This window comes from Panthera leo, chromosome A3, assembly GCF_018350215.1.
Source record: "Panthera leo isolate Ple1 chromosome A3, P.leo_Ple1_pat1.1, whole genome shotgun sequence".
Taxonomy (NCBI): domain Eukaryota; kingdom Metazoa; phylum Chordata; class Mammalia; order Carnivora; family Felidae; genus Panthera; species Panthera leo.
In genome coordinates, this window is record NC_056681.1 from 26,483,729 (window position 1) to 26,554,969 (window position 71,241).

At 47.4% G+C, this 71,241-nt stretch overlaps 3 protein-coding genes across 3 annotated transcripts; 2 read left to right on the plus strand and 1 right to left on the minus strand.

Moving 5' to 3' along the window:
- Nucleotides 1-13,993: 13,993 nt before the first annotated feature.
- On the minus strand, nt 13,994-40,925 carry POFUT1 (protein O-fucosyltransferase 1). Its single transcript, XM_042931291.1, has 7 exons — nt 40,717-40,925; nt 38,943-39,064; nt 34,687-34,869; nt 33,192-33,304; nt 22,250-22,442; nt 20,189-20,431; nt 13,994-17,381 (listed from the first exon to the last, which is right to left on the minus strand). Exons 1-7 carry the CDS (start codon nt 40,847-40,849, stop codon nt 17,193-17,195), a joined length of 1,176 nt encoding a protein of 391 aa, XP_042787225.1. The 5' UTR covers nt 40,850-40,925; the 3' UTR covers nt 13,994-17,192.
- A 1,523-nt stretch (nt 40,926-42,448) lies between these two features.
- Nucleotides 42,449-53,404, plus strand: PLAGL2 (PLAG1 like zinc finger 2). Its single transcript, XM_042931292.1, is given in 4 exon segments — nt 42,449-43,268; nt 46,563-46,698; nt 46,701-46,938; nt 49,518-53,404. Coding segments are annotated over 3 exon segments (1,488 nt in total). The 5' UTR covers nt 42,449-43,268; nt 46,563-46,679; the 3' UTR covers nt 50,749-53,404.
- Nucleotides 53,405-54,658: 1,254 nt separating this feature from the next.
- On the plus strand, nt 54,659-58,149 carry LOC122215200 (putative testis-specific Y-encoded-like protein 3). The gene is given in 5 exon segments (XM_042930310.1): nt 54,659-54,757; nt 56,738-56,882; nt 57,151-57,545; nt 57,547-57,650; nt 57,652-58,149. Coding segments are annotated over 5 exon segments (963 nt in total). The 3' UTR covers nt 57,872-58,149.
- Nucleotides 58,150-71,241: the final 13,092 nt, after the last annotated feature.

Sequence of the window (71,241 nt, forward strand, 5' to 3'; positions counted from 1 at the left end):
ATAGAGTTACCATATGATCCAGTAATTGGATTTCTGGACACACACCCAGAAGAACTGAAAGCAGGGTCCCAAAGAGATATTTGCACACTCATGTTCACAGCAGCATTAGTCACAACAGCTAAAAGGTGGAATCAACCCAAGGGTCCTTTGGATGGATCAACAAAATGTGATATAAACACACAATGAAACATTATTCAGCTTTAAAAAGGAAGGAAATTCTGGGGCGCGTGTCTGGCTCAGTCGGTAGAGTGTGCAACTTTTGATCTCAGGGTCTTGAGTTTAAGCCCTACCTTGGGACTAGAAATTACGTGGAAGGGAGGGAGGGAGGGAGGGAGGGAGGAAGGAAGGAAGGAAGGAAGGAAGGAAGGAAGGAAGGAAGGAAGAAAAAAGGAGGGCAATCCTGACATGTGCTACAGCAGGATGAACCTTGAAGACATGATGCCAAATAAGTAAGCCAGACACCAAAGGTAAGTACTACATGATCCCATGTACAGGAGGTACTTACAGAGACAGACCTCGGGGTGGTGGGATCAAGGGATGAAATGAGAAAGAGCAGATGAGATGGGGAGGGAGACAGATAATCCACAGAAGCAAGATGGTGGCCTATGGTAAGGAGACCAAGGGGAAGGCCACTGGGAGAGCTGAACGTTCCAGAAGAGACATTTATGGAGCATTTACAACAAGTCAAGAACATCAGGGTCGCCAGGGTGGCTCAGTCAGCTAAGTGTTTGATTTTGGCTCAGGACATGATCTCATGGTTTGTGAGTTCGAGCCCCACATCAGGTTCTCTGCTGTCAGCACGGAGCCTGCTTCGGATCCTTTGTCCCCCTCTGTCCCTTTCCCACTCTCTTTTTCTCCCTCTCTCCCTCCCTCTCTTTCTGTGTCTCAAAAATAAATAAACATTAAAAAAAAAAAATCATCCTTACAATCCCCTAGCATGAAGGCATGATTACATCACCCCCCTACAGATGGGAAAACTGGCCAAGGGGACAGAGTCCCCACGTGAGCCCGGAGCCCACACTCTCACCTCTGCACTCAGTCTGGTGGCCCCCAAGCAGGCCCTTCACTCTCTCAAGCCCTCTGCAGGTAATGAGCATGTCTCTAAGGCAGCAAGATTTAAAAAATGTTCTATTCCCCTCCTCCTCAGAGGCTGCCAGACTTGTGGACAGGAGACACAAACGCTTTACTCCGAAATGAGGTAAGGCCCACGGAAGCACATTCAGCACATTCAGTGATTGGCAAACCACGATAATTCTCAGTTACCCCTGCCCCTGCAGACCTGCCCCTGCCTGCAACTCTCTGAGGCCTCCTCCTCTCCAACGGAACAGGCCCCAGGCTCCTCCTGTCACTGTCGGTGGGTTTCTTCTCTTTTCTCTCTGGCCTGGCTCTACCAGCTCACAGGCCTCTCTGTGCCTTTGTTTTAGGGGCTCTCCCTGCCAGAACGCTCTCTCCCCTGAACCCCGTCTACACATGGACACGCAAACACACACACACGGCACATCTCTGTCCCTATCCGTTCCTCACCCCCACCTGGACATAGGAATATGCTGTGTGTTCTAGCACCTGATGGGAAAATATATGCAATTACACAATTACATTACAACTAAATTAAATAAAAACAATTAAATTAAAATTAAAACAAAGTCCCCCAGAGTTTGGACACAAAAACCTCTCAACAACCCTGATCAAAAAATAACCTTCATAGGCAGACTTGAGATCAGTGGATGGAAGGAAGCCCAGAAAAGTCCCTCATAGTGGTTTATTTATTGCATTTATTTAGCACTGCGTGTTTATTTATAAATATCCTCTTTCTTCTCTTTCTTTCTTCTTTCTTTCTTTTTCTGTCTCTTCCTCCCACCCTACCTCCCTCCCTCCCTTCCTCTCTTATTTATAAACTATTTATTTACAGCACTGCATTTATTGGGTGCTTCCTTTCTGCCAGGCACTGTGGTAAGTACTTTACAGCCTATCTTTCTTACCACATAGCTATCTCTTTAAGAGGTAGGACCTATTATTATCCCCATTTTACAGATGAGAACTGAGGCTATGGAGCGATTACCAAATGAATAAGGGGGCACAGCCAGAGTCAAAGTCTGTTCTAATGCAGCTTGAAAGCCCACAACTCTGGCCTTTTCTGGACTCACAAAGCGGAGGACCACAGGCAACATCTGCCTGCAGTTGTGTTTTATTTGGCCTACTCAACACTTTATAAAATAGAGAATTAGTTGTGAATGTTAAAAAACCCATATAAATTGGGAGATCCCATATAAATTGGGATCTCCAAGACTTGGCCACACTGGACCTGGGTTTCCATGTGGCAATCATTAGCTGGAGGGAGTCACAGTTGCCCCAGGGACAACTGATGTGTGTGTTCCATTCTGTCATACGCTCCCCAGCTTCCCACTGACCTGCCTTGTTCATTTTTGTTGCCTGTCCAGCCCCTGGAAGCATTTGAGTTTATGACTACTGGGTTCACACTTCCTAGTAGTTGGATTTGCCTTGGGATGTAGTGAGCTTGCCATCACCAGAGGTGTGCAAACTGAAGCTGGCTGGCTACTCACTGGGGGTGTTGGGAAGGGATTTCAAGAGCCAGTTGAGGAACTGAGTCAAATAACATCTAGTCCCTTCTGGCCCTGCAATGTCAAATATTTACTTATGACTTTGCAGCATATATTGTTAAGAACTAACTTCCCCTTCTGGTCTCAACTTACTGTTTCAACTTTCCTTTCCCTTCACCTTAGTTTCTTGATCTATTTATATATTTTGATCATATGAGTATGCTGTATGAATTCTTATAAGCTTCCTCAAATCCTTTTTGGAACAAGGCATGGGGAACAAATAAATCTATAATAAATACTTACATAACGGGCTTGGTTCCCGGTATAGAAAAGAAACAACAACAGAAAAGAATTGTGCACTGAATAGCTTGTATAGTTTGTAAGTTGTATGAGTTGTAACTGTCAAGTTATCTCAATTTCTCTGAAATTCTCAAGCTCAAGGGCACAAAGAACAGAAGGACCTAAGAGTCTAGATGCCGCAGCTGTGAGTATATGCTTAGATGCTCCCAGGAAAGGCAGCCTCCAAGTTTTATTTCCCACTTTTTACCTGAAATAGATTTTAAAATTATAAAACTGTGGCAGGTTTCTTTTTTTTTTTAATGTTTGTTTATTTTTGAGAGAGGCAGAGAGAGCGCATGTGAACAGGGAAGGAGCAGAGACAGAGGAGGACAGAAGATCCAAAGGAGGGTCTGTGTGAATAGCAGAGAGCCCGATGTAGGGCTTGAACTCACAAACTGTTAGGTCATGACCTGAGCTGAAGTTGGACACTTAACCGACTGAGCCACCCAGGCACCCCAAGGATTGTTGCTTTGTATCACTAAGTTTGGGGTGGTTTGATCTCCAGCAACATAAAATTTGAACAGTAACCCAATGATCCAAGCCATAAAGAAAAATATGTATAAAAGTGACACGTTTCTTTTCACAATATTTCATTCCATCTCACTCCCCAGAGGTAATGCAGTTAGCGGTTTTAAGTGTACCTTCCAGACCTTTTTCTATACATTTACATATGTGGGTATAATAGAAAGATATAGGTTTTGTGGGTTTTTTTTAAGTAAGAAAATAGAAAAACTCAACTTGCTTTTTCTCAATAACAAAGTCTCAGTGATCTTTTTAAATTTACAAAAAAAAAAAAAAAAAAACTTGAATTGTTAGTGATCCATTCACATGTTGTGGTAGCCAGCTTCCAAGGACACCCTCAACGACCCCCTCACACACACTGAATTCAAATCCTTGCATAGTCCCCTCCCATACCGAACTGCAGTGTCTTATATGACCAATAGGATATGGCAAAAATGTTGGTGTGCCACTTCTAAGATTAGGTTCTAAAAGGCACTGCAGCTTTGGCTCAGTTTCTTGCTCTCTCTCTCTCTCTCTCTCTCTCTCTGTCTTTGTTCTGGGGAAAACAACTGCTGTATCATGAGCAGCCGTTCGGAGAGGCCCACATGGGGAATAACTCTTGCCAACAGTCACATGGATGAACCATCTTGGAAGTAGGTGCCCCCAGCCCCAGTCAAGACTTCAGATGATTGCAACCCTGGCCATCTTGACTCAACCTCATGAAAGACCCTGAGCCAGAACCACCCAATGAAGTTGATCCCAGATTCCTAACTCTCAGAAACTGCATGAAGTAATAAATGTCCACTGTTTTAAGCTACTAAGTTTAATAAATTACTGAGTAATTTATTTGCAACAATATATTACTGTGTGTGGTTCAAGATTTTAAAAAATATATAAAAAAGGATGTAGTAGGGGGTGCATGGGTGGCTCAGTCGGTTAAGTGTCTGACTTTGGCTCAGGTCATAATCTCACGGTTCGTGAGTTCCAGCCCCACATCGGGCTCTGTGCTGACAACTAAGAGCCTGGAGCCTGCTTCAGATTCTGTGTCTTCCTCTCTCTGTCCCTCCCCCACTCACACTCTGTCTCTTTCTCTCTCTCAAAAATAAATATAACATTAAAAAAACTTTTTTTAAAAAGGATGTAGTAGAAACTCGTTGTCACTATCACCTCTAAACTCTCACCTGGTCCTCTATCCTCTCCCCTCACTCCCACTTAATTTGGAGTAAGCCCTTGGGGAATGTTAGATTTATCATCCTGGGGACAGAAGCAGACATGTCCCTCGCCCTTCTCACAGATCATCTGACCCAAGAAAGTCTGCAGCAGTGTGGTGTCCCCTTTCAGCAGCTGTAAGACTGTGCCCTTCTTTCTCCACAGGAACTGGGACATTGGCCTTTTCAGCCTAGATGCCATTTTTCCCTGCCAAGACCTCAGACGCCCACGCACATCCCCACATCCTGTCTCGGGTCTGGGGGTGGGGGCTTCCTTTCTGTGCACACTAGTGGAAAACACTACCTGGCCTTTTCCTTCAACACATAGAAATCAGCAAGCAACCACTCACCTCCCAACATGGAGTCCCACCCTATTCTCTAGACTTCTCTCCCATGGTGTTCCCCCTTCACCCTGCCTCAGTCCTGCAGACATCGCCCCAGACTCCCCGATCTGCTCTTAAACCCCTCCAAGACATCGCTCACGCTGATCCCTCTGCCCTGCAAGCTCGATCCCCAATCCAGCCTTCTGAAAACAACCACCCATCTTTAAGACTCAATCTATGGGGCATCTCTGTGACGGTTCCCCTGTCAGCCCCACAGGCCTCCTTGTGCCCAACCCAGCCCTGTCAGTCCACGGTATGCTCGACAGCCAGAGGGGCTGATGTAATGAAACCCAGGTCATGCCTCAACTTCCAGTAGGGTGGTGAGGAGTCTCCACCCGACCTCTGCTGCTGAAGGTAGCTCCAAACTCTGGACAGAGGCCTGGAGCAGTTCAGGCAGGCTCTGAAAAGTCAACAGTCACAGGCAGACCGGGGAAGAAGTACCACCAACCTGGCAGTGAGTTTACACTTGGTTTTCCTTCTGGTGTTCCCTGGGCTGGTGTCAGTGAAGCCCCGAACCTAGAGGTGGGCATCAGTGCAAGTGGAGGGGGTGACAGCAGACACCTTCTAGGGGCGTCTGGGTGGCTCAGTCGGTGAAACATCGGACTTCAGCTCAGGTCATGATCTCATGGTTCATGGGTCCAGGCCCCATGTCGGGCTCGGTGCTGACAGCTCAGAGCCTGGAGTCTCGCTTTCTCTCTGCCCTGCCCCTGCTCACACTCTGTTTCCCCCCCACCCCCCTCTTGCAAAAATAAATGAACATTAAAAAAAGAAAAAGAAAAAAGAGAGACACCTTCCAGTTTTGGCTCCAGAAACAGGAATTAGGTCTCTTAACCATCAGAGAGATGAGGTTGATTCCCATTTCTTTTCCCCATTCTCTTGTATCATAGCCCTCAGGCTTTCCTGGTGGTAGAGGCAGTGGCCGGTGCCTACAGGAGCCTAAAACTATGAGGAAGAACCTTCCTCTCTAACTGCAGGAGCTGTGGCTCCCAAGAGCCCAAGAGCTGTGGCTCTCAAGATGGTGGGATGAACCCATACTGCTTTGGCCCCAGATGTGGGTGCAGCTGTGGGAAATGCGCATCCGAGTCAGGTAAATGAAGCTTCAGGGAACCACAAAGTTGCCAGGAAAGAGGACTTTGGGAAAGTGACCCCACAAAGTTATTTATGGACTTCTGGGCTCACCCAGTAGCTGCGCATGAGTGGATCTAGCCTAAACAGCTCACCGCACACTTTGAGAAGTTGAATCATGAACTAGGCTGATGCCAGAGTTCTGGCCAGTGAGTGACACTCGCACGGGACAGATGTATGTGGCGTCACAGAGGGTTTGAAAACAGGGCTGACACTGGAACCACAACTCAGAGAAGGCAGGCAGAGCTTGCGGCTCAAACCCACTTTGCCAATTACCTGCTGAGACAAACACATCCATTGTCTCTGCAGGATTTCAATGTAACCCGGAGCTCATAACACGATATTAAAAATGTCCAGGGTCAATGACTCGCAATACAAAGAAGCAGGAACATTTCAGCTTGCTCGGGAAAAGACAATGAAAGGATGCCAACTCGAAGGTGCTGGAAAGATCTGGAAAAGCCCTTAAAGCAACTGCTGTAAAAATACTCCAGGGAGAGCAGGGGGAGTTAGTGTTTAATGGGTATGGAGTTTCAGTTTGGGAAGAAGACAAAGGGTTGGAGATGGCTAAGTGGTGATGGCAGCACAGCCATGGGAACGTACTCACTGCCACTGAACTGTATGCTTAAAATTGATTAAAACGGTAAATTTGAGAGGGGCCTGGCTGGCTCAGTCAGTAGAGCATGTGACTCTTGATCTCAAGGTCATGAGTTCGAGCCCCAAATTGGGGCTGGAACTTCCTTAAAAAAAAGTGGGGTGAGGGGCGGCGGGGGGTGCCTGAGTGGCTCAGTTGGTTAAAGCATCCAACCTCAGTTCAGGTCATGATCTCACAGTTCGTGAGGTCTAGCTTCGCGTCAGGCCCTGTGCTCTCTGCCCCTCCCCCGCTTGCACTCTGTCTCTCTGTCTTTCTCTCTCTCTCTCTCTCAAAAATAAATAAACATTAAAAAATTAAAAAAAAATAGAAGACTCCAAGAAGTAAGGATGGAAACTCTGGGCTTTCTTCAGTTTTTTTCATAAGTAGCAGATATACATTAAGATCTCCATTTGGTATATGGATATACACCAAATATATAGATTTTTTTATCTTATTTTTTTATTAAAACAATTTTTTAAAATGTTTATCTTTGAGAGAGAGAGAGACAGAGTGCTACCAGGGGAGGGGCAGAAAGAGAGGGAGACACAGAATCTGAAGCAGGCTCCAGGCTCTGAGCTGTCAGCACAGAACCCGATGTGGGGCTTGAACTCATGAATCAAGAAATCATGACCTGAGCCGAACTTGGACTCTTCACGAACTGAGCCACCCAGGTGCCCCAACCAAATATAGATCCGAAATGGAAAAATACAATAAACAAAAATTTTAAACTCAATAGGTGAGCTCAACAGCAGAATGGAGATGTCACAGGAAAGAAAGAAACTATGAACTCAAAGACAGGTCAGTAGAAATTGCCCCATATGAACAGCAGAGGGGAAAAGGTTGAAAAAAGATAAGCAGGGTCTATGGGACCTGTGGCACAATGTTAAAAGGTTCAACACAGCGGTCATCATCAGAGTAGAAGGACAGGACAGAGGGTCTGGTGCATGAATGCTTCTGGCAGCTCTATTCATCTCCCCTCCCAATTTGGATTTACCCTGCAATATGTAAATCAATAAACAAAAATGTGGTCCATCCATACAACGGAACACAGCTCAGCAACGAAAAGGAATGAACTATTGACACCTGCTACAATTTAGGTGAATCTCGATGGCGTTATTCTGAGCGAAAGAAGCCAGTTTCAAAAGGTGCCATGCTACAGGCTTCCATTTATGTGACATTCTCCAAAAGACAAACACTATAGTGACAGATCGGCGGTTAACACAGGTTAAGGGTGGAGAGAGTGTGTCACTACAATGGGAAACACAAGGGTTTTTTGAGGGGTGATGGAACTGTTCTGTTTCCTGTCTGCGGTGGTGGTTACACAAAGGCACGTGTTAACATTCCTAGACCTATCCACCAAAAAAAAAAAAAAAAAAAAAAAAAAGAGTTAATTTTATTGCATGTTAACTGAAACAAACAAACAAACAGCTTGTGGTAGTCAGGCTCCAACATGGCCCACAATGATCCTCACCTCCTCCTACCTCTGCCCCTCACATTGAAGAGGGTCGGCGTGTGTGAGCAATTAAAGTGACAGAAGTGATGGTGTATGACTTATGGTCTATGAGGCCAGGTCATAAAAGACACTGCAGCTTCTGCCTTGGTCTCTTGAATCACTCACTCTGGGGGAAGCCAGCCAGCGTTGATAGGACACGCAAACAATCCTGTGGAGACAAACTGAGGCATCTCACCAACACATACACACCCCCTTTTGACCCACCAGGTCCACTACCAGAAACGTATCCCGCTGATGTATTTGCACATGTGGCCAAAACACCAAACTCGAATATCTCAGAATAGGTTAAATGCATTATGCTCCATTCATATTGTGGGATATTATGAGGAGGGAAAAAAGAATGAAAAAGATCTGCACACCTGATACTGAAAAAGCTCTAAATGTGTTATGTGAAAAAAGCAAAAGCCAGACAGTACGACTTTGTGGGTTTTTTTTTTTTAGAGGATATATACATAGACATAGCTCCAGAGATAGCATGGAAAATTTCTGAAAGGCTTACAAGAGACTGTTAGCACTGTTTGCCTCTGGGGAGGGTTCTGGGCTAGGAGCAGACACTTTTTTTTTTCACTCTACAGGTACATTCTTTTGTACTTTTTGAATGTTTTACCTTGAGCATGAATTTATTTTCAATAAAATTTTTGAATAACTTCCATAGTCAGAGCTCTGCCCTCAAGGGGCACCACGGGGACCCCTTTGCACATAGATGGCTCAGGGGGCCCCCTTAGTGAGCCCTGAAAAGCCCCTCCTTCCACCATCACCTTATTTGCTTGCCCTTGACCCAGAGACAAGCCCTGATTAAAATGTGATCAAACACTCTAGGTTGAAAAGCCTTCTCTGGCTCCCTGAGGGAAAAGGCTAAGCCTTCCTGTGCAACCTCATCTCTGCTCTCCACCTCCCTGGATCCACACACAACACTGCTCACTGCTCCCCACAAACTTAGCTCTCTTTCTGGTTTTCACTTTACAGTCTTTCCCCTCAGGTTTTTTTTTTTTTAATTTTTTAATGTTTATCTTTGAGAGAGAGAGAGAGAGTGCACAAGTGGGAGAGGGGCAGAGAAAGAGGGAGACACAAAATCTGAAGCAGGCTCCAGGCTCTGTCTGAGCTGTCAGCACAGAGCCCGACATGGGGCTCGAACCCATGAACTGTGAGATCATGACCTACGCTGAAGTCAGACGCTTAACTGACTGAGCCACCCAGGTGCCACTAATTTTTTTTATTCATGTGTTTTATTTGTTTTTGAGAGAGGCAGTGTGAGCGGGGGTGGGGCAGAAGGAGAGAGAGACACGCACAGAATCCGAAGCAGGCTCCAGGCTCTGAGCAGCACAGAGCCCGATGCAGGGCTTGAACTCATGAACCACGAGATCATGACCTGAGATGAAGTCAGACACTTAACCCACTGAACCACCCAGGCGCCCCGAGGACACTGGTTCTTAATCTCCTACTTCCAGGGTTCCTCATAAGCTGTGTGACCTTGAGCTAGTTACTCCACCTCTCTGTGCTTTAGTGCCCTTATCTGTAAAATGGAGATAATAGGAGGATCAACTTCATAGGGTTAGTCTGTGAACTAGATGGTTGCTTATATAAGGTGCTTAAACATGGCCTGGCAAGTGGTAAACGATACATATTGGGTATTACTACAGTTTCAAGGTCCTAGGAGCTCAGGAGAGGAAAATTTCTTAGAGTAAGATCTTGAAACACTACTGAGTGTGATATAAGCAGAGGGAAAGCCTAAACAGTAGCGTGGAGACATGAAGGGCGAGTGGAATACGAATGCACAGTGGAGTTTCTCTCTTACAGTAATTTCAGCACTTGCTTCTCCCCTCTGACAGCCCTGTGGGTCTCATTCGGAGGGTCTCCAGGGCCTGGCATAAAGATGAGGCTCAGTGAGGTCTCCCAGGTTTCACCTTCGTAATCCACACCACATCATTTACTTAATACATTTCTCTACATCAACTCACTTTTTGTAAACTAAATACATTTCTTAAAAGGAAGCTGTCAACCACATCTGTAAATGAAAAAAACGCAAATACAAAGCATCTCCGACATAAACAAAATGAAAGCAAAACAGTGTCACTAAATTCTAGCTAGCTAATGTCTGACTCTGAGGTCTGCTCTCTGTTGCCCAGGCAGATTATTAGCAAGTGGTACAGAAATTAATGACCTGCTGGCACTGAACTGAGACTTTCTCTTTGGCATTGTTAGCAGCAGTGAGAAAACAAGAAGATAATTCTCTTTTGCTAGCGCCCTGTACCCCCTAAGCCATTGAGCACATTGTTAGAGAGGAAAATATCCCCCACACTCGAGAGAACACATGTCAAATGGCAAGGTGTACTGCCAATTTTTTTTTTTTTTTTTTTTTTTTAAGAGAGGCAGATTTTCAGAGAGGGATGGGGCATCTTCCCAGGCAACTCCTCTGCCACCCCTGGGTGGGCACTGTTCTCCACTTGTGCTGAGTCACCGTACCTGAGAAGGAGACAGTTTCTGGGGCAGGCCTTTTGTCCCTTTCCGTCCAGTCTTGCTGTTCACCTGGTTGGGCTTGGCACCCTGAGCTGATGATCAATAAAGGATTAGACGTAAAAACAAACTAAACCTACTTGTCCTTAAATAATGTTATTTCAAGGGAAACGTCCCAGCTCTGAAATAAACCAGGTTTCAAGTAAGAATTTGAATTAATTCTGACAACATAATCCAGAGTGCAGGATTTGCCTTTAGGCTACGGGGTTTTTTCTGTCAACTCCACTAATGAAAGAGAGAAAACTGAGGAGGAAAAGGGATCTTTATTTTGGGGCCAGGGAAATCTTATTATTCACTAAGCTTTGCTGAAGTGATCGGAACATGGAAATGAGAACTCACCTCTTCCTTCTATCCCTTCTCTCCTTCCTTGTCTTTCCTCCCTTCCTTTTCACTCCATTCCATATATTCTGAAGGATTTATGGTGTATCAGGACAGCGTTTCCCAGCTTTGGTTCCTTTGAATACCAGTTTTTTCATTTCTGCCTAATCTACAACCTGCCTCTACCGGTAGTTACTTTTTTTTTTTTTTTTTTGTAAATGTGGGGCACCTGGGTGACCCAGTCGGTTGCGTGTCCAACCTCAGCTCAGGTCATGGTCTCAGTTCCTGAATCCGAGTGCTCACTGCTGTCAGTGCAGTGCCCACTTCGGATCTTCTGTCCCCACAGGCCCCCCCCCCCCCCCCCGCCGCCTCTGTGCCCCTCCCCCACTCGTGCTCGTTCTCTCAAAAATAATAAAACATTTAAAAAATGTAATTCCCATTGTTTCACTTACATAAATGGACCCCATCCTAAAACAATGAAATTCAATAAATCAAATTCTGTCTAGTCACAACCCAAACTGAGAACTACCAGGCACCTAAAACTACCCCATTGACCACGCTTGGTGGGAACTTCAAGGCTTGCCAGGGAGGGGCCTGCTGAGAAGGCCCTCCATTAACACTTGCTGGCTGATCACAGTGCATGATCCCCACATCCTGCCGTGGGCAGCTTTGCTCAGATTTTAGCTCCTGGAGAGATTGTTCAAATATTCCTGGGCTAGGGGTGCCTGGCTGGCTCAGTCGGTGGAGCATGCTACTCTTGATCTCAGGGTTGTGAGTTCAAGACCCAGGTAGGGGGGACAGATTAAAATCTAAGGGTGTCTGGGTGGCTCAATCAGTTAAGTGTCCTACTCTTGATTTTGGCTCAGGTCATAATCTCATGGCTCATGAGATGGAGTCCCATGTAGGGCTCTGTGCTATTTCAGAGCCTGCTTGGGATTCTCTCTCTCTGCCCCTCCCCTGCTCATGTGTGCTCTCTCAAAATAACATTTAAAAATAAAATAAAATCTTTAAAAAAAAAAAAAGTCCTGGGCCACATTCCCAGAGATTCTCTGACTCAGCTGGTCTGGGATGGGGCCTGGGAGTCTGCCCTTTTTTTTTTTTAGTTTATTTATTTATATTGAGAGAGACAGAGAGCAAGAGGGGGAGTGGCAGAGAGAGAGACAGAATCCCAAGCAGACTCTGTGCCGTCAGCTCGGAGCCCAACATGGAGCTCAAACTCACAAGCGGTGAGATATGACTTGAGCCGAAATCAAGAGTCGGACATCCAACCAGCCGAGCCACCTAAGCACCCCTGGGAGTCTGCATTTCTAACAAGCTGCCCCAGGTGATGTCAATACTGCTGGTCTGAGGACAAGTGAGTAGATAGATCTTGGGCCACTGGGCATCAAAATCACTTGTAGGTGGCTCCTTAAGATACAGATACCTGGAGGGGCGCCTGGGTGGCTCAGTCGGTTAAGCGTCCGACTTCAGCTCGGGTCACGATCTTGTGGTCCGTGAGTTCGACCCCCGTGTCGGGCTCTGGGCTGATGGCTCAGAGCCTGGAGCCTGCTTCCAATTCTGTGTCTCCCTCTCTCTGCCCCTCCCCCGTTCATGCTCTGTCTCTCTCTGTCTCAGAAATAAACAAACATTAAAAAAAAAAAAAAAAAGAGGCAGATACTTGGAGACACCTGGGTGGCTCAGTCAGTTAAGTGTCCCAACTTCAGCTCAAGGTCTGTAGGTTCAAGCCCCGCATCAGGCACTTCACTGTCAGTATAGAGCCTGCTTCAGATTCTCATTGTCCCCCCGCCCCCCGCCCCCGCTCTCTCTCAAAAATAAACATTTTTAAAAAGATGCAGATACCTAGGCACTACCTATAAAACATTCTGAATCCTCAGGTGGGGGGTGGGCGGGTCCCCAGAATCTGCCTTGTCAACGAGCTAAGGAGTCTCTGGAGACCACCTCGAAGAAACTGCTTGGACCACCATTAGCACCTGGAACTTGGAGGTGAGGTGGCCCACCTTCAAGGCCAGTCTGTAAGTTAGGGACGACTCCTTCCCATTGCCTGGGCCCCAAACCTTAGCGCATCCTAGGACTCTGATTCCCTCTTACCCCCCATTCGGTGCCTCAGCAAATTCTGTTGGCTCTTCCTTCAAAACATTCAGATTTTCTTTGAAAGACTCCAGCATGTGGACTTGGGGGTGGAAGGGCAAATAACACAAGACCCGTGAAATGTTGAGAATCGCTGATCTGGGAGTTCATTACTCACAATTTTTATGTAGATTTAAGGTTTTCCATAATAAAAATTTTTACCTTTAGGTATTTGATCTAAAATTCATTTCTGCGGGGCACCCGGGTGGGCTCAGTCAGTTAAGCATCTGACTCTTGACTTTGGCTTGGGTTATGATCTCATGGTTCGTGAGTTGGAGCCCCGCATCAGGCTGTGTGCTGATGGTGCAGAGCCTGCTTGGGGTTCTCTCTCTCTCTCTGCTCCTTCCCCCACTCACGCGCCCTGTCTCAAAATAAATAAATAAACTTAAAAAAATGAAAAAATAAAAATAAAATCCACTTCTGGGAATTTATCTTCATGAACGTATTACAGGAAAAAAAAGTAAATAAAAATATTATTCAAATAATAATAGTGAAAAATTGGGAACATACTAAGTTCTCCTAATAGGACATTAAACTATGGGACGCCCCTCAATAGAATCTTGCCATTAAAAACGTTTATTCAGGATGTGTACCAACATGGAAAATGTGATATATTATTAAGTGAAAAACAACACATGAAATTGTATACATTGCATTATTAAAATATACAAAGACTCCTATCTTTAAAAAAGATTGAAATTTAATGGGGCACCTGGCTGGCTCAGTCAGTAGAGTGTGTGACTTTTGATCTCAGGGCTGTAAGTTTGAGCCCCGCATTGGGGGTAGAGATGACTTAAAAATAAAACCTTAAAAAAATAAAAAAGCTTGAAATTTAAAAATAATTCATATATCCAGTATCTGCCCACTTCCCATCACCTTCAATGCAATGGTCCTTGCCTGAGCCCCACCACCTGGCTTGTATCCCAGCACCAGCCCTGCATTGGTCTCCATGCTTCCACCCTCCCACCTTTATTCCACATTCAGCTAGAAGGGTCCCTCAAACTATAAGCAGATCTTGATCCTTCTCTGTTCAGAACCCTGCAAAAGCTCCCCATCTCTCCAAATAAAAGTTTGGAGTTTACCACTGGCTTCCAGGATATAGGACCTTGCCTGCTCTGATCTACTGCTCCGTTCCCTGCCTCAGTCCTGCCATTCCAAACATGCAAGCTCCTTGCCACTCTTCACTCAGTCATTCCAGCTTCAGGACCTTTGCACCTGCTGTTTCCTTTGCCTGGAATGTGCTGCCTCCAGATATCTGAATGAGTGGCCCCTTCCTTCTTTCTGGCAGCTCTTGGGAGAGGCTTTACCTGAACTCCTCATCCAGAACAGCACTGCTCCCTCTGTGAACACCTCAGACCCTTTATTTTTCTTCATAGCAGTTGGTCAGTACCTCCCCCAGTACATGTCTTCATTGGGTCGTGTACTTACTACAATGCAAATACCTTAAGAACAGACTTTATGTCTGATTCTCTGCTGAATCTCTAGTACCTAACACACAGCCTGGCACATAGTTGGTGACTCGAATGAAAGAATGTGGGAATAAATACCGAAAGAACTACAAGCCTCGTGTGGGCTTTGTTTTTGGGTGATTTCTCCTTCCCCAAAACCTCCTGGCAGTAACAGACCCATAGCAGGAGCCCAGTGGGAACTAAAGTGGCTGATCATTCTCCCATCTGAACCCCGCTCCACCCCCCCCCCCACTGCGTAAAGTACATCCTGTGAACTGGCAGCAGTAATGGGGGGGTGTGGGGCTAATGGTAATTGCTTTGGGAGGTCAGATCCTGGCTTAACACCACCAGCTATGTGGCCTCGAGAAAATTATGAGAATTTTTTTGAGTGTTAGTTTTTCCCTGTGCAGCAAGAGAAGGATATTAACAGTTCCTACGCCCAGGGCTGGAGTGGGGGCTAAATTCCCATAAAGCACTTGACAAGCACAGTGTTGGCACAGAGTAGGTGTGCGACAACAGGCCACCAAATTAATCAGCAGCCATATATGCGCCTTTGGTTCTTTCTAGTTTACAACGTCCTCTTATACATGCTTTATCTGATTTGAGGCTTTCAACAACCCCGTCGGTTTTTTATCACCATTTTTATAGGTGAGGCAACTGGGTCAAAGAGGAATAGAGTGCCTGCCTGTGGAACACAACTGAATCTGACTACAACGCTGGCATCTTCTCGCCAGAAACACGAGTTGTTACCACTGCCGATGCTAATCAAAGTGATCTGGATGGCCCATCAGAGCCCCAGACTCTAAAGCGTGTGCCTAGTGTGAGGCTGTGAACAGCGAACAAATTCAGCACACAAAACCAGAAGTGAGCCGCCCCTCCCCAGCGACCCCACAGAGGCAGGCGTGCACAGGCCCCTGCACCCGTGAGTGAAGCTTGTGAGCAAGTCTGAACAGACAAGCCATCTCTCAGGGTCCACCCAGGATTTAGAACATCTCACATTTCCCAAGCCCTTTCTCTAGTTTCTCTGCTTCAAGTCGGGCAGCAGCTCCAAGCAGCAAAGGCCACCTTTGGTGTTTGAAATCCTTATTGCTCTGCAACCTCTGGCCTTGACAAAGAAAATGTTTCTTCCCAAAGGTAATTTAAGGGAGAAGCCCTGCACAGAGCTCTGGGCTTAGCTCTCATTAGACTCTCCTCCACCTTCCCAGGATTGAAGGCCAAGGGAAGGCACATGGCAGGGAAGACACCAGCAGGTGTTAGACATGAATTTTAGAACCACAAGGCCAAAACATCACAGAATCTTAGGAGTCATGGATTATCACAACTGTAGCATCTGAAAGTCAAAAAAACCCCAAAAAACAAAAAACAACAAAAAACCCACAAACAACAATAACAACAACAACAAAAAAAAAACCGCACAATGTAATACTTTAAGCCTCATGGGGTTGGCAGAGATTTTATCGGACAGGAAAGGGCAGATTGGGAATCTGATGGCTTCTGGGTCAGGGGTATCTCCTACCTGGTCAGAGGCTTAGCAAACGCTCCCTTGTGAGAATATGGCCTCAGAGCTCCAGCCACAGGCAGGAGGCTGCGGGGACAGGTTTTGGATAGCAACTTAATGGCAAAATTCTACAACCAGGCCCCTTAGGACACAGATGAAGGAGGAGAGGGCAGCCTTCGGAAGGATGCCGCCAGGCCATCCACTGCTGGTCCCTGGTGATACGCTCCAAGATCTCGATGGAGCCAGGTTTGTGGCAGGTCACCAAGCACCAGGAGACTCTGAGAGCAATAGCATGATGGTCTCGTTCGATGGCAGGTGCTCCTTACTTGGAACGTGCTGTGTGGGCAGCACTCCGTGTCTGCAGCAGAGCAGTGCACAGCATCATGATTCCTAACTTCTACTTGCATAGTGTTTATAATGAGACAAGTGCTCATGCCCCAGTGAGCATGGAAATGGGCTCGGAAGAGGGGTAGATGATGGCTCTGGCCAGGCAGTGGGGTTGGCTCTGGCCCAGTCTAAGGGCTACTTTGGGGGTCAGCTGGAAAAGGGGTCAATACAACCGCTCCACCCCTGGCCTCATCCTCATTCAAGGTCACTTTAGATACCTACGGTAATGAACTTCACTGATTTTTAAAAATGAGGGAGAGTTCTAGGGTAGTCATGACCTCATATCAAAACTATAAGAACCTCTGTCTCTCTTTATATAAAAAAATACTGAGAAGAGTTCAGCCCCCTAGGCTGCTCAGAGCAGGGCAGACCAAAAGATGGAGGTCAGACTGCTTTGCCAGTGTGAGAAATCCCCAGGAGAAACAGCAGAGGCACACAGGGACTGGAGACGCTCTGGCTCGGGAGCCTGAAAGCCCTGTGCCCTGGGAGATGGAGTCCTCCTCCTCCAGAAGTCCCTGGTGCTTTCCTGTCTCTGGCGAGGGGGAAGAGCTTGCATCCTTGGGAATCGGTCCTGGGAGCACCGCTGGCTGTCAGGCCTGGCAGGTGTGACCAGCTTAGACTGGTGACATGCTCCAGCCAGGATCAGAACTCATCCCGCAGCTGAGGGGGCTTGTCCATGCCAAAGAAAGAGGACGGCCTCCCTTGGAGGTCCCGTTCCCGCTTCACGAAGGCGGTGAAGGAGGAGACACAGTTGCCAATAAAGTGGTCAGCTTGGCCAAGGATGTACAGGTCGATCTGGGCCACTTCGGGCTTCAGGCTCACCACCTTCACCTGCAGGAGGGAGGGCAGAACGTTTTCACCAGGGTGGCTGCAGGCAAAGGTGGCCAGTCTGGCCAAGGCCTGCAGCCATACCCCCAGCTTTCTTCCCCTGCACAGAAGTGCCAGACACAAAAGGAGGTGCACAGAGGATTCAGACATGGGGTCGGGCATTCCGCTGGCAGTGTTGCCCAGATGCTGTCTCAGCACACCCCCACATGGCACACCCTTCCCCCACTGCCAGCCTCAGCTCCAAATACAGCATCATTCACCCTCTAGTGTGGTTCCTTCACTGGTGTGGTTCCCTCTGCCTGGAGTGTCTTTTTCCTATTCTAGTTCAAGGCTCAGCTCGAGTTCCACCATTCTCATGAAGCCCTAGGCCAGCAGGTGTGGCTCTCCCCATCAAACTGTGATCTGATCACATAGGGCTCCACCCATCCTGTTCTGCTGCCTAGATGCCTCTGAGCCCCAAAGTCTTGTTCAATTTGTCCCCGAGATACTCCCCAAAAGTGACCCCTTCTCTTGGTGGACCATCACTCCAGGGGCCCAGCCACCACAATCTCTTACTTCCTCGTGGGTCCCCTCACTGCTTCTGTGTGTTTACCACAGAGCAGCTGGAAAAACTTTTTCTCTGTCCCTCCCTCCACTGCAAGTTGAACACTCTTAAATTGTGCCCTACTTCTCTTCAGATGAAGATGAAAAATCTTGAATGTGGCCTACAAGGCCCTGTCCAAGCCACCTCTCCACCTCTCATACCTTCCCCCATCATCCCTTGAGCTCTAGCCACTATCCACCAGGCCCTTCCTGCCTCAGGACCTTTGCATGCACTCTCCCTCTGCTTGAGGCATTCATCTTTTTGTCTGCTTCTTACCTGACCCCCACTCTGCAGCTCCAGTCTCACCTCTGCAGACCCTGGTCTAGGCCAGGATCCTCTGCTCTATACTCTCACAGAACCACATTCCTTTACTTTGGAGCACACATCTCAGCTTGTAGTTTTCACTCTGATTAAGATCAGCCTCCTGCACTTGATGGGGCCAGGCTGTGGTGGTCTTCTTGTCACTGCTGGCTAGGGCCTGTCTCAATAAATATCTGTTGACTGGACACAGGAATGAATGAGCCCCTGCCTCTCCTCAAGCTCCCGGACCTCTCTTGCAGCATATATTAGAGTTCTGTGCAAAGTCTCTTTTCCTGAGTCTAGACTGGGAGTCTTGGAGGGCAAGACTACATCTTATTTATCAGCATCCTCAGCTCAGCAGTGGCCCAGCCTAACGGAGGAGCAAGGGTGGGCTCTGACCCCATGGACAGAGGGGTTGAGGAGTAGGCAAGGACGACAACAGTGGCACATGAACCGGAAATAGAAAATGGCAAGAGACTTAACGTGTAACAAATATATCAACTCTAAAAACTCACGAAAAAACTCCCAGGGACTCTCCAAATGCTTCAACTTAGTACAGAAGTGGGGGTGTGGGCAGAGCTGGGGCTGAAAGTGCTTTGCTGTCACACAGAGATTTCTGATCTAACAAAAATCATCATCTTGCTATTTGGATGGTAGCAGAGAAATAATACTAGTATAATCATGGCCAAAATCCCCCGAATAATTCCACCCACGCCCTGAAACTTACCCGCTCCGTGTCATACCCACTATCATTAGCTTTGAGACCTCCTGGGTAAATTCAATCCCTTCTTGGGACTTTGGTTTCCTCAGCTATAACATGCAGGGGCTGAGTTGGAGGAGCCCCAAGGTCTCCCAGCTCTGATGGTCTTCTAAAAAGCGGGTGGGAGGGAGGCAGGCCAGGATGCGCTGACTTGGCACCTTCTTTTCAAGTCAGGGCTTCCTGCTGGTGTCTGGGCTAAAAGAGAGAAGGGAGCCCCTCACATAAAGCCAAGGGTTCCCACTGTTAGAAAGCAAACTTTTTAAGGTCTGTGCAGGTGTTTAGGGCTTTCATTCATTCCACAAAATCTTATTGAATTCTTGGTATTAATTCAGTCACTTTATTGATATTTCTTACCTACCCTCCACTGATAGAGCACCAAGCACATCCCACTCTTTAGTCACACACTGAATATTTACTATTCGCCACTTCCTTAAGCATTTACGAAGTACAAAAGAGCATTCCCTTTATTCATCAACCACCTACTCCTACTATCAGTGATGGCTGACTTTATTGAGCACTTGTTTTGCACTGGAATGGTTTTATTTTCTTCATATCTGATCTTCACAATCACCCTATGAAACAGGACTACTCTCAGTCCCATTTTACAGAAAACGAAAGAAGTACAGAGAACTAAAGTAACTTGTGCAAGACTGCACAATGGGTAGCACCCAAGTTCTCTGGCTCCAGAGTCCAGCTCTTAATCTGTTACACTGGATTTCTCCCAAGGGCCCACTCTTTAAGCCCTTATTCAACAGTCACCGAGTGTCTACTGTGTTAAGCACTGACCTAGACAATGGTGACGGCAAGGCCTCTACAAGCTGAGGAACAGAACGGTGAGTCAGCCTCTGATCCCGCCTTCAAGAAGCCACAACGTTTGGGAAGAAGTGGGACGTGTTTCTAGTCTCACACAGACTAGACAGTGCCTCGAGAGCAGCTGTGATAAAATACTGTGACAGCTCCAGTAGGGACACATTAGCTACAAGAATGCAGGGGAAACTGGAGAGAATGGGCCAAGGTGTTTGGGCCAGGGTTTGAAGGAAGGATAGGAACCGGAGCGGAAATGCCTAAGTGTCAGAAGGACATAAAGCACGTAGAGGGAGCCGTGGGGCCACCCTGGAGCTTTCTTTGATTCCCTTCCCGCCGCACCCCCACCGGGCCCACACACACCTTCCCTTTGAAGAGTTCTTGGATCTCGGGCACATAACTCTCAGAATCCGTGGCAATGTAGACCGACCGGGCGTTCAGCGCTTCCACCCAGAGCTTCACGGCCCGTCTGATCTCCTTCAGGTCAGGGAGGCACATGGTCACGGTGAGAGGGGCCGCCGTGCTGCGGCTGTAGCCCACACACTGCGGGGAGGCCATGAAGTGGGAGCCTGCGGTTCCGTCCTTCAGCATGGCGCAGGCGTTTTTCTGCAGTGTTCAAGGGGGACAGGGTTAAAGGCTGCAAACGGCCCGGGACCCCAGGGGCAGGAGCCACTAAGTGGAGAAAGGCTGTACAGAAGCTGCATTGTGTTTTTTAAAAAAGCACCGAGGGAAGAGGGAAACGCATCAAAACAGTAACAGCGGTTACTGCCGTGTAGTGGCGTACTGGCTTTTTACAAAATATTTTTTTCTTAGTTCTACTATATTATCTGGGAACTCCAGTAGAATTCTGAGCCGTGGTGGTGATAATGGGCAGCCTTATCTGATTTCTGACTTCAGTGGGAACACTTCTGATAGCTCCCATGAAGTACATGTTTGCTGTGGGTTTCGGAGAGATAGCCTTTATCAAGTTAAGGTGGGTCCCTTCTTTCCCGGTTAGTTAAGAAGTTTTTCTTTTCCTTGCTTTTCTTTTTTTTTAAATCATGAATGAGTGTCGACTTTCATCAAATACTTTCTTGGCCTCTATTGAGATGATTATGTGATTTTTCCTCTTTGGGTGCTAATACGGTGAATTACATTCCTGGGATGAAGTTTACTTGTGTTATATGCTCTTTAATATGTTATTGGAGTTTACTTGCTAATATTCTACTTAGAATTTGGGCATCTGTGTTTGTGACAATGGGCACTATCTACTCTTCTGAATTGACCTTATCTGAGTTTGCTTTAGTGCTATGCTAGCTTTATAAAAAATGGCATCTTATATCTTTTTATGTTCTAAGCACATATGGACAGAAACTGTTTCTTAAAGGTTTGGCTGAAACCATTCACAAGATATTTTGGGCCAAGATACTCCGAGCCTGGCTCCTTTTCTTTGTGGAAGGAGGGCGGGAAGGGAGTCAAGGGCATACGCGTGTGACTACAGTTGACCCTTGAACAACACAGGGGTTAGGGACACTATCCCTGACCCCGTGCTTATAATTTTTGTCAAAAACCTGCATATAATTTTTGACTTCCCCAAAACATAACTACTAATGGTCTATTGTAGACCAAAAGCCTTACTGATAACATAGTCAATGAACACATATTTTGTATGTTATACATACCGCGTACTGTATTATAACAAAGGAAGCTAGAAACAAGAAAAAGTTACCAAGAAAGTCGTAAGGAAAACACAGGTACAGCACTGCACTGTACAAAATCAACATTTCAGCGCCCCTGCGCAGTTCAAACCCAAGTTGTTCAAGGGTCACCTGTACTTCCTCAATGGACTCTGAGTGAATTTTGATCTAATTTCTATACTCGTCAGTATTTTTCAAGTCTTCCACAATGAGCATTTCTAATATACATACACACATATATCTTCTTGTGTAAATTAAGGAGACTGTCTACGTTGCTCTGTTATTTCCACACAGAAGATAATCTGATGAGGTTTCTGCATATTTAAGCAGCCTCCGAATTTGGAGGATGACATCTTCATTTCTTGGGGGCCCCACCCAATCTCCAGAGCTTGTTTTTCAACAGAGTCTACTGGCTAAACGCTGAGCTGGACCAGAGGACTCCTGAGCTGCGGGTCTCTCTCTGGCTTACTGCCTGACTTGGAGTCTACCTTGATGTTTCTTTTTCCATCTGAAAAGTAAGGACAAAAATGGCAATTGTCAAAATGAGGGTTGGCAAGTAAGCACTCTGGAGCCACATTTCTGATGTGTCTATGGCAGGATCATGGAATACAGTACCACAGACTTGGCTGAATGAGACCTCTTTGCCCTGGCTGGGACTCGGTGCAGTGGGTTCAGTGTTCAACGCCCACAGGCATGGGCCCTAGTAAGGGACACGTCAAGCCAGCCATGGGAGGAAGGGAGAAATTACCCAGTCAGAGCCAATGCGCAGGTGAATGCCCACGTAGGGCCGGATGAGATGGGCGCGGATGTGGGCCTCTGCCGTCTTCACCATCTCGTCCGACCATACCACGTACTTTTGGAGTGGCCTGTGCTCCTCCAGGACGGGAAACTGGGCCGGAGCCCCTGGGAGGGCGAGCACTGGATGTTCCTTTGGAGAAAATCTAGACATGAGACGGAATGAGGGGAAGTCAGATGGAGGACGCACAGAGCTGGCCGCCACCTCCACAGGAAAGAGGATGGTGTCGCACCATGCCCCAGAGACCCTGCGGAGGGGCCCCTCTAACATGCAAGAAGCACGAGAGGCTGTGAAACCCCAACGGGCTGATAAGAAACCGTGGCGGCGACAACAGGCACAATATGTAATACTGTCCCGTCGCACGGAATTTACAACCCTCTTTGCTTGTTTAACAATTAAAAATTTACAGTAGAACATTCCAACCTTTTGTATGTCACGCTGGCTTCCAATCTGTGGTGTGGTAATTCACTGCGGGGTGGGGTGTCTGGGCCTCGCCTCTGCCCTTTTACCCACACGGCGGGACTGGGACACACAGCTGCTTACAGAGGGCCGTGGACAGGACAAGCTCACAGGGAGTGGGTACACTGCGTGAGAGCATCCGCTCAACATTTCACACATATTTGCTGACTGCCTACTATGTGCTAGGGCCCAGGGGGAGAACGAGACAGGCACGTCCCTACCTTCATGGAAAGCACCTGATGTCTGCAGATGCCCTCGTCACACCCTCCCGAAGGTTCTCCTTCACCCTTGTCAACTATGGACCTTGTAATTATTTCACCTTGTCTTCTCTGCTAGACACAGGCTTCTGAAGGCGGTGCTTCCGTGTGCTGGACAGTGTCTGGCACATGGAAGAGCCCAGTAAGTGTCTGTTGACTGAATGAAGAGCAAACCTGTTTTCCCTCTTCAGCTAACCCCAGAGTCTGTCCTAGCAACACGACACATCCTGCTGGTTCCACAAGCCTGAATGCACTTTCTGGTTCCAGATCTCTGTATGTTTCTTGCCTCGACCTGGACTGCCTTTCCTCTGTCAGCCAAAAACCTTTTCTTAAAATTATGAAATAGGCACAGCCACTCTGGAAAACAGTCTGGCAGTTTCTTATAAAACCAGACATGCGGGGTGCCTGGGTGGCTCAGTTGGTTGAGCGGCCAACTTCGGCTCAGGTCATGATCTCACGGTTTGTGGGTTCGGGCCCCGCGTGGGGCTCTGTGCTGACAGCTCGGAGCCTGGAGTCTGCTTCGCATTCTGGGTCTCCCTCTGTCTCTGCCCCTCCCCCACTCATGTTCTGTTTCTGTCTCAAAAATAAATAAACATTAAACAAATAAACAGACAGACAGACGTGAATTACCATATCCCCCAGCAATTGTATTCTTGGGCATTTATCCCGAAGAAACGAAAACCTATATTCACACACGGACCAGTACATGAATGTTCACAGCAGCTTTACTCCTATTAGCCCCAAACTGGAAACAACCCGAACATCCAACAAGTGAAAGGTTAAATAAACTGTGGGATATCCCACCATGAGATACGACCCGGAGATATCAAGGAACAAACCACTGAGACAGGCAACAATTTGGGATGGATCTCAAGGCAATTATGCAGCGTGAGAAAAGCCAAGCCCTCAATCTTACATACTGTGTGACTGCATTTACATAACATTTTGAAATGACAAAATAGAGAACAGAAGTGGAGAAGAGATTAGTGGTTGCTAGGGGCCAGGGTGTGCGTGCACATGTGGGCGTGCGTGCGTGCGTGCGTGTTTAGGGACACGGATGCGGTTATAAACTGACCACAGAGAATCCTTGGGAAGTTAGAATCGTTCAGGTGTTCTGACTGTGATGGTGGACACACAAACCTACCTATGTGTAAAATTTGTGTAAAATTGAATAGACCTAAACATACGCACAAACCTACAAACATGAACATACGGAAGCGAGTACAAGTAAAACTAGGAAAATCCGGATACAGTGGGTGGGCTGTGTCAATGTCATCATCCTGGCTGTGACACACTACAGTTTTGCAAAACGCCAGCTTTGGGGGAAACTGGGTGGACGGGATCTGGGACCTCTTTGCGGTCTTTCTTTTTGTTGTTGTTTTCTTGTCTTTGTATTATTTCTTACGATGTGTGACTCTATATTTACCTCCATAAAAGTCTCAATGAAAAATTAGGTATTTCAAAGCATACAGGAAAATACAGAGAATAATTTTACAACCCACATACCCACCACCCAAATTAGCAGATGTTAATACTTTGCTCTGTTTCAGGTTTTTTTTAAAAAAGAAAGACCAAAATAAAAGGTCTCTCCTGTCATCTCTTTCCCTCCTTTACTTCCTCTTCCCAGAAGATATTGTGGTTTTGTGCATGACTACACTTTTACTATTTGTACAAAAAGGTATTATTTTGTGTGCTTTTTACACAGTGTAATCGTAAAGGCACAGGCTGCCGAGCCAGACAGCCTTGTTCTAATGTTGACTATGCCACCTACTAACTTAGGCAAGTGACTTAACCATTCTGTACATCAGTTCCCTTATCTGTATAATAGGGTTAATAATAGCTCCTAAGTCACAGTGCTCTTGAGCAGATTAAATGGATTAATATAAGCAAAGCATTTAGAACAATACTCGGCATATACAAAGCTCTTAGGAAATTCTATTGCCATCATTATTGTCATATTGCGCGAAACCCACCACAACTTTTTAGAAATTCGACTTTATGTTTTAGAGATTTGGCCACGTTGATCGTGTAGCTTCTCTTGAAATTTTCCATTTTGCACGAATAAACACAAAAGCTGTGGTGGGCACGCCCCTTTCTTCACACCCAACCCAAACACCTCGTTCTGCAAACACCTCCCAACCCTCCAAGACCAGTCGCCACTCCCAAGCCTCAGCTCCTACAGGAGGGCTCCCTGTCCCACTGCTCTGCTGCCTTCTGCACACTGATGTGCTCGACAGCCGTCTTCCCTGCTCTCACGTCAGCCCACGAGGGTAGGAGCCTGGGCAGTCATGCTCACCGTGAGTCCCACACACTCTGGTCCAGGGCCTATGCCAAGAAAGCAACAATCAAGTGTTTGCTGACATCCTGGCTCTTTGTTATAATAATAATTTTATACATATGTGCATGTGAATCATTTATCGAGCCTTATTATGCAACAGGCAATGTTCTAATTGTTTTACGTGTATGAACTCATTTGATTCTCACAAGAGCCCTGTGAAGTAAGCACTATCGTTATTCTTTTTACAGATGAGGAAATTGAGGCACAGAAAGGTTAAGTAACAGGCCCAAGGTCACACAGCTAGGAATTGGTGAAGCTGGGATTTGAGTCTGGGCAGTCTGCTCCAGAACCTGTGTGGGTTTTGTGTGTGTGTGTGTGTGTGTGTGTGTGTGTGTGTGTGTGTATTTTTGAGGGAAAGAGAGACAGAGAGAGAGAGAGAGAGAGAGAGAGAGAGCAAGTGTGTGTGAGTGGGGGAGGGACAGAAAGAGAGGGGGTCAGAGGATCTGAAGTGGGCTCTGCACTGATGGCTTGATGTAGGGCTTGTCCTTTTTTTTTTTTTTTTTAAGTTTATTTTGAGAGAGAGAGCACGAGCAAGCGAGCTGGGGAGGGGCAAAGAGAGAGGGAGAGAGAGAATCCCAAGCACATGATGAGTTGTCAGCATGGAGCCTGACGCGGGGTTTCACTCACAAACCGTGAGATCATGACCTGAGTCAAAACCAAGAGCCAGATGCTTAACCAAATGAGCCACCAAGGTGTCCCCAGAACCTGTGTTAACTATGCACCTCTCTCTCAGTCCCCCAGGGCCATCAACGAGCCCCTCAAAGGCCAGGTCTGGGTCTTGTTTCTGATCACCAACCCCTAACACAGGGGGTACAATCAATACCTTCAGAATGAATGAATGAGTGGATGGGAAGAATTCAAGGGTCTTACCAGAAAGACCAGGCCAGGCTGTCAGGGGTCAGAGGAAAAAGAAGTGAGTATGAGCTGAACACCTACCACTGCCAGGCCCTCAGCCAAACTCCTTTTAGATGTCACCTCAAAAGATTTTAAAAGGAAAGCCAGAGTTTGTGATCTCCCAGGGAGGCTAGAACACTAGGATAAATCAGGATCTGTGCTCACTCTGCCCTCTTGGAGAGAACCTGCAGTTGACCCTTCGTGATTTCTAGATTTGGAATGTCCCTCCCCTCTCCTTAGAACTGGACTGGCACATGGTTGCACCACTGGGACATCAGCCCTGACCAGTCAAAGCACCAAGAGGCCGAGAATGATGTGTTTATTTACTCCCAATGAGAGAGGAAAGTGTTGTTTGGAAAGCAAGGGAGCGTTAGGGATCTTGTTTGGAAAGAAAGATTGACTACCTCCATATGCCCGAGTGCCCTAGATCAGGCCCTTAGCCTGGTCACTGTCCAGTTGAACAAGGCATATGCTCTTGTTGCTGGGTGCAGTAAACGTCTGGGGTTCTTCTCCCCCCCCCCCAACCCCCACCCTACTCTACTGAGATTCCCCCACCAAGCCAGGGTTTCTGTATGCACAGCATCCACTTATGTGCCCAGATACATCTGTGGGACAGTGGATGAACACCATGCTGAGTACAGAGGATGCAGGGACGCCCCGCACAAGGCAGGGCCTTGCTCTTAATGTTCCTATCTTGAAGGACTATCTTTCTCTCCCGCTCTTTGCCTGGCTGGCTCCTCATCCTTCAAGTCTCCGACCTGCCAATTACATGTCACCTCTTTAGGGCCTCTCAGGAAGGCTGCAGCCTGGAAGAATAAGGGCTGACGTGAGAGCAGGGAAGACGGCTGTCGAGCACATCAGTGTGCAGAAGGCAGCAGAGGAGAAGTGGGACAGGGAGCCCTCCTGTAGGAGCTGTGGCTTGGGAGTGGCAACTGGTCTTGGAGAGCTGGGAGGTGTTTGCGTTGGGTGTGAAGAAAGGGGCGTGCCCACCACAGCTGTTGTGTTTATTCGTGCAAAATGGAAAATTTCAAGAGAAGCTAACACAATCAATGTGGCCAAATCTCTAAAACATAAAGTCGAATTTCTAAAAAGTTGCAGTGGGTTTCACGCAATATACCGACGATGGTGGTGATGGTGATAGAATTTCCTAAGAGCTCCAAATACTGGTTACCTTCATGCCATGAGAATGGTTCAGCATGATGGGCCACAGTCTTCCAACAGCAGACGTGCAATAAATGTCTGTTGAATTAAACCTCCACCAGGGGATTCAGACTCAGAAGCAGCAGAGCTAGAAGGATTCTCAGAAATCACCTAGTGGGGAAGAAATACCTCTTATCCCTTCTCCTAGAACCCGATTTTTAGCTGGACATATGGGAGCCCCAAATAAGATTTCTGTCCTTCTTGCAGCTAGGTATAGGCCATGTGTCTAAGAACTAGCCAATGAGATTCAAGAAGGGTTGTATGGGACTTCTAGAAAGGTTCCTTAAAAAGGTGAGGCTGTGGCCCCCTTCTGCCCTTTTTTCCTTCCAGCTGCCTGGGGCAAGGATGTAATGGCTGGAGCTTCAACAGCCCTGTGAGGGGACACTGAGGATAAAAGTCAGTACTGGGATGGCTGGGCAGAGACGGGAGCTGCCTTCCAGCCATGGGTTGCATACCCTAGTGCTTCTCTTACTTAAGAAAACAATACATTTCTGGGGTGCCTGGGTGGCTCAGTCGGTTCAGCTTCCGACTTCAGCTCAGGTCATGATCTCATGCTTCATAAGTTTGAGTCCCACCTTGGGCTCTCTGCTGTCAGCACAGAGCTTGCTTTGGATTCTCTGTTCCCCTGCCCTCTCTTTGCCCTCCCCTGCTTGCCCTCTCCCTCTCTCCCTCTCTCTCAAAAATAAACATTAAAAAAATAAAAAATAAATAAAACATTAAAAAAGAAAGAATATATTTCTATCTTGTTAATCTGCTGTTATTTGGGATTTTCTGTAACATGTAGCTTAAATTATGCCTGATACACTTAGATCTGTGGCCATCCAAACTGTCAGTTGTTACACAAGAGAATTACTGGTTAAAGGCAGTGGGGGAGGGGACCAGAGCCCATCCAAGCAGGCTCTGCACTGCCAGCCTCGTGGGACTACAGGCACTTCTTAAGAATTCTGAGGAACAGTATGGAAGCCACTGATCTTGCTCCCCTCCTTCATTTTACAGTTAGAACACTGGCCAGAGAAGGGAAGCAATCTGCCTACTCATACAGTAAGCCAGGGAAGAGCCTGACCTTTTCCAACGCTGTTCTCCCTATACTCATACCCGCGGGCCCAGAGGACAACTTTCTACAGCGAGCAAGTGTCCGCTATTTTAGAAAATGTTTAAAATATGTATACTCGCCAGCTCACCCCTACAAAGCACTCAGGCTTCTTATCAGACCGCATCAGCAGGGCCTACAAAGCCCAGCACAGTCTGACCCCTGCCCGCTTCTCCAATCTCCTTGTGTGTGGCAGATCAATTCTTCAAATCGCCTTTCACTGGGTGGGCTCTAGGTCTCCTCCCAACAGCATGGAGCAGAAGTGACACTGTCCCGGTCACCAGGCCCAGGCTTTGGGGGCCAGCAGCTTCTACTTCCCACCTCTTGGAACACTCATTCCCTTGGATGCATCCTCAGCAACCTGGCTGATATGCTGTCACAAGTCCAAGTCACATGGAGAGGTCAAGTGTACTCACACCAATCCACTACCCCAGTCGAGCTCCCAGGTGACAGCCAGTATTACCTGCTTGCTAGCCATGAGTGAGCCCTTGTGGACGCGCAGTCCAGCTGAGCTTTCAGACTCCAGCCCCAGCTGAAAGCTGACCAAAAAGCAAGACATGCCCAGCTAACCCAAGTGTCCATCAATAGATGAATGGATAAGCAAAATGTGGTCTGTACATACAATGAACTATTTAGCCTTAAAAGGACTAAAATTTTTATATATACTACAGCGCAGACGAGACTCGAAGACCTTATACCAAGTGATATAAGCCAGGCATGAAAAGACAAATATCATATAATTCCACTTATACGAGACCTAGAACAGGCAAATTCAAAGACAGAAAAATTGAATAGAGGGATGGGCAGAGGTGTGGAAGAATGGGGAGTAGTGTTTAATGGATACAGAGGTTCTGTCTGGGGTGATGAGAAAGTTCTGGAGATGGATGGTGGTGGTGGTCACACAATTCACTGTGCTTATGCTACTGAATTGTACACTTAAAAAAGTGGTTACAATGGTAAATGAATAAATAACACACACACTCCAGTGGCACAAATACACATATATACACCATGCTAACCATTTTTTGAAATCTCCCATTTTTATGTTTAGAACTAATCCTGCCAGCAATATTTACTAACCTAGTAAATACTGATATTAATTACTCTTGAGAAATGATAAACAATACTCAATTACAAACTATATGCAGTAATTTCGTTTTAAGTTAATCTGTATAGGTAAGTAGATTTGTATAAAAGTATCTGGAGGGGTGCCTGGGGGGTTCAGTCGGTTAAGCATCCGACTTTGGCTCAGGTCATGATCTTTGGTTCATGAGTTCGAGCTCTGTGCTGACAGCGCGGAGCCTGCTTGGGATTCTCGGTCTCCCTCTCTCTCTCTGCCCCTCCCCCGCTCATGCAACGTGCTCTCCCTCTCTCTCTCTCTCTCTCTCTCTCTCAAAAATAAAAATTAAAAAGACATTTAAAAAAAGCACTGGAGAATGGAAGTACATACATCAAAATGCAAAGAGTGTTTTTTGACAGGGTGGTGGATTAGGAGTAAATTTAATTTTCTTCTTTATTAAAAAAATTTAAAAAAATCTCCCACCAAATCTGTGGTGGGTATTCTAAAGGATACTTACACCAAGAAATTTGATGTTTAACATGAATTGAAACTTTGTACAGTTGGGATTCTATAAAGAACATGGAAAATCAAAGAACACAAGAACTGCCTTGCTGAATCCAGTCAACCCACAGAACTCTGGGAAAATAATAATACACTGCTGTTGAGCCACTAAGTTTTGGAATGGTTTATTATGCAGCAAAAGACAACGGTACAGTCTCCCATTCTCCTCCTCACTCACTCCACACCAGCCACACTGGTCTTCTGTCTGTCCCTTGATCATACTAAGCTTGTTCCTGCCTCAAAGCCTCTGCTCTCCGTGTCCCCACCATGAAGAACTACCTTTCCCTCCAGCTTTTTCCACGGATGGGTCTTTTTCTTCAGGTCTCTCATGGACTGAATGCTTGTGTCCCCCCAAATCCATTGTTGAGGTCCCAACCCTCAAGGTGATAATATTAGGAAGTAGGGCATTTGGGAAGCAATTAAGTTTAGTTGAGGTCACAAGGGTAGAGCCCCCATAATGAGATTAGCGCCTTATAAGTGAGCCTGTTCTCACTGTAACATGTGAGGACACAGCAGAAAGGCAGTAAGCCAGGGAGATCACCAGAACCTAATGCAAGAACCCAATACTGGCATCCTGTCTCAGACTTCCCAGCCTCCAGAACCACGAGAAATAAACACCTGCTGTTTAAACCCCTAGTCTGTGCTATTTTGTTATAGCAGCCTGAGCTGACTGAGACAAGGTCTCACACACAACATCTGTTTGTGTCTTTCATAGTACTTTGTTTTCTGGAATTATCTTCTGTAAAGGCTTATTCACTGTCTCTCCCATTAGACTCAGCTCCATCAGGGCAGGGACCTTATCTGTCTTATTCTTGCCAGTATCCCCAGTGTCCAGACCAGTACGTGACACCCAGCAGGTGCTTCTTAAATAAGGGGGAGGGGAGGGGAGGGGAGGGGAGGGGAGGGGAGGGGAGGGGAGGGGAGGGGAGGGGAGGGGAGGGGAGGGAGTCTGGCTGTAAAGCCCAAGCTTTCCCAAGCCATCATGCAATTCCTACAACTCAGTGAACTCAAACAAGATGGTGAGGCACTGAGCAAGTGTTTTAGCAACACTCCCTGACTGATGCATCCATGCAGCACTGTACCTTCTCTTCCAACCAGGCTTGTGTGATATTTCTGGTTTTCTGGAATTTGCTTTTGGAACTACTTTTGGAGCTGGTGTCACATATTTTTTTCCTGGCACTTTGTCAATAGGAGAAAAATCTCCACCCTTGGAGGGCAGATCTACCTTTTGGCAATAGCTCCAGGTCACTCAGAACTGAACAGGAAGAACCAAGTAGGTGATCAAATGGGAATGTCCTAGACCAACCATGAGGGAGGAGTGGAACCTGCCATGACCAAGTGTCCTCAGTAGCTCCTTAATTAGCTCGGAAGTCCCAAATGGGAATTGGCACCTGTTCCAGGCACAGCTGTTTTCTCCATAGTGATTAAGAACGGGTGCTCTGGAATTAGACTGCCTGGGTTCAAATCCTAGCTTTGCCACTTCAAGCTGTGTGACCTTGGACACATGATTTCACTCCTCTCTGCTTCAATCTCCTTAAGTGTAAAGCACAGAAGACAATAATGCCTGTCATACAGACTTGTGGAAGTATCGAGTAAGTAACCTTAGAAGACTTAGGTAGTGAAAGGAAAACTTGGAACAGTGTTCGGTACACAGTAGGCACTAAATAAACAGTAGCTTTCTCATCTATTTTTTTTTTAATTTTTTTTAACGTTTTTTATTTATTTTTGAGACAGGAAGAGACAGAGCATGAACAGGGGAGGGTCAGAGAGAGGGAGACACAGAATCTGAAACAGGCTCCAGGCTCTGAGCTGTCAGCACAGAGCCCGACGCGGGGCTCGAACTCATGGACCGTGAGATCATGACCTGAGCCGAAGTTAGCCGCTTAACCGACTGAGCCACCCCGGCACCCCAGCTTTCTCATCTATTAAAGAATTACATTTGGACTGCAGCTGCCCTCTCACCAGCTCAGTTACCCTGGGCAAGTTATTTTACCTCACTGAGCTGTTTCCTTACCTGTCAAATGGAAATTGATCATAACACCCACCTCATGAAGTTTCTCAAAGGCTTGTATGAAATAAAGCATGTGAATAACAACAGTAACAGCTAACATTGGTTGGCCCCCTACTATGTGCCATGCCTTCTAAGCTCTAGGAAGCAGATACCATAGTGCTCCTTCCATTCAGGCCAGACAGCTGGAGAGGCTGCTCAGGGTCGCCTGAGAAAGAGGCAGGGGTGAATCAGAGCCCAGGTCTGACTTACCATGAGCGTGACTCCTTTCTCTACATCAGTCTGTCCTTGGTCTACTGAATGCCAAGTGCTGTGACCCTGTGTGAATTCCTATGTCCCTCACAGCTCCCAACCTGTCTGACTTTCAAGCCCACGTTCATTCCTGCCATGCTCTAGCATCAAGGCAAGCGCACTCTGATAGTTATCATCATTGTAACCAGCCTGTGGCTCCCTGAGGGCTGAGGCTGGGTCTTCTTCATTTTTATATATCACCTCTGGCTTTTGAGCACTATGTCTCATACATGACAGACGCTCTATAAATATTTCACAGCCTGTGCCTGTGCCCTGCTAACCTACTTTTTTTTTAATAGGGCCTACTGTAGCACAATTAATAAAGCACATCCAATTATTATCTGGATGACATCATCTCTCAGTCTGCACCTGAAGCTGCTTTTCTCTAGACGCTGCTTCCAATTTTCACCTTGTGAGGAGGAAGGTTAAGAGGGGAATGATTCTCACGCCTAGAGGAGGAAATCGGGACCCATGTGACTGCATAATAATCTTTTTATGACATCCTTTATCGGCCGATAAACTCTTGCTCAACCTTGTGGCAGGTCAACGTCCCACCGTGTCAGGCGTTGAGATGGGAACAGATCACACAGGATCCCAAGTTCAACAGATAGAACGGCTGCACCTTTGGTCTCATACATCAGGGTGTGGTGGAGGGGAAGAGGGTCAGGAAGGTGCTGAATGCTCATGGGCCCCAGGCCCCTCCCTTAAACCCAGCAACACTGCCCCCTCCAAGTACCTCTGGATCCACTGGTCTTTGTAGGAGGCGCTGAAGGAAATGCCTGCAAAAAGCTCGGACTTGTTGAAACTCACATGAAACTGATCCCAAAATGGACCAAAGGGATTTCCTTCCTGCAGAAAGAGAGTGATCAAAGGCTTACTGAGGAGGGAAAGCCCTTTGGGGATGGGGCCAAGGAATTGTGGGTGGGGGAACTCTGGTGGACTGGACACAGGTTGAAACACCTCATGGGATGGCCCAATAGGAATGCCACTTTGTAAAGCCTGGGCTGGAGACCTGAGGAGAGCAGCTGGGCCTCCAATCTGGTTTTCAGCAGGAAATGTTCACCAGTGTCTAAAGGACTCTTTCCTCCTTTACGTGCCATATCCCACTGAAGCTGCAGCATTGGTGGGGTAAGTGGGGAGGGAGTGAACCTTGGATTTGGGCCTTGGATCTTGGACTAGAGCTTCCAGAGACTTTTAAGACCAGCTAATACAACGCCCTTCTTCTTTTCTTTTTAAATGCTTTTTAAAATTATTTTAAGAGAGAGGAAGAGAGAAGGTGGCGCAGAAAGAAAGGGAGAGAGAATCCCAAGCAGCCTCCAGGCTGTCAGAGCACAGCCAGATATGGGGCTCACTCTCATGAACCATGTGTGAGATCATGTCCTGAGCTGAAATCAAGCTCAACTGACTGAGCCACCCGGGTGCCCCTCAATGCCTGTATTTTCAAGATGGAAATACTTGCAGGGTCCAGACAGGGTAAAACACTTGCCCAAGGTGAGGCCAGTGCTGGGGCTGTAAGCCAAGTCTTCCTTTCTCAAGTTTTGTGGCTCCTCCAACCACCCTCCCCAGACTTTAGCATAAGCACCTACAGACATACTGGGGATTGTCTTATTCCCAAAGTGCCAGAAAATTATAAATTTCTCCTGATAAAATATGACAGCTTCTTATTTACCCACTGAAAGGCAGGCAAGTATACAAGTTAAGAGGGTGGACAATGGAGCCAAATCACCTGGGGTTGAATCCCAGCTCCACCACTTATTTGCTAATGTAACCCTGGGGAAAATACCAAACCTCTTTGTGTTACGCTCATGTCCCATCTATAAAATGGGGATATTAATAGTACTTCCCTAGTGGAGCAGTTTGAGGAGTAACTGGGTTAACATGTGTAAAGCTCTAAGCATGGTACCTGGCACGTAGTAAGTGCCATATGGGTATTAGTTATTATTACTGATGTGGCACTTCACAGTTTACAAGCACTCTTACACCTGACCCTCATGACATTTATGAGTGAGACAGAGCAGGGATTGGTGTCTTTATTTTGCTGGTAAAATAAAGTCTCAAGGGAATCAAGGTACTCTGCCCAAAGTGACACTGCTGACAAATGTCACAAATGGGACTTAAATCTCCATCTTTCTACTCTAAGCCCTTCTAGTGCCATCCCCCACATATTGCCATCACAGCGTCTCAGGGGCCTAGAGGACATGGAACAGGCATAAAGGGTCCCCCAGACCCACCTTCATGGGGCACGTCTTCTTATCAGGGCTTCGCTGGGCTGCCACCTCAAAGCAGTATGCCACTCGCCTCTCAGGGGGCCAATGAGTGGGTGCCAGCTTCTCCATAAAGTCCTCCAGGCTGATGACCCGATGGTAGGCCTGGAGGGGCTCCAGCTTGAAGTACTTCTGGTAAGACACATGGAGCTACAGGAAAAGGTGGAAAAGGAGAGGCAGAGGTCCCTCTTCAGTATCCTAGTGGCTCTTTGAAAGACATTTAATAAAAGCATGCATCCAAGACCCAGATAACTCAGACTGTGAGCCAATGAAAAACTTTTAGGAAAGGACACCAAACTTAGAACGGAAACAGGCTGGGAGAATTTATCTGCAAACTAACAAAGAAATAGTAACACCCCTTGTGTTCAAAAGTGCTTGCTGATCTAGATGAAAAAAGACATAGGCTGTAAGAGAAAATGTGAGCAAAGGAGAGGAGTGAACAACTTACACAGCAAAGAAAACCCAAATAGCCAATACACTCAAAAGATATACAAACTCACTAGTAATTAGAAAAAAACAAATTGCAATTACGAGAGCACTTCTCACTCATTAGACCAGCAAAGATTTAAAAGCTTAACTTTAGGGGCTCCTGAGTGGCTAAGTTGGTTAACCATCCGACTTCAGCTCAGGTCTCACGGTTTGTGAGTTTGAGCCCCGTGTGGGGCTCTGGGCAAATACAATAATTTGCTCAGAGCCTAGAGCCTGCTTTGGATTCTGTGTCTCCCTCTCTCTTTGCCCCTCCCCAGCTTGTGCTCTCTCTCTCTCAAAAATAAATAAATAAACATTTTTAAAAAGCTTTATTAAAAAATTTTTTTCACGTTTATTTATTTGAGAGAGAGAGAATTCCCAGAAGGCTCCATGTTATCAGCTCAGAGCCCAACATGGGGCTCAATATTCTGAACCGTGAAACCTGAACCGAAATCAATAGTCAGACGCTCAACTGACTGAGCCACCCAGGACCTAAAAACTTAACTTTAGTTTTTGGAAAGGATGTGGGGAAACAGGGACTGCTGTACCTGGCTGGTAGTCAAAGTATACGTTTTGGAACAACCACTTTAGAATGCAATTTTGCAGCATCTACTAGAATTTAAAATGCTCCTTGCACCTCTATGTATTTTCCCTAGAGAAGCTCTCCCACTTTGCACCAGGAGATGGGTGTAAGGATGCTCAGTGCCGCAGCAGAAGTACAAGAAAGACCTTGGAAGGAGTCACACTGAAGACACTATATCCATGACAGTGGTTGCCTCTGGGACTGGGAGGGGAGCGGGACTAGCCTCCGGAGCCACGTGAGGCTTTATCTTTTAACAACTTCATCTGTAATAATACTTTATTTCTTTTATTAAAAAAAAAAAAGAAACATGAAGCAAAGAAGAAAATGTTAACAACGATCACTTCTAGTGGTAAGTACATGGATGGTGACTGTATTAACCTCTGTATTTTTCTGGATTTAAAAAAGTTTTTTAGAACACCATGGAATAAAAATGTAGACTTTACCCTATAGCTCAGGGTTCCCAAGCATGTTCCACTAGTTCAGGAGAATAAAGAGTTCTGCAATCAAAAGGCTCCAGAGTTACACAGACCTGGGAAACACTGTGTTAAGCTGATTTCTTTACTACAGGACTTTGCAGTATGGTAATACGTAGTTTGAATCTCCAGTTTGGGAGGCTGGGGTATTGAGAATATAACTTCCCAAGCTGATTTAACCACTGCACCCTTCCTTCACAAGCCATTGGCATTCCAACAGACTTTGGGGCACTTAACCATTAGCAACTAGGTCTTGCTGAAGGATTTTAAACAGAAATAATAGGAGATTTGCCTCTTAGATCACTCTAGTGGCAGAGGAGAGAACATATAGATGGTAAGATTAGAGAAGGAAGAGGAATCAGGAGGCTACTGCAACGATCCCTTTATTTGTTCAAGTACTCATTCAACATACATTTTTGAGCATAAGTCCAGGTGAAGATGGAAGGCATGGACAGGTTAGGAGAGGTAAAGGAAGATGAAGCAGCGGGTAGAAGGAGGTATTCAGGATGACTTCTAGATTCCTGGCATGGTATCCAGGTGAATGGAGGTAACATAAACTAAGGCTTGGAATATAGGAGGTGACACAGGTTTGTCAGGGAAAGATGCCAAGTTCAGTGCTGGCTTTGTGAATTTGAGGTATCTGTGGGACATCCAAATAGACTCAAGGGCTTAGGAATTAGAAACACAGGCTTGTGATCAGAGGAGGATCTGGGCCTCAGGTAAGTTGGGAGGTACGTGGAAAACAGTGAAAGCCACAAGATTTAACAGAAATTTACAACAAATCAAATGATGTTAATAACAGCAACTAATATTTATTGAGTGCTGACTTAGTATGCTCATCACATTTCATGGACTTGCTCATCTAATTCTAAGAGGTAGGAATATAACTATCTCCAATGTACTTATGAAGAAACCCAGGCAGACAGAATCCAGATAACTCAACTGAGGTCACAGAGCTAATACCCAAACAGGAGGAGGAGACACACTAATATTTAAACAGTGAGTGGAGAGAGAAAAGCCTCCAATACAACACAAAGAGGAAAATGCTGAGAGGTCAGGGCTAAAGCAGGAATAGGCTGTGTCTTAGAAGACAGGAGAGTAGGGATATTCAGGAAGGAGAAAGGCTCACAGGACCAGGTGTCACCAGGAGAATAGCTGAGGGAAAGACTGAGAAATGACACATAGATTTGGCAATTCTGAGGTCCCTGGTGACCTCTGTGAGAACAGCCCCAGTGGGGAAGAGGAGAGTAATTGGACGGGTTGAGTAACCCAAAAAAAGCAAGAAGTAGAGACTCGGAAAGATTTTTGGCTGAGAAGACAAAGACAGAGAAAGAAAACAAGCCAGAGTGAGATGAACAGACAATGTCTAAACTATAACACTGAGTGCAAAAAATCAGCACATCAGTGGCTCCCAGTTACTGAGGACTTCCTATGTCCTAAACACTTTGCGTTGATGAACTTAGTTGATTCTTTTTTAATTTTTTTTACATTTATTCATTTTTGAGAGACAGAACACAAGCGGGGGAGGGGCAGAGAGAAAGGGAGACACAGAATCTGAAGCAGGCTCCAGGTTTTCAGCTGTCAGTGCAGAGCCCGACGCGGGACTCGAACTCACAAACTGCGCGATCATGAATGACCTGAGCCGAAGTTGGACGCTTAACTGACTGAGCCACCCAGGCGCCCCTATGAACTTAGTTGATTCTAAGAGAGAGGCATACAATGTTCAAGGCATGCTACAATCACTCACTCATTATGGGAGGTGGCCACAATTACTATCAGCCTCTTTAAAGGATGAGGAAACTGAGCACAAAGAGATCAAGTAAGTACTCTGTCCAGTCTACACAGCCAGAAAGTGGCAAAGCCAAACTATGATCTCAGGTACTCTGGCTTTTAACTTCTGATAAAAACCTCTCTAAATATAGGCATGCAGAAGAAAAAAATAAAAATAAATAAAACCTACGCAGAGAAAAAGCTGTAAGAATGAAATACAGTGTTTTATACATACTAAATATCGTTTTTTAAAGTTTATTAAAAACTTTTAAAGTCAGTTCATCAGATTAATTCAATTCCTACTGCCAGGCCTCTGGGGGACACAGTGTGAACAAAGACAGACACAGGATCAGTGGAAGACACAAATAAAAAGCAAGGAATTAGAGGGTGTTGAGTATCACTGTGATGGGGTGAGGCAGCTCTGGAGCCAGACTGCCTGGGTTTATGGCCTTGGACACATTATTAACTAACCTGTGCCTCAGTTTCTCCTTCAGACTGACACTAGCATCCATCACCCTTTGACTAATGGGATGCCCAGAGGGTGGGACCAATCAGGGGTGGAAATGGAGCTTTAAGTTCCTATCACAGGCTCTGGAGTCAGACGGACATGAGCTTGAGTTCCAGCTCTACACTACTTATAAGCCGTGTGACTTTGGGCAAGTTACCTAACCTCTGGGAACCTGTTTCCTCATAGGCATGTAACGAGGGAGAAAAGAGCTAGTCCTCCTGCAGTGCTCAGGACAGTGCCTGGCAGACCGAAGGCACTGGATAAGTGTTAGCCAGGTAGCCAGGGAAGACAGTTCTGGGTGGGGAGCAGGGCAGGCTCAGAGGAGTGGGAGGTAAAGCCCAGAGAAGGACTTGGGGTCAGGAGGAGGTAAGCAGGATTGGGGTAAGATGGACAAGGGCTAAGGTCAGTGGGAGGTACTCACATTGGTGAAGGGAGGCTTGTGATGCTGGTACTCAATCCAAGGGGGTACAGCCAAGGTGCGGTTCAACAGCTTTGCAAAAGCCAGGGAGCCCAAGAAGTGATCGGCCTGGTTCCCGAAGCGCCCTGGATGGTATATGGTGGTTGAGGTGAGGCCTGGGGCATGGAGGGCATGGGGCATGCAGGGTCCAGAAAGGACGCAGAGCCAGGGGTGAGGAGGACCGGGACACCAAGGAGAGCCAGGGGAGCTGGCAGCATAGGATCCAGGTGTGGACTCCTGGGTCTGACAATCAAGGCCCTTAGGTCCTACCCCTCTGCCTCAGACCTTCCAGGTGCCTTGGTGTTCCCAAACATGCTCTACACTTTCCATCCTCACCCCATGCCTTTGCTCCTGGGGTTCTCTCATCCAGGATTGCCTTTCCACCTCTATCTCCACTCACTTGTGCGTGAAAGGGGCAACTCCAGTGCCTCATTCACTGGAATCCTTTCACCAATCCTCTGCTATCCTGAATCCCCTCCTCTGCCTCCCACCTCAGACTGGAGTTATTTCCGGTTCTTCACTTTTCCTCAAATGTCCTTTCTCACTTCCTGGCCTTTGTACTGGCTGTGTCTTCAGCCTGTAAATACCTTGGGGGCCTGGGGTGAGGACCCTATCTGATTCTTTTCCTTGTCCCTAGCATGACATCCATTCATTCATTCCACAAATAGAGAGACGCCACAATGTGCCAGGCTCTCTGCTTGGTACTGGAATATGGGATTGAGCAAGAAGGATAAGGTCTCTGCCTTCGAGGCAATCACAGTCCAGCTACAGAGACATTAAACATGTAAACAAGTATACAGTGACACATTCTGATGATTTCAAGACAGGAAAAGTTTGGTGATTGATAGACAATAAAGTGGAGATTATTTGCATTGAGGTCAGCGAAGCCCTTTCTGGTGACATTTAAGATGCGACCTAAGAATGGGAAGGAGTTGATCTGGCAGAGTGAAGGGGAAGGTGTTCCAGGCAGAGGGAATAGCACAGGCTTCAGGACCTGATTACGTGTGAAAAACAGAGAGGGAATAAAGAGTGGCTGCAGCTGGAGGACCTGGGGAGAAGGGAGTGGTGGTAATGATGCGCAGAGAGCCAAATCATCAAGATCTGCAGGGTCTGAAAAAGAAATGACTTCTACGATGACGATCCACCACCCCATTTAAACTGCACCCTTCAGCCAGCTTTTAGATTCCCCCTTGCTCTTCTCTATTTTATTTTCCCACGGTGTTCATCCTCTTCTATGATACTCCACATAGTTACTTATTTTTTATGTGTATCTTTTATTGTCTGTCTTTCCCCCGCTAAAATGAAGGTTCTACAGGGGCACGGCGTTTTCTAGCTTATCACTGCTGTATCCCCAGAGCAGAAAACAGGGCTGGACACAGAGTAAGGGTCCTATAAATACTATTGGTTGGTGAAAAAATCGTCCAGAGCCAACGTTGAGTCAGTCATATCAAGTCCTGCCCCAGCAAACTCCATTTACTGAACTCTGGGATGGCTTAGACCTTGCACAAGACACATCACCTCTTCCGGCTTCAGTTTCCTCATCTGCCACATTGTAAGGCTGGACACAGAGGTCCCTCAGGGCCACTGCAACTGGGGCAGGGAGGCGAGGAGCAGGCCATGCCCTGCGCTGGGTTTCTGTCCTGGACATGTCAAGGTATCTCTGAGTGCCTCAGAAGAGGGCCTTCTCCTCTCTGGGCCTCAGTTTCCCTATTTGAGCAGAGGGCTCGGGAGGCCTTACCCATGCATGGGCAGTAGAGCAGGTAACCGGCCGGGTCCCAGGAGCCCGCGAGCAGCCCCGGGAGCGGCAGAATCAGAATCAGGAGAGACACACGCAGCAGCAGGGGCGACGGTGCCCACGCGGCGGCGCCCATGACGGCTCCGGAGCCCGAGCGCGGGGTAGCGCACAGGCGGGGAGAGGAGGGGCGCGAGCGTCCGCCCCGCTCCCGGCGGTCATCGCGCGCCGCCCGCGCGCCGCCCCGGCCTCTCTAGCCGGCGGGCGGGCGGGACCATAGAGAGCCCGCGGCACCGCCCCCTCCACGGCCCGAGCGCCCGCTCGCGCGGCTCCCACAATGCACCGCACAATGGCCCGACCGCCGCCACTACCGGGGCCTGAGCGGGCCTGGCGGAGCCCGAGCGCGGCCCGGCCCGCGGCGCGGGGCCCCGAGCGCGGTGAGTGCCGGCGAGGGCCCCGGGGGACGGCGGGGAGCGGGGCGGGAGGCCGTCTCGCTGCGCCCGCGCGCCCGACACCCGGAGCGGCGGCGCCTCTCCTCTCGGGCCCCACGGCGCGGTCGCCTACACCCCCGACCGGGGGCCCCCTCCACGCCAGTTCGGGCCCAGATAGGCCCCAGGGTGACGAAATCTCTCCCTGGAACCGATACCTGGGTTGGGGGACCGGAAGAAACCCCACTAGCTCCCTCCCTACCGAGACCTGGAGACGCAGAGCCCTGAGGGTCCCCTACTCTTGACCCCCAGGCTCCCTGGAGACCCAGATAACGCGCTGCTGACCTTACTAGGGACCCGGGTCTGGGGGACGCAGATAAGCTGCACCTGCTCCCTCCCCTCAGACACGCCTACTCGGACCCACATAACCCCCTTTCCTGCTCCAAATAGTCGCTTTTTACTCTCTGTTTCGTTTTCCAGAACCGCATAGCCCATTTTGAGACTTACCTCAAATACCTGGTTCTGGAGAACCCAGATAAGCCCTACCTATAATTCCTTCCTCAGTGACTACACTTCCGAACCTTATCATCTATTTGGTTACCCGTTTTGAGACCATTGAAATTCAGAGAATTCACTTCTATCTTCAATCCCTGGAATCCTCCAGCCTTTATAACCCATCTCTTCTTTCTTTCTTTCTTTCTTATTTTCTCTTTCTTTCTTATTTTCTCTTTCTTTTCTTTCTTTCTTTCTTTCTTTCTTTCTTTCTTTCTTTCTTTCTTTCTTTCTTTCTGTTGGCCGGGGGGAGGTCCCTTAGAGACCCAGTTAAGTTGCTAATGATTCTCTATCACACTTGCCCTTCCTTCCCATCCCTGAGACCTCCTCCAGACTTCTCCCTGAATTTCTGTGCCTTCTCCCTTCTCCAGCAGGCGTCCACTCCCATCTCTCCCAGCTCCCGGGGAGTTTAACCTTTCCCACCACACAGTGGAGTGGTCTAGAAGCTGCCGGAGGAGCCTGGTTATTCCCTGCAAATCCAGTCCCCTGCTATGGCCCCAGCTTGGTGGGAGAAAGGGACCTGTAAGGTGGAAGATGAGGGGACAACTGGGGAGGTTGGGGGGGGGGGGTTGCTGGTGCTTTCACCTGCACGAGTAGCCCATCTCCTGGCTTGTGTGTTTTTCCATCTTGTTAGCTTGGGACTGTGATAGAGTCTGGCCTTGGATTTCTAACCCTGCCCCCCAAGGTGAGGCCACTAGATTGCTGGGGGGGGGGGGGGAGGAATACTAGGGGGTGTCCAACCAGGTTTCCTCGTAATGAAAATGGGGCTGTAGTGAGCTGCAGCCATTTGCTCAAGGCCTCCGCAGGAGTGGGAGGCAGCGGGATTCAGAGGAAATAGTGAATCAAAGGGACTCCGAAGAGGGCCCATCTACAGTGACAGAAGAACTAGCAGCCCGAGAGTAAATCCAACCCCTGCTAATCCTGTTTGATGTCTCTTGGAATGATGCAAGTCATTGAGACTCTCCAGCCTCCCTGTAATTTAATTCTCCCACCACTCTGGAGTGTGTGTGAGAGAGTGAGTGAGGGGGCAGCTATGCTCATTTCCCCTTTCTCACTGTTTTCCAGCCAGTCGGTGTGTCTTTTGGATTTGTTTCTGGTGCTGGGGTCAAGACCTGGGTTTTTTTTTTCTTGGTCTATTTATAATTTCCCAGTTGCTATTTTGGGCTCTGCTTAAGGGAAGAGTCTGTCCACCCTAAAGAACGTTCCAGGGTGTGTTCCCGGGTACGTTTCCTCCTGGGCAGGTGTTGAATTGAGTTCTTCAGATCCCCAAGTAGCTCTTAGGCAGGAGGGATAAAAGCTATTTTAGGGTAGTCACTGGAGTGGAGCTGTTAATCCTGTATGGGTCTCTCTAGTTAAGAACACTTAGAGATTAACGCTTTCCTTGCTGCAGGGGGGCTGCTTCTCCACGGTTTGGGGAGGGTTGGGACAATTTAGTGTGGCAGCAGAAGGTGGGAACGTGCAACTGAGTACAAAGGCAAAGATCATAGCTGCCTTTTGTCGGGGACTTACAGCAAGCCAAGCCCTATGTTGAGCCCTTTGCATACCTGACTAAAATAATCCTCACAACAAGCCTGTGAGGTAAGTATTTTTAGCTTTACAGATGAGGAAACAGGCTAATAATGGAGAAAGAACGCAGTTTCTATAGAGATGATGTAACACCATAAAAACTATAGTTTCGTCAGAGGGCAGCAGGCATCATGGCACACAACAGGACGGACAGACTGGAGAGCAGTTTGTCTCCTTTCGGCTGCCAAAGAGGGCCTTCGGGAGTTTTTAGAAAGCACTTGTGTTTGGGGCGCGGAGCCTTAGTAACAGAAGGGACTCGGAGAGAGAGCTCCGGCCCGGGACACGGTGCTGGAGGAAGAGGGAGCGCAAGGGCGACTGGCTCGAGGGGATGTGCTGGCGGCTGATGGCGAGGGAAAAGGGGAAGGCTGCCTTCTGGGGCGACGCGAAGGGAAGGAAACTCACTCAGAGGCCTGAGAAGTAACATTAAAGGGGGGGAAAAAGAAGTACTGCTCGGGCCCTGTGCGGAAAAGAGGCAGACACAGTGTAGACGGCACCGCATGTGTGCGCACACTTTGTGTCAGACGCGTCATCCTCTGTGAGACCATTCTAGGTAAGGAGAAGACGTCTTTGTCTTAGAAACTGAGGAATCTGAGATTCAGAGAAACAAAGTAACCTGCGCCTGCTTTCACAGCCAGTAAGTGGCAGCTCTTCGGATAGCAAGTCCAAGGTTCTTTCCGCACTACCTCCCTCTTCAGATCAGGCGCCAGAAGCGATCTTTGGATGAAAATACACCGAGTTATACCAGTAACTGGGAGGGATTGATTGTGTTTGTTTTATGGGAACAGGTTCCGTCAGCTTCTCTACAGTTGTTAAGGTTAGAGTGTGAGACCAGAAGAGCGGCTTTGAAAGAGAAGCAGGATTCTTTCAGTTTTGCCCAGGAAGTCTGCAGGAGAGAGGCCCAGGAATTTTCCTAGAGGAGAGGACTTTGCAGACAAAGGACAGAGGGAGAGAGACTAGATTCCCAAAAGGGTTCCTAAGGTAACACCGGCAGCAGCCTGTCGGAGACTATGGGTGAGGGCTTCCCCTGTGCCTTTTTGAAAGGATACGGGGAATAGGATCAGGGTGTTGGCTGTTTTCTTTTTAAGGCCATAGCCCCATTAAACGCAGATCAAGGCAAGCACATGGCTGCCTCCCTCCTTTGGTTCTGTCATTACAACCTCTTGAGCTCTCCTTAGCCACCACCAGCCTCTTTCCTAGAAGCCCATTACTCACTCTTTCAGAAGCAGCATACTAAACTGCTCTGTCTTGTTTGTGCTTGTTCAGGAGAACAGAAGAGGTGTATGTGTGGGAGGTGGGGGACGTACTGTTCTCTTTCTGAGTTTGTGTGGAATTTCCAGGGCTAGGCTCCCCTCTCATGTCGGCCAAAGTGATGCGACCTGCTTCCCTCTGGCTGCCGTTCCCAGCTTTTCAGAGGCTGAGATGCACGGTTTTAGATAGCAGCGGGGAGCAGAACTTGACTTTGAGGGTGGGGTGAATTCCCTCCAAAGTAGATGTTCGAATTCACGCTTGCTCTCTGCCCGATTCCAAGGTAGCGTAGTAATCGCTGGTTTTATAAACAGGTGATTCCACCCTTGAGAAGGAGGGACTTAACCCATGAAAGGCAGACGTCAGAGGCCTTGGAGATTTATAGTGAAGCAGGCAGATATGCCACGATGACTCGAAGGCTCAAGTGGGACTACTTTTTAGCACTGCCTACCCCTCCCCGGCATGTGACTCATGCAAAATGCAGCCACCTTTGTGCAGATCTTTCTAGGCAGATCTCCACTCGTGATGGGGAAATGTTTATCATATTACACCGCAGTGTTTCTTCAACAAGAGGAATGGTTCCTGAACAGGACGTAGCTCACGTTAATGATGAGCAAAGCTCTCTGGGGCATGAACCCGCTGATCCCATCATCTCGTTCACCGCCAGTCTGTTAGATGAATGGTCACTGTAAGCAGCAGGTGCTAATGAGCTGAGCAAGCATTCTGTGGCCCACAGCTGTTTGTGCGGTTGGAGCCCTCCCCAGATTCTCGTGGACAGTCCCCACTGTCCTTTGCTCCCTTCACATGGGAAAGCCTCATGACCAAATTTTGGCATGACTTCTTCAAAAGGAATCCCCCTGTTGTAGCAAGTTGCTTTGCAGTTGGTAATCTTATTAGTGTGAATGTGGGTCTGTTGTCCCCCTTTGGAGAGTCGGTACAGTAATCTCCATCCTCTCTGAATTGATGTCAGGAGAAAAGTTCTGTCATCTTTGCTCCAGTTTTCCCCTTTCCCACACCCCTCCCCTCCCCTCCCCTCCCCCTGCCTCAACAAGAGAGAGGATCAGACTTCAAGGTGTTGGCTCCCCACTTTGGAAGAGCTGTGACACCAGTTTAAACCAGAACTTTGTGAGCATAAGTGAGCCTTGCATCAGCTTGCATTCAGTGACTAATTTACTCATCGAACGGTAAGAAAGTTGAGAGTCCTCTTCTAGATGCTAAGTGTATGGAAATGAAAGAACTGTGATCTGAGCCTTCAAAGAATCAATTTGGTGGAGGAGTTCTAATGCTAGTATGCTTCCTGCTCATAATGGAGAAATGTACGTGTGCTACAAAGGTCTGCAGGAGGGGCTGCTCGGCACGCGGCGTGTTGGACGGCTTTGCTAAAGAAGCATGGCCTGGGAGACCCAGAGAGGTGGTGGAGGGTAGGATGGGACCAGTACTGGTTTAGGAGAAATGCTGAGTCTGCTGTTGCCTCCTCAGGCAGAACCTCTTATTGATGTGCTACTGAGAAACACATCTGGCTCAGGGGCTGTCTTTCCAGGGTGTAAATTTCCTAAGCAAAAGCTTCTCCTTCCTTCTCTGTTGCCTTTTGGGCATTTTATTGCTCTTTAGCACCTTCATGAGGAGGAGAATTGTGGAAAGTAGTGGGGGGGGGGGGAGGAGAAGGAGGAGGAGCTGCCATCTCTAAATTTAGTGGAAAGGATATCAAAGTGAAGTCGGAAGAGAATATTTGGAGTTTAGGGCTTTTACTTCCTTAGATTATCTCGTTTCTTATTAGCCTAGGTAGAACTAGTAATAATGGTTACCATTAAGCACTTATTAGGTGCCCAGCCTTCTGCTGAATACTGTGTATTCATTATCTCATTGAATCCTCGAAATATCCTTCTGATTTGGGAGATTATTAAACTCATTTTGTAAATGAGATAGCTCAGGGAAGTAATTGGCTGAAAGTCACGGGGCTTTGAAGTGGAAGGGCTGGGATCGGAACGGGATCTGTCTGCCTCCAGAGCCCATGTTTTCATGGTATTGGGCTCCCTAACACCAGGTGTTCTGATGTTTCAGGTGAAGAGATTGTTTTCTGAAGGCTGCTGCGTTGGAGGCTGTGACAGAGCAGAGAGCCCGTGTGGAGCTGATGGGGAGGCTTTCTGAATAACATGGCCCTTCGCCATTAGTCTTGCCATGACCACATTTTTCACCAGCGTCCCCCCTGGATTCAAGATGCAAAGCAGGAGGAGGAAGTGGGCTGGAAACTAGTTCCCAGGCCTCGGGGCCGGGAGGCGGAGAGTCAAGTGAAGTGCCAATGCGAAATCTCGGGGACGCCCTTCTCAAATGGGGAGAAGCTGAGGCCTCACAGCCTCCCCCATCCAGAGCAGAGACCGTATAGCTGCCCTCAGCTGCACTGTGGCAAGGCTTTTGCCTCCAAGTACAAGCTGTATAGGTAGGTGACGCTCCCATACCTCTTCCTCCCCTGAGGTTCCCAGAGGACAAAGCCAGAAAGACTCCACTGAGTGGGAGGCTTTATCTGTGACAGAAGAGTAGACGTTTATTGGCCCATAAGTGTACCCTGAACACCAACAATTTGAAATCCCTCACTAAAAGCTACCGGTGGTATTTGTATTCAGACACTAGACTCTGATGGGGAAATATCAGACCGTCATGAACAAACTAGATTAAACGATGTTTTCAGTACTACTCTCCCCACCTTTGCCAGGTAATGCCAGGTAATGTTAGCCAGAAATTAGAAATCAGTCTTAACTTGAGAAGGAAAAGGAGACCCTCTGGTCCCATCTGTAAATTTTAAAGTGGAGGCTCAGAGTGGGGTAGTAACTTACCCAAAGTCCCATAGCATCTTTGGTCCTGCAGTGCCTCTTCTGAACCAGCCTGCTACTCACATGATTACTTCCGTCTCTGTGGAATCTCTGGTGTCCTCTCGGTCAGCAGCTTTCCTGAAACTTTAAGCCCAAGAGCCCTACATAAAGTGAAATAGAATGTGAAAGTGCTAGTATAAAGTAGATATGGCAGAGCAGCTTGGAAGGGAGGGGGGCCTGCCCCAAAGTGATTTTGGCTTTATCCTTGCCTTTCCATCAGAGGAACAGGAATATGCCCTTTACAAATGAGATAGACTGCCTGGTGCACACTGCTTCATCCACTCATCTAGCCAACTCTAATTTATTGAGCTCCTGCTGCATACCACACATGGTGTTAAGTGCCCTGGACAGAGTAGTGAGCCAGATGGGGGTGCTCCTTGAGTCTATCTTAATAGTGGGGACAGACCGCAGACAAGTAAATGCATGAACAAGATGACCAAAGAAAGCCTCAGTTCTTGTCTGGAAAACAGTTGATAGGAAGGAACTAAAGCAGGTAACAGGGCAGCGTGACCAGGATTGCCCTCATGACAGTTCTGTGGTCCTCAGGAATGCTTTGATAACTGTGTGCTCCTGTGTCTGAGGTGGACTCTAGTTGGGACCATCCTCTTAGACTTCCTTAGTGACAATCTGGGTGTCTGCGAGAGGCTACGGGAAAGGTCCTATAGGGTCTGGGAGGCAGGAGCTCTGACTCCAACCTTAGTCACTGCGTGAGCTAAGGCGAGTCACTAAACCTCTTAGTGCCTTCGTTTCCTCGCTTGTAAAATGAGGAAAATGGACTGTGGGTCCATCAGCACCTCCCTCTCGTACATTACCGTGTCTGATATGTCACAGGAGGTTAATAGTAGCTCTCAATGGTGCGAGCACTCACACGTAGCCTGAGGGTAATGGCTACATTTGATACCTTCCAGGTAGGAAGGATCACTGGGTGCTATACTAGAGACAGCTGTGGTATACCTGAGTGAACCCAGGTTTCAAGGACTGTGTTCAAATTCAGTTTCTGCTACTTACTGACGTGGGTGGGGCTGTCCTGTGCTTCGGCCTCTTGTGGAGAACAAGGTTAATGACAGTTCACACGGGACCTGGCAGATGGTGGGTCCTCGAAGTCTTACTGAGTTGATTCTGAAAGTCCCGTAGAGCTCTGGATTGTAACTCCTGCACTCTGAGCTCCTGTCCCTCCAGATGGGAGCAGGTAAACCAAGGAACACTGAGGTGCCATACCATGGGAACACTTTTTTAAATGTTGCTGGTTTACACGGCAAACACTTTAAATGGTACAAATGAGCATTCAGTGAAAAATGCATTGTCCTTATGCTGGAAGCTACCATTCTCCCCAGAGGTATCCAGTGGGGTCAGTTTCTTGTGTATCCATGCTAAGACATTGAAATATGTATTCCCTTCCCTTTTTATTTTCACGAGGGATTAGATTACACACACCAAACTGAACTTCCTGTTTTGATTTAACCCCTCATTATGTTTTGGGATTGTTCCAGATAGAGAAGTTTAGATTTTTTCTTTTCAATTTTCTTTTATGGTGTCATTGAAAATTTTTTAAATATAATTTTTTGAAAAGGAAATACATTCACATAAAATTCACAAGGTGTCAAAAGGTATAAATGAAAATTCTCCATCAAAGCCATAAGCTTCCCTATCCCTTTTCCCCATAAGGAACCAGTGTTAGTTTCTTATATATCCCTCCAGAAATATTTTTAAGCACATACAAGCAAACATACATCTGTTTTCCCTCTTTTCTTATGCGTAGTACCATTCTGCATGCACTGTCCTGTCCCACTGCTTTTTACCACTTCATTGTATCCTAGGAGTTTGTTCCCCGTGGGTACATATAAAGCTGCCTTTTTTTTTTTTATTTGAGTCATTTTTTGAACTGATAATTTATTTCACCGATTCCCTATTGATGGACGTTTAGATTGTTGCTGATTTTTTACTACTACAAACGGTGCTGCAAAGACTAGGAGTACATATGTGATTTTGCAGGTGGGTGAGGATATCTATAGAATATAGTTGGCATAGTATTCCATTGCGTGTCTCTACCATAATTTTTGTATCTACTTCCCTGTTAATGGACACCTCAGTTGTCTGGCCAGCCTTGTGATCTCCTTTCTTTCTCCTCTGTCCTCCATCCCTACCCCAGGCACATGGCCACCCACTCAGCCCAGAAACCCCACCAGTGTATGTACTGTGATAAGATGTTTCACCGCAAGGACCATCTGCGGAACCACCTGCAGACCCATGACCCCAACAAAGAGGCCCTTCACTGTTCTGAGTGCGGTAAGAATTACAATACGAAGCTAGGCTACCGGCGCCACCTGGCTATGCATGCCGCCAGCAGCGGTGACCTCAGCTGCAAGGTGTGCCTGCAGACCTTTGAGAGTACCCAGGCCCTGCTAGAGCACCTGAAGGCCCACTCACGCCGAGTAGCAGGTGGTGCCAAGGAGAAGAAGCACCCCTGTGACCACTGTGACCGGCGGTTCTATACTCGTAAGGATGTGCGGCGGCACCTGGTGGTGCACACAGGCCGGAAGGACTTCCTGTGCCAGTACTGTGCCCAGCGGTTTGGCCGCAAGGACCACCTGACACGTCATGTCAAGAAGAGCCACTCGCAGGAGTTGCTCAAAATCAAGACAGAGCCAGTGGACATGTTAGGCCTCCTCAGCTGCAGCTCCACAGTCAGTGTGAAGGAAGAGCTGAGCCCTGTGCTATGCATGGCCTCTCGGGACGTGATGGGGGCCAAGGCCTTCCCTGGCATGTTGCCCATGGGCATGTATGGCGCCCACATCCCTACCATGCCCAGCACGGGCATGCCACACTCCCTGGTGCACAACACGCTGCCCATGGGTATGAGCTACCCCCTGGAATCCTCACCTATCTCTTCCCCAGCTCAGCTTCCTCCAAAATACCAGCTTGGATCTACCTCATACTTGCCCGACAAATTGCCCAAAGTGGAGGTGGATAGTTTTCTGGCGGAGCTTCCTGGAAGCCTGTCTCTCTCGTCCGCTGAACCCCAGCCCGCCTCACCTCAGCCGGCGGCAGCTGCGGCCCTCCTAGATGAAGCACTGCTCACCAAGAGCCCCGCCAACCTCTCTGAGGCCCTCTGCGCTGCTAATGTGGACTTCTCCCACTTACTGGGCTTTCTTCCACTCAACCTACCCCCGTGTAACCCACCCGGGGCCACCGGAGGCCTGGTCATGGGCTACTCCCAGGCCGAGGCCCAGCCCTTACTCACCACTTTGCAAGCTCAGCCTCAAGATTCCCCGGGAGCTGGCGGACCACTGAACTTTGGACCTCTGCACTCCTTGCCTCCTGTCTTCACCTCTGGCCTGAGCACCACCACCCTGCCTCGTTTCCACCAGGCATTCCAGTAGCCCCCAAGGAGGCCCTCAGCCCAGTCTTAGGCTCTGTCAGGGAGCCTCTGTACCCACCCCATCTGCATCTCCCATGAAGGCAGCTGAGCTTTCAGAGCTGGGTTCAAAAAGAAAAAAATTCCAGTATCTGTATGGAGCACTTGGTTTGGGGGCTCAAGCTCCAGGATCAGTTCTGGGAGGAGCCTTGAGCCCCAACCCCATGAAAAGATCTCATACCATAGAACTTCAGGTATTTTTACTTTTACTTTTTTTGATCTGAATCGGGAGCCACACTTCGCCCTCTCCCTCTCCAAAGTGTCAGAACCTCCTCCTCTTTGGAGAAGGGGGAGGCCTCTTGGAGACACAAAGGGTTTCACTTTGGATGACCTCGAGAGAAATAGCCCAAGAAGCCCGCCTTCTGGTCCCAACCTGCAGACCCCCACAGCAGTTGGTCAGGCCCTGCTGCAAAGGGTCACTTGGCTCCGTCGCCTGCTTCCCACCAATAGGCAGGAGAGAGGGCCTCTGTCCTGCCCACCAGCCCCGTCCCTCCTGTAGCAGCACCTCCATTTCCAGTCAGTGTTGTCCAGCAACGGTACCGTTTACACAGTCGCCTCAGACACACCATTTCACCTCCCTTGCCAAGCTGTTAGCCTTAGAATGATTGCAGTGAACATTGTTTACACGCCGTGAATTCATTCCCACCAGTCCAGTCCAGTTGGCACCAGCCGGAACCATTTGGTACCTGGTGTTAACTGGAGCCCTGTTTACAAGGCGGAGTCGGGTCTCACTGACTTCTCTTCACTTGAGGTCACATTTTTCCCCTGTGGGGAAATAAACTGACTTTGGACTGCTTCAGTCTCTGCCATCTTCCATGACTGTCTGTTCCTGCCTTCCTCGGCAGTGTCTGCGAGACAGGCAAGAAGATTGGAGCAGGTTTCTCACAGGTCTGCAATTCTGTTTTTCTCCAAGTACATCATGAGCCCTCCTCCTCCTCTTGAACAGGAGAGAGGAAGAAATGAAAGGCATGCCCGCTTCTATCACCCTCATTCCCCAGCCCCCACCCCAAACATCATGAGCTGTTATCATTAGTCTTGGAAGGAGGGACTCGGGTTCTAAGCTGGTTGGATAGCAAAGGAGAGGGTATGAACCCCTGATTTGTCTCTCCTGCTTGTCCCTTTTCCAGGAAGTTGTGGAATTGTTGCAAGAACAGTCTTCAGGAAGTTAGGGCTGGGCAGATAGTTGAGTCCTAACCTGTGGGTACGTCATTGGCTCCCATACCAACCTTTGTTCTTATCCACAATGTCCCCACTCCTCTACTTTGCAGTTACAGTGGACTCAGGGCCACTGTGCATAGGCCTCTCTGCTCCCCATCAAAGTAATCCCACCTTCCTCTTGTGGCCCCCCCTCAATTTGCCCCCAATACTTAGCAGGGTTTCTCGCAACAGATGACTCACTCTTCTGGCTTGTGGGGCTCCCTGCCACAGAAAGCACAGCCCTTGCCCAGCCGAACCCCATCCCTGCTTCATTTCTCAGTTCCGCACGGGCTTTACTCTCACCACTCACAGAAGGGAGGCAGCTCAGGGACCACCAATGTGGGACCCTCATGAGACACCTCCAGTCTGATTCAGAAACACACTTCTACCTCTTTACTGTTAACTTCTACACATGCAGCCAGTAGTTTCTGGGCACTTTTCTCAGCGGTGCCTCATGCTGGCTTTTCCACTAGGGTTTCAGGACATACTACCAAGGAACTGCCTCGGCCTCCGCCCAGTCCTCACACCCCCTCTTTCCTTCTAGACATCACTTTGCTTTATCATCAGGAACTGAGCAGGTCCAAGACCCAGGCTTTTGCTTCAGCCCAGGCCAGTACTCTTTGAGGTGCAAGCCTTAAAATGTAGCTCCCTGGCCCTTGATTGGAAGCAATGTGGAGTGAATAAGCATGTTTTGATTTAGGCAGGGTAGCTTGGGATACTTTTGAAAAAACAAACCAGATATAAAAATGTCTGGCAAGGTTAGGATCAGACTAGGTGATTTGCTTCTAAAAATTCGTTTCAGTGAGTCCCAGGGACTAATTAAGGTTTATTTTTAAAAGCGTCCACCTTGGTACGCAGTCACCTCCTGCATGCTGTGCATGTTATTGGGACTCGTATTATAGGAAATGGTACGTGAGGATCCAAGCAGGACTCAGTGCTGCCATTCTCCTTATTGTCTCTGGTCTTCATCACTAGACCCAGCAACCCTTCATCCGCTCCCTGCCACCTTCCCTGCACACCTCATTTATAGAGGCAAGTGGGCCTCTGGCCATGGAGTATAAAATCTCAGGCTTAAAGAGTCCACTCTTCCCTGCCTGTCTCTCCTGTCCCTTCCTTGAATTCTCTCCCCCACTAGTGATGCTGGGAAACTCCTAGAACAGGCAGAGCAACTATTTAAAGCCTTGTAAGTGGGGCCTTGCCCCTTCTCCCCTCTCCTTCCATCCTGTTTCTCCTTTACTCTTCCGTCAGTACTCTCACCCCACACAAGGAATTTCCCTATCACTGTGAACTTTGCTGGTACAGAGGAACATCTGCCTTCACCTTTTTTTGGACCATAGCCACCCAGCTGTTTCTTAAACTTCCCTTCCCAAAATTAAAAAAAAAAAAAAAAAAAAAAAAAAAAAAGCCTTATTGGCCTGGTTGTTCAAAGGATAAAAATAGCTTTATCCTACGTTCAGTACCAAACCCACTTCAGTACCTTTACTGAGGCCATGAGAGCCTGAGGGGTGTCTGCCCACGACAGGAGCCATGGCATGTGGCAGAGACCAAACAGGGACCAGGAAAAAGGGGTGATGACCCCTTTCCCCACCACCTCCAACCTCTGTCAGCGATGAGTTGCCTTGAACAGGGGGCAGGCACCTCGCATCCTGCACACAGCTGGTCAAGGTTGAGTGCAGTCCTGGGGGCCAGGGGATGACCTACCCAGCTGTGTCAGCTCAGGATCTGTGCACATCTTTTAAAGAGGGAAGAGGTGGGAAAAGGAGCACCAATGAGTTTCCCCCCAACCTTATACAAATGGCATTTAATGGAAATCCGGGAAGCAGGTGTGATTACTTTTTTGCTCGTAGATATTGTCCTAAGTTGAAATTTTTCCACTGCCCTAAACTTCTCCTAGTAGTCTGAATCCTTGCCCCCCCCCCCCCGCCCTTTCTTTTTGGTAGCTGTTTTCCCCATTCCCTCTACCTTCCCTCTTATCTAGGAGCTGTCTTTAAGCACGATTTTTTTTTAACAGTTTATATTGTACAGGATCAATATTTTGCTTTTTAACAAGGATATTTATGTAATAAGAAACTTTGCCTTAGGCAGGTGTTGGCCAGAAAAGTCCAGATTCCTCTGGGACCTCACCCTGGCCTCTCCTGGAGCTCTGAACCTGCTGTGGAAGGAATTGGCTATGACCTTCACCACTGGAGAGGAGGGTCTGTGGCAAGGGAAGGGGTGTTCCGGTTCTAACAGGAGAAGGATTCACCGTGATAATTTAGTGCTTCTGTGGAGGGGTCTGGAAGAAGTATCCCAGCCCAGTTTCTTCAGATGCAAGCTCACTTCCATAGCTGCCCCTCTCCACCTCTAAATATTTGGCACTAGAACTCCTGAGACACCACTTCTCATTTGCCTCCCTCCCTCCTGGTGATCAAGGCTTTGGGGCCACTCTTTCGTAATGCCAGATTATTTAAAGAGAAAAATACAAGACAAAAACCTTCTAGCACTTTGTAAACACAGTGAATAACCTCTTGGAGTATTTTTGGCTTTATATAAAACAAGGTTTTTAATTGTAAAATATAAGTGCCATTAGAAAATGCACAGGGCGTATCTTTGTTAAAGTAGATTTTTCAATGTTTTACAGAATTACATTTTCAAAAAAAGTTTTTATAATGAAGTTGTTTATTAAAAACTTCTGAATGATGCGTTTTGAAGTTGTGAACCTGTCTGATTGGGAAAGGGTTGGAGAGTGCCTGGGGAAGAACTGGAAACAACAGACATCTTTAGCATCCCAGGGGATGGTGAGTGTAGAGCAGACAGTAGCAAGCCTTCACATTAGCACCTACAGACTTTATACTTTGAAATGAAAGATCTTGAGCTAAGTGGCATCATGCTATCACTTAAACTTGGATGCAAGAGGAAACTCTCATTGGCCCCATGAAAATTTCATGTAACTAAAAATGCCAGATCTAGCACAGTCTTTAGGATGGATCCAGCAACTCAAACATGGTTGGTCATTCCTATTTCTCTCCACCCTCTTGTGTAGTTGGGACTTCATCCTCAGGCCCTACAAAGTGGCTCATCCCTTTGTGTAGGAGTAAATTGCTGCCATGGCTCCATATCCGTCATTCTCAGTGCTGACCAGGAAGAGAAAGGAGAGAGGAGTCCTTGTATTCACAGAAGTGCCCCCCACCTCCCAGGCATCTCCTGTCTCACTGGCCTTGAAAGGGCTCTGTGCTCTCCCCCAAGCCAGCCAGCAATTGCAAGGCTGAGATAGGAGTGGTTTCTCAAAGGAAACTGGGGCTTCTGTTAGGATGAAGAATGGATACTGGTCGTCCAAGAAAAGATGTCATCCATTGCCCGAGGTGCACAGCTGGCAAGTGACAGAGCTAGGACCTGACCTTGTCACACTTGTACCTACTCACTGGGTTCAGACAAACTGTTGAAAGGCTGACGTGGCTTCTGACCTTGCTGCTTTGCCAGTCTAATGAAGGTAGTCCTCATCATCATAGGCCCTGCAACTCGTACTGAGATGCTCCTATCCAGGGCTCAGATTGAGTATTCTGTGGTCTGGAGCCACTGTCCACAGCCACACAGTCCTGAGTCCAGCCCAAGAGTCCATGGGACGTTAACAACTGTTAATGTGTGTTACGGGTGTTTTGTGTACAAAGGCAGTGGACTAGCCCTTCATTTCTTTGGCCTTCCATTTACTTGACAAAGATTGAATGTCCACCCCAATGGGTCAGATCCCTGGCTAGAGCCCCAAGGGAATACACCTTGCTCTCTAGGGAGTGTATACCCCAGGATGGGTCTGGGGGCTCAGCGCCACCCTATTCATCAGGCGGGAGGAGACTGAAAGCTTTCTGGAGGAGGTAGCAGGGACTTTCGGGCATAGGGGGAATTAGGTGTGTTGACCTCCATAAGCCACAAGTTTGGGAGCCAAGACCACAGGAGTGCAGATGCATTTGCAGGATCAGGGCTGCAAGGCTGGTCCATCCAGGCTCTTATCCTATCCAAGCACATTCCCTGCATTTCAGACGGGTTCACTTTTGTGAAATGTCTGGTATAGAGCAAGAGGCAGCCTCTGGGCATTGGGCAAGGTGAAACAATGTCCATCTTTCAGTCTACAAGCCCAGGAAGATACAGTTTGTACATACAGATGCCAATATGCTCCCCGTTGCCAGCGTTTGAGACCTTCCCTTGCCCCAGATCCTTGTACTCCCAAGTTTGTTTCTTCCTTTCTCTATAGAAGTACTTGGAGCACCTCCACGTGCCAGGTAATTACCATCATCTGCGGCTTCCAGTTTGAGTCTGCATAGTCTTTTCTGCATGTGCTTGAATAATTTACCCTGTGCAAAGCTGCAAGTCTCCTACAGCTGCCCCAAACCACAGTTGAGTGTGGGTGCCCCGTGGCCCCCAGTGTCCACTGCCGGGAAGAGTAATCGCCCGGCGTGGTCGCTGTAATGGAAAGTTCTATGTGTCCGTGACCGGAGTTGTGCCTGATCCCTGGTGCCCACTCGGAACTATTCCTTGCTTGGTACACCCCTGCAATTCACCCCATCTCTATCGCCATTGTCCTACTAATGTTGGGGCCAGTTCCGTCCGGCGCTTGCGGTTGCATCCCCTTCAGGCAGCCCCGTGCCACTCAGCCAGGCCGGCAAGACCCTCGTCCCTCGCAGCTAGGGGGACCTCTGCGAATCACACCCCGAAGGAGGGTGCGAGGAGCGGAGCGCGCCCCAGGAGGAGACCGCGCCTTCCCACCTCCCGCCATGGTCCCGTAGCCGCCGTACCGCCCCTCCGGCGGGACCCGCGGTGTCGTCCACGCACCCCCAGCCCCTCCAGGCGAGAGGCTACCTCAGGTGATGGCGGACGAGACGGCGGGGGGCCTAGAACCGCCAGGCGCCCGTTGCCCGACCTCGCCGCTGGGTCAGCGAAGCCGCTGCACGCGGGCGCCCCGCCCCCGGGACCGCCCCGCCTGTCACCGGGCCTAGTCGGACCCAGGCCCCTGAGACCCGCCGCGCCGAGGTTGGGGGGCGGGGTCGCGGTCGGGAGGCGGCGGGAAGGCCGAGGAAGTGACGCCTGGGCAGGGCGCCATCTTCCTGGAAGGGGCGGAGGAGCGGAGGGGCTGGTGGGGGAGGAGGACCCGGAGGTGGGAGTGGCGGTGCAGCGGGGCCCATAAACCTGGAACGCCCAGCCGCGGACCTGCCTGAGGCCATCCGGTGGGAGCTGGAAGCTGTGAGTGCCCAGGCGGACTGGCCCTACCTGCGGCTGGAACGCAGGTTTGGACGCATGCGCCGTCTGCACTTGGTACGTAGGCGCTTCATCATCCAGAATATTTCTGGCTTCTGGGTCACTGCCTTTCTGAACCACCCGCATCTGTCAGACATGATCACTCCTCGTGATGAAGACGTGCCCTGGTACTTGGTGAATTTGGAGGTGAGGGAGCTCAGGCATGCCAGGATGCGCTGCAGTTTCAAGTTTTGGAACAATCCCTTCTTCTGGAACAAGGTGTTCGTGAAGGAGTATGAGTGCAGATCCTCAGGACCAGTGGTGTCAGTTGCAAGTCTTATCCGATGGCACCAGGGCCAAGGAACCCCCTGTTCTGGTACACAGGAACTGGGACACTGTTCGCAGCTTCTTCAGCGGGTTCTCACAGAACAACCTCCCAGAGGCTGACAAGGTTGCCCAGATTATTAGAGGACTTGTGGCCCAAACTCCTGCAGTACTACCTACTGGGGGAAAGACACCCCCCACCCCACCCCCCGCGGAGCCAGCAGAGGTCTAGCAAGGTGGCGCACAGAGGCCCCTCCTATGTCCTGCAGGTACCAGTCTGGCTAAGCCCTGCACTAGGACCTGGCATCTACATAAGACTGCCTTCTGCCTCTTGTGGACCTGTGCTCAAGCCAATGACATAGCTCTGCTGTCTGCTTTCTCTTTCATGCACCCTGGCCCCTCCGAACATTCAGTGGACTCTGCTCCAAGATTGTGGCCTCCGTGGCCAAGCTCTTTTGTTTCCATGCGGCCTTTGGGCATCACATAGCTGTCACATGCCACAGTTCTACCCAGGCACCCAGCGCTATGGATGTGTACTCCCATTATCTTTGTGGCCCCAGCCTGCTTCTGATCATGGCCTTCCCACTCCACACCTTTTTTTTTTTTCTTTTTTTTTTTAAAGCAAGCTCTATGTCCAATGCGGGGTTTGAACTCAGTGATTCTGAGATCGAGAGTCTCATGCTCTACTGACTGAGCCAGCCAGGCGCCCCCTTCCCACCCACTTTTGACAAGGGCACCCACAAGTCAGCACTAGGAGGACCAGGGCCTCTTTGAGGCTCACTACTTCAAGGCCACAACACGTTGGGCTTCGCATTTATGCATCCAGAATATTGGCTGTGGCAAGCTGAGTCTCATCATCCAAGAAGGGGATGCATTTGGTGCTGCCTGTCAGCCAGTCTTGGACATTCCATAGCCTCAGGGCCTCAGGACTGCAGGACCACATGATGAGGTCAGGGCTGTGAAGCAGTGGGCAAGGCATTCTTTGTGATCACACTGCTTTTCTTACCCCTGCATTGGTACTACCCCACGGCCTGCTATCCGCTTATCAAGATCTGTGATATCCTGCCAGTGTTTGGCCATCATCCCTTCTGAGTTCCACCCAGGCTCCCACCGCTGCTGCCTGCTCCCAGGTCTGTAAGGACCTCAACAACCGCCTGCCAATGCGCAAGAAAACTCCCAGCCCCCTAGGAACTCTGCCACACTGGCATATCCGGGCATGTGCTCAAGGCAGGGGCAATGATGGGGGTTCTTTCCCAGAAGCCTACCTTCCTGAGCCCCAGTCACTAGGCCCACACAGAATCCCCTGGGCCCCTGCCCCCATCTCCAGTCTCTGCCCGTCTTTAGGCTGCCAGGTTGCAGTACAGCAGGGCTGTTTCTAGTCATGGGACCTGTCCATACCTGCTCAGATCTCACATATTTCTTTTCATTTTCTTTAAAATGACAGCTCAAAAACAAACAACTGAAGAAGCAAGCTTCTTAAGAACAGCTAAGGAGACTGTCTTTCTTGTTGAATTTGCCCCTCTTTGGCTCCAGAGAGGGAGGGCTGTGCTGTAGACCCCTGGGCTGGATCTTTGCAGCCTCTTTACCCCCTTCAGCAAGGGTCCCCAGGGGTGGGGCTGTTTCATCGTTTTGTTTGGTGCTGGGTTCTTTTAGACCAACTCTAGCCCCGGTCTCCTTTCTTCTCCTTCCACTGGGTCTAACCCCCCATGGTGGGATTGTATAGGTAGAAGAGCTTAGCTGCTTCCTGGAGTCCCCCTTCCCTTGGAAGGCCTTGTCCTCTGCTCTCCAGGACCTGGGTATGGGGAGGGGAGGGCTTGACACAAAACACAGTGGCGGATGCTTTAGGCAGGGGAATGCAATCGAAGCCAGAGCCCGCTGGAAAGGCAGGGTGGCTGAGAGCCCACAGGGTGTAGGGAGGAGAGCCCCCTGATTCTTCTGAACTTTTCTGATTCACCAAGATGTTTTTTGAATTAGAAGAATTACTAACTGAACACTGCAACTTTAGAGGTTCTCTTGGCCCAGGTATGACCTGTGCATGTATAAAGTTAATGCTGTGTGTTTTTCATTTCACTGCTTTTAAGTAAGACCCTAGGCATCTCCTTCCCCTTTTCCACTCAGTGGAGAAATTGAGCTGTCCAGGCCTGCTTGTTGCTTTTAGCTGAGAGCATTTACAAGAATGTCCATGTAATGTTTCTACACCACACCATTTGGAAACTCAGATGGCTATTCGTGATTGTTATCAAGTTGTTGTGGCCTGTTAACATAGCCCTGTACTTAGAAGTAGTATGAATAAGGGTTTTGTAGGACTTACGACTAGAAACTGTTACCATGTTCTGAGGGTAACCTCCAGAAAGATATCGGTAAGGTCTTGATGATCCGGTACCTGGTGACCATGTTGTAACTGACATCGCTGTAACTGACGTGTCTGCCTCTAAACAGAGAAATGTTCATGGGGTGGCTTTATCCAATGAGAAGAGGAGTCATGGCACTTCTGTCTTCTATCTGCGTGATTGAAAAATAAAGACCTCTCAGTCTGGGGAAAAAATGATTTGGATCACGATATTCCCCAATCCAGAACCCTCCATTGGCAGAAAAAAAAAAAAAAAAGTCCTGATTCCTTGCCATGGCTGACAAAGCCCAGCATTGTCTGGCCCCTGCTGACATCTCCCGTTGATCTCTTCACTCACCCTGCACCCGCCTCTCTGCTGTTCCTTAAACACACTGAACACGTCCCGGCCTCAGGGTTTTTGAACTTGCCTTTCTCTCTCTCTGGAATTCTCTACCTGCAGATATTCTCATCTCTAGCTCCCTCAATTCTTTCAGGCCTCAGTCAAATGCCACTTCTCCAGAGGCCTTCCCCACCCTGCCTGTCTAAAGTCATCTACCTCCTATATCTTCTCTCCTCCTCTTCGTGGCCTTCTCCCTATCGTCGTCACTCCCTGAAATGGTCTTGTTTTCCTCTCTTCTTCCTTCCACCTCTGATGGGTCAGGAGAACAGGGGCCTTTCCATCTGCTGCTCTGCCCCCATCACACCTCAGAAATCACTTGTGTGAGTGAATGACTGTATCCAGATGTGTCAGGGTATTACCCTGGGCCCTGACAGAGCAAAGAATGAGGCATAGTTCCTGCCCAAAGGATTTCAGCTGGGCAGAGAAGGGCGAGGGCAGTGCAGGGTAACCATGTAATTTGTTGTTGAGTTGGAACACATCTGGGGGCGAAAGAGGCACGACTAACAATTATGCTATTAGTCTGTAACCTAACCGGTACAGAATGATCACCCCAAAGAGACTAAACCCAACCAAGTCGAGCTTGGCATGCAGCTCACCCCAAGTGTGTGTGACAGATCGGAGGGTGGAGACTTCCCTGAAGTTGGGACACAGGAGCTGGGGTATGAGGAAAAGGCAATAGTTCAGGTAAAGTGGGGCTGGAGAGGGAATTCCTGAGAGAGCAAATGGCATGACCTGACCAAAGGCACTGGGGCAGAAGATGCGTGATGTGTTCAGGGCATAGCATGTACCCTGGGTGTGGCTGCTTGGAAGAGACAAGGCTGGGGTGGGGAGGGGGGGGGTAAGTTAAGGCCATTTTCTGGAAATAGGAACTTTGAATTCAAAGCCAAGGCATTAATTAGCCCATGGATAGTGAGGAGGAATATTAGATGTGGTTCGGAGGTAAGAGAGTTCACAGGGCATCTGGACACAAGGAGAGGGGAGTGTCTGCAACTCCAGCTCTCTAGTGTCTTCGGTTTAACTTCAGGCTGCAGCTCTTCCAGGAAGCCCTCCATGATCGTCTTTGACCACAACAATCTGCCACCTTCCAAGTACAGCCTAGAACCCAAATTTTGGATACCGGTGCCTGGCTGGGTTACACTCTCTGGGTTTCTTTTTTTGTGCCAAACACCTGTCCGTGATGCTCCCAGGGGAATTAGAGTGAGCCTCTAAACATCCTGGTGATCCTAGAAATTGGTGCCCCATGTCGTCTGCCTGCCCTGCACTGGTGGTTGGCAGGTGCAACTTTGGCTCCTGCAACCTAAATTTGGGCCCAGTTGCATCCTGCACATTGTTAGGCCCTAGATGACGGTGCTTACCAAAGCAGGCATTTACCTGATCTTCCTGCTGCACGGCCGGTGGCACCCTTCTTTCACCCTGTGACTGACCTCAGCAAATGGCTGTGGATACCATGTGTCCCAGCCACCCATCTGGGGCATGAGTCTTGTCTTCAGAACCTACTCCTGCTTACTCACTCATTCACGTATCTGAGTACCCCTCCATACGGGGCACTGGGGGGCACAAGAGGACTATTCCTATCTGTGCCCTCTGTGGCCTCAAGAGTCCAATGGTGAGGCTGAAAGCAGTGAATCCAACCACTGACATTTAGTGAGCACCTGCTATGTCCCATGGGCTGACATGGATACAGCAGCCAGGTGGTGCTCAGGACCAGGGTTGGGCCATGTCCTTCCTCTGCTCCAAACCCTCCAAAGCTGCCACCTCATGCAAGAGGAAAAACCAACATGTTCCTCATGACCTTCAAGAGCCTCATGATCTGACCTCTTGTCACCTGTCTAACTTCATCTCCTCTGCCTCGCCTCCTCCAGATCACTTTCCAACAACACCACCTCCGTCTGGTCTTCAAACCAGGCTCAGAACGTTGCTTGCTCCTGCCTCTGCCCGGAACCTTCTCCAGATACTTGCATGGCTGGCTCTCGATTCATTAAGGTTTCTCAGCTCATTGGTTACAATTTTACCTCTTCGGGAAGTCTTCCCTGATGACCCCTTCTCAAAACCACCATGGCTATCCCTCCCTTTCTGTGGTTTGGCTCTTGTTAGGGCACTTACAACCACCTAACGTTATATGCATTTATTCATTTATGTACCTGCCTTTTTCTCTACCTATGTGAGGACCTGTTTTATTCTCTGCTGGATTCCCCTTACCCGGCACAGCTCAGGGTTCAGACACTCTGTGGGATCAGTAAGTACTTTAACATCCTCAAAGTTTAGAAGGGTCTTCTAGATGGGCAAGGGGAAGACGATATCTGTGGGGATAGGAACTCTGTGCGGCCAGTGTAGCTGTTTTCTAGGCAGTGTCTGGGCTCATTCCTGGTTCCTCCTACAGAGCTGCTTACCTGCCTCACACATGCTCCAAGGGTGGAGGAAGGAGGTCAATGTGAGGAGGGGCTTCCTGCTCTGGCATGGAGAGCACCAGGAACCTCTGACCTCAGGTCTTTGTTCACCTCTGCTCTCAGGAGTCCGCCCACTTTGTTGGCCTGGGGAGGAACTTTGGACAAGTTTTTACAATCAGAAAAATCTATTCCGAAACTATTGCAATCAGTCGTTACCTGTAACTGCCCTGATTACGGTTTGGGGGACTTTGATTTTTTTCCTCCAAGGACGTGATTTCAACACAAAAATTCAAGGAAGTCTCTGGTATCTGCTTGCCCTTGCTCAGCAGAACTGAACGCTGACTTGGGTTGGTGAACTTTGAGGCCCCCACCCTACAAGCCCCCTCATCAATGCTGACTCAGGATCTCAAGGGCACGGGGCTGTGGTCGAGTAGGCACCAGGCACCAGCTGGAAGGCTGGTAGGCCTGTGTGCTCTTGATTCCCCACTGTGTGGCCTTGGGCATGTCTTTCTGCAGTTTTCAGCCTGTTTCTCATCTAACAAAGAACTTGAAGTTCCTTAGTAGAGGGAGAAAGTTCCTTTAAGGTGTCCCACCTCCATGTATACCTCCAGCCTGCCAGGTGGCTGGCTCAGCAACAATACTTCTCGTTGTATCTAACAGAAACTCTGACCTTAATTGATTTTTTTCCTTACGTGGATATCCAGAGGTGAGATGGGCTTTGGGGGCTGTGTGATTCAGCAGCTCAATTATGTTTTCAAGGACTTAAGACTTCTTCTCTGATCTGCTGTCTTTCCTGTTGGTTTCATCTTCAACGTGGTGCCAAGTTGGTAGCACTAGCTCCAAGACTCATTTTAGGAAACAGTAACTCCAGAGAAGGCTGATTGTGTCTTCCCATGACTCCCTTAAAATGGGGAAAACCTTGGGGCACCTGGGTGGCTCAGTCGGTTAAGCGTCTGACTTCGGCTCAGGTCATGATCTCACGGTTCGTGAGTTCAAGCCCCGCATCGGGCTCTGTGCTGACAGCTCAGAGCCGGGAGCCTGCTTCGGATTCTGTGTCTCCCTCTCTCTCTGCCCCTTCCTGCTCACGCTCTATTTCTCTCTCTCAAAAAGAAACATTTAAAATTTTGAAAAAATGGAGAAAACCTTTCACAGAAACTTTCTGTGATGCTGCATCTTTCCAGACTTTCCAGATCCTGCATCTAATTGTCCAGAGCTGGGTACAACATGTTCACTCTTGAATGAGTTATGGCAAGAGAGAGCACAATGTCACAGCTTGCTCGGGACAAGCATCAGAGCAGGAAAGTGAAATGGATGTCCACGATGTCCAGTGGGATAGCTAAGGTCATTAACTCTAGGAGCTCACAGTCATAATTCAGCCCTCGTGTGGGATGCCCCCAGTGGCACTTTCACCCCATGATGGCCCTCCGGGTTCAAGGGCGCTGACTTCTGGGCTAGTGCAGGTCCAAATGCAAGGTTTCTGGACCTGAGAGTTCCTTAAGTCTAGCCAACTCACTGCCTAACTAAGTTTCCTAAAAGTCAGGGTCTTTAGAATCACCTTTGGTAGGTGAAAAGGGGATAAATGAGAACCTACTGTGTGAGTGAACTTTTCACTTACCAGAACTGATACAGTCCTTCACCGAGACCCTGTGGTCTTACAGGTAAAAAAAAAAAAAAAAAAAAAAAAAGCAGCAGTAGACTTCTGCTTTTAGCCAAGATGGAATAACAAGGATCAGATTTATCCTCACACCTGAAACAACCAGAAAATCAGATAAAATACATGAAACAGTGGTTTTCAAGGCTCTGGACACTGACCAATTAGTTTTCACTAGAATACTAACCAGCACAAGCATGTGAGGAAGCTAACTAGGGCCACGTAAAGACCATCAGGAGGGATTAAAGGGACTAGTGCCTAGTGCCTAGTGCTCACATGAGTGGGGAATAGTGTCTATTCCCACAGCTATGGCACCGGGGAGAGTATCATGAAGTATTGGGGAGAATACTGAGAAAGGTCTTGCCTTAATAGTGGCAATAAGGGCTTCCTGGCTGGCTCAGTCGGTACAGCATGTGGCTCTTGATCTCAGGATCATGAAGTTCAAGCCCCTTCTTGGGCATGAAGTCTACATTTAAAAAAAAAAAAAAAAAAAAAAAAAAGCGGCCAATAATTAGCCCTAGAATGAGCACTGCTCTGGAATTGCCTAAAAAAATCTTATGAGCAAGACCCAAAAGGATAAACTGTTTCTGAGTCACTTAACTGTCACAGAACAAAGCTCAAGAGTGTTTACAGGATTACAAAAACATCCACTACCTAACAAGGTAAAACTCACAATGTCTGGCATCCAAACAACAATTATCAGGTCGATGAAGTGGCAGGCAACATGATCCATAATGAGGAAAACAAGCAATCAAAACCAACCCACAACAGATTCAGATGTTAAAATGAGTAGATTGAGGACATTAGAAGTTATAGCTGTGTTTCATGCATTTAAAAAGTTAAATAGACCCTCACAAATACAGTCAAATGATTTTTGACAAAAAAATGCCAACCATTCAACTGGGAAAGGACAGTCTTTCCATCAAATGGTGCTGGAAAACTGGGTATCTACATGCAAAAGAATAAAGTTGGGCCCTTACCTTATACCACATACAGAAATTAACTCAAAACAGATCAAAGACTCAACTATAAGACTTGAAACTATGAAGCCCTTAGAACAAAACAGGGGGAAAGCTTCATGATGTTGGATTTGGAAACGGTTTCTCAGATGTCACACCAAAAGCACAGGCAACAAAACAAATAGATAAAATGGGTCTCATCAAAATTGAACTTTTGTATCTCAAAGGACATTATCAACAGAAAGGACAGAGAACTCACAGAATGGGGGGAAATATTTTGAAAATCATATATCTGATAAGGAATTAATACCCAGAATATATAAAGAACTTAATAACACAACACAAACAACTCAACTAAAAAATGGGCAAAGGATGTGAATAGACATTTCTCCAAGGAAGATATACGAATGGCCAATAAGCACATAAATAAATGTGCAATATTGCTCATCATTAGATAAATACAAATAAAAAATATGAAATATCACTTCACACCCACAAAGATGGGTATTATCAAAAAGAAAAAAAAAGAAAAGAAAAGAAGTGTTGGTGAGGATGTGGAAAAATTGGAACTTTCAGAGTGGGAATGTAAAATGGTACAGCCATTGGGGAAAAGAGTATGGTGGTTCCTCAAAAACTTTAACATAGAATTACCACATGATCCAGCAACTCCATGCCTAGGTATATACCCAAAAGAATTGGAAAGCAGGGACTTGAACAGATATTTATATACCATTGTATACATTGTATACCATGTTCATAGCACCATTACTCAGAATTGCCAAAAATGGAAACAACCCAACTGTCCACTGGTGGACAAATGGATAAGCAAAATGTGGTATATACATACAATGGAATATAAACCTTAAAATGGAGTGAAATTCCGATACGTGCTACAATGTAGATGAACCTTGAAGACATTTATGCTAAGTCAAATAAGCCAGACACAACAGGACAAATATTGTATGATTCCACTAAAGTAGTCAAATTCAGAGACAGAATGTAGAGTAGAGGTCACCAGGGGCTATAGTGAGAAGAGAATGAAGAGTTAGTGTTTAATGAGTACAGAGTTTCAGTTTGGAATGTTAAAAAAAAGTTCTGGAGATGGCTAGTGGTGATGGTCGCACAATATTATGAATGTACTTAATGAATTATACACTTTAAAATGGTTAGAATGGTAAATTATTGTATGCTTTGCATATTCTACACAAAAAGTTAAGTAGACGTATGGAAGATATAAAAAACACTTAAATCAAGTTTCTAGAGATTAAAAAGGCAATGTCTGAGATGAAGACCATACTGGATGGGGTTAATGGCAGAGCAGACATGACAGATTAGTGAATTTAAAGGCATAGCAACAGAAACTATTCAAAATGAAACACAGAAAAAATAATTTAAAAAAGAAAAGAAAGGAAAAGAAAAGAAAAGAAAAGAAAAGAAAAAAGAAAAAAGAAAAGAACATCAGTGGGTGGGCATCCGCGGTGGGACAACTTCAAATAGCTTAAAATACTGGACAATTAGAATTTCTAAAGGAGGGGTGCCCAGGTGGCTCAGTTGGTTAGGTGTCCAACTCCTGGTTTGGGCTCAGGTCATGATCTCACAATTTGGGAGTTTGAGCCCTGCATCGGGTTCTGTGTTGGCAACGTGGCACCTGCTTAGGATTCTCTCTCTCTCTCTCTCTCTCTCTCTCTCTCTCTCTCTCTCCACATCCCCCATTTGCACTATCTCTGTCTCTCTCAAAATAAATAAACTTAAAAAAAAAAAAGAACTGCTGAAGGAACGGAGAGAGATGGGGGACAGAAAAAACATTCGAAGATATGGTCTAAAACTTTCTGAACTTACTGAAAACAATAAACACACAGTTCTAAGAAGCTCAATGTACTCTAAGCATGAGAAATATAAAGAAGACTACATCAATATCCATAATCAAATAGTTCAAAACCAGTGATATAGAAAAAGCAGTCAGAGGGGCGCCTGGGTGGCTCAGTCGGTTAAGCAGCCGACTTCGGCTCAGGTCACGATCTCGCAGTCCGTGAGTTCGAGCCCTGCGTCGGGCTCTGTGCTGACAGCTCAGAGCCTGGAGCCTGTTTCAGATTCTGTGTCTCCCTCTCTCTGACCCTCCCCCGTTCATGCTCTGTCTCTCTCTGTCTCAAAAATAAATAAACGTTAAAAAAAATTTAAAAAAAGAAAAAAAAAGAAAAAGCAGTCAGAGAAAAGAGACTTGTTACATATAGAGGGGACAAATATGAGGACATCAGATCTGTTGTTGGAAGTAATACAAGCAATAAAAGAGAGCAGAGTAACATCTTTAAAGTACTAGGAAGCGGGGAGGGGGGGGCGGTTAAACTTGTCAACCTAGAATTCTACACCCAGCAAAAATATCTTTCAATAAGGAAAGTACAATTGAGATGTTTTAGATATACACAAGTTAGAAGAATTAATCATTAGCGAATCCTCACTATAAGAAACATTGAAGGATGTCTTTCAGGCAGATGGAAAAAGATACCAGATGGAAATCTGGATCTATACAACAGCACAAAGACTACTGGAAATGGTAACTACCTGGGTACTTAGCTAAGATTTTTTTATTATTATTATTTAAATTCTTTAAAGACAACTGTTTAAATAAAAATAGCAGGAATATATTGTGGGATTTGTAAAGTAAAAAGGAATGACAACCATAATATGAACGCTGGGAAGGGAGAAATGGAAGCATACTATTTTAATGTTCTTATACTTTATGTAAAGTGGTATAATATCACTTGAAGGTAGACTGTGATAAGTTAAAGATATATATACAAACCCTAAAGTAATCATTAAAATATCAAACCAGGAAGGAATATCCAATAAGCCAATGAAGGAGATTAAAATACAGTAGTCCTGGGCTGCCTGGCTGGCTCAGCTAGTAGAACATATGACTCTTGATCTTGGGTTTGTGAGTTCAAGCCCCACACTGGGTGTAAAGCTTACTTTAAAAAATATAGTAGTTCCCCCTTATCTGGAGGGGATACATTCCTAGACCCCCAACGGACACCTGAAACCATGAAGAGTACAAACCTGAAACCATGAAGAGTACAAACATATACTATGTTCTTCCCTACACATACATACCCATGATAAGGTTTAATTTAAAGTTACACAAAGTAGGAGCGCCTGGGTGGCTCAGTTGGTTAAGCGTGTGACTTCGGCTCAGGTCATGATCTCACGGTCTGTGAGTTTGAGCCCCACGTCGGGCTCTGTGCTGCCAGCTCAGAGCCTGGAGCCTGCTTCAGATTCTGTGTCTCCCTCTCTCTCTGCCCCTCCCCTGTTCATGCTCTGTCTCTGTCTCAAAAGTGAATAAAAACATTAAAAAATATTTTTTTAAAGTTACGCAAAATAAGAGATTAATAATAACAACTAAAAATAAAACAGAACAATTATAACAATATATGGTAATAAAAGTTATGTGATTGTAGCCTCTCTCTCTCTCTCTCTCTCTCAAAATATCTTTTTGTACCATACTCACCTTTCTATGTGAAATGATAAAATGTCTACATGTCGATAAGAAGTAAGGTGAATAATGTAGGCATTGTGATGTAGTGTTAGGCTACCATTGACCTTCTGATGATATGTTAGAAGGAAGATTATCTGCTTCCAGACCATGGTTGACTGCAGGTAACTGAAACTGGAGAAAGCAAAGCCACAAATGGGGGGGGGGGGGGTGGGGAACTACTGTACTTGATTTACCCAAAAGAGGGCAGAAAAAGAGGAAAAAGGAAACAATAGTTAGGACAAATAGGAAACAACTGGCAAGATTATAGACTTAAACCTAGCCAAATCAACAATCACCTTAAATGTAAATAGTCTAAACACTCCAATTAAAAAGCAAAGATTATAAGGTTGAAAAAAAAGCAAGACCAAACTATATGCTGCCTATAAAAAAGTTTAAATATAAAATGCAAATGGGTTAAAAGTAAAAGGATAGGCCAACAGGCACAGGAAAAGATGCTCAACATCACTCATCATCAGGGAAATGCAAATCAAAACCACAATGAGGTATCACCTCATACCTGTTGTAATGGCTAAAATAAAAAACACGAGGAACAACAAGTGTTGGTGAGGATGTGGAGAAACAGGAAACCTCATGCAATGTTGGTGGGAATGCAAACTGGTGCCGGTAGACAATATGGAGCTTCTTCAAAAAATTAAAAATAGAACTACCCTACGATCTAGTAATCCCACTTACTGGGTATTTACCCAAAGAATATCAAAATGTCAATTCAAAGGGACATATACACCCTACCTTTACTGCAGGATTATTTACAATAGCCAAATTACGGAAGCAACCTAAGTGTCCATCGATAGAAGAATGGATAAAGGAGATGCAGTTATATATTATTCAGCCACAAAAAAGAATGAAACTCTGCCATTTGCAACAACATGAATGGATCTACCGACTATTAAGATAAGTGAAATAAGCCAGTTAGAGAAAGACAAATATCGTATGATTTCACTCATATGTGGAATTTAAGAAATAAAACAAACGAACAAAGGAAAAAAAGAGAGATGAACCAAAACCAAAACAAAGGAAAACAAACACACCAGACTTTTACCTATAGACAATAAACAGATGGTTATCAGAGGGGAGGTGGGTGAGGGGATGGGTAAAATAGGTGAAGGGGATTAAAAGTACACTTATCTTGGGGCGCCTGGGTGGCTCAGTCAGTTAAACGTCCGACTTCAGCTCAGGTCACGATCTCGCGGTCCGTGAGTTCGAGCCCCGCGTCGGGCTCTGGGCTGACGGCTCAGAGCCTGGAGCCTGCTTCCGATTCTGTGTCTCCCTCTCTCTCTGCCCCTCCCCTGTTCATGCTCTGTCTCTCTCTGTCTCAAAAATAAATAAAACGTTAAAAAAAAATTAAAAAAAGAAGTACACTTATCTTGATGAGCATGGAGTAATATACAGAATTGTTGAATCACTATATTGTACACCTGAAATGAATATAGCACTGTGTGTTAACTACACTGGAATTAAAAATAAAAGTTAAAAAAATAAAGTAAAAGGATAGAAAAAGATGTGCTGTGCTAATCAATCAGAAGAAAGTAGGATTGGCTGGACGCCCGGGTGGCTCAGTTGGTTAAGCACCGACTTCAGCCTAGGTCATGATCTCACAGTTCGTGAGTTCAAGCCCCGTGCTGGGCTCTGTGCTAACAGCTCGGAGCCTGGAGCCTGCTTCGGATCCTGTGTCTCCCTCTCTCTCTGCCCCTACCCTGCTTGTGCTTTGTCTCTCTCTCTCTCAAAAATAAAATAAACATTAAAAAAAAAAATTAAAAAAAAAAAAAAAAGAAAGTGGGATTGGCTAAACATCAAAGTAGATTTCAAAGCAAAGACTATTACCAGAAACAAATTCATCCAGAGGACAATATGCACCTAAAAGAGTTTCAAAAAACATACAGCAAAAACAGACCTGCAAGGAAAAATATACACATCTAAATTACAGTCAAAAATTTCAATACCCATCCCTCAATCACTGATGCAACAAGCAGGCAGAAAGTCAACAAGGGTACCATAGACTTGAACAACACTACCAACCAACTTGTCCTGACATTTATAGGACACAATGCCCAAGAACAGCAGAATACCCATTCTTTTCAAGTGTACACAGACCAAGATAGAGCATATTTTGGGCCATAAAACAAATCTCAATAAATTCAAAAGGATTCAAGTCATACACAGTGTTTGTCCATTATGGTCTCTGCTGATAACAGCATTAAATTCAAAATCGGGGGGCACCTGGGTGGCTCAGTCGGTTAAGCGACCGACTTCAGCTCAGGTCATGATCTCATAGTTCATGGGTTTGAGCCCTGCATCAGGCTCCATGCTGACAGCTCAGAGCCTGGAGCCCATTTCGGATTCTGTGTCTCCCTCTCTCTCTGCCCCTCCCCCACTCATACTCTGTCTCTCTCTCCTTCAGAAATAAACATTAAAATAAAATGAAATAAAATAAAAATCAGTAATAGAAAGATCCTTGG

Coding starts and splice junctions, on each gene's coding strand:
- POFUT1 (XM_042931291.1), bottom strand. CDS start 40,849: ATGGGCGCCGCCGCGTGGGCACCGTCGCCCCTGCTGCTGCGTGTGTCT. Junction 39,065..40,716: donor GCTCTACTGCCCATGCATGG/GTAAGGCCTCCC, acceptor TATACCATCCAG/GGCGCTTCGGGAACCAGGCC. Junction 17,382..20,188: donor AAGAACTCTTCAAAGGGAAG/GTGTGTGTGGGC, acceptor TCCCTCCTGCAG/GTGAAGGTGGTGAGCCTGAA.